The 69204-nt window shown below is 59.6% G+C and overlaps 2 gene segments (V, D, J or C); both read right to left on the reverse strand.

The window, feature by feature from the left end:
* Window positions 1-3065: 3065 nt before the first annotated feature.
* Window positions 3066-12667, reverse strand: LOC113249952 (immunoglobulin heavy constant delta-like). The segment is given in 7 exon segments: window positions 3066-3074; window positions 3375-3523; window positions 8483-9235; window positions 9461-9529; window positions 10903-10992; window positions 11293-11583; window positions 12640-12667. Coding segments are annotated over 7 exon segments (1389 nt in total).
* A 3084-nt stretch (window positions 12668-15751) lies between these two features.
* LOC113249537 (immunoglobulin heavy constant mu-like) lies at window positions 15752-27794 on the reverse strand. The segment is given in 7 exon segments: window positions 15752-15990; window positions 16075-16190; window positions 18457-18789; window positions 18892-19209; window positions 19470-19808; window positions 19889-20206; window positions 27443-27794. Coding segments are annotated over 7 exon segments (1476 nt in total).
* Between the last annotated feature and the right edge of the window lie 41410 nt (window positions 27795-69204).

A 69204-nucleotide genomic window follows, 5' to 3' on the forward strand; every position in this document is an offset into this window, starting at 1 on the left:
GGGCTTCTCCAGGAGCTGCTGGGCTGCAGGACGTGCCTTAGGTCTGAAGGCCCAGGGGCATGTCCTCCTTGAGGCCGGCCAGACCATTCATTCATTCCTTCTGCTACTGTGGATGCTGCTGTGTGCATGGGGCCTCGAGGCCAGGCTGGGAGGTGGACAGAACAGGGGTCAGGGGGCCTGGAAGGCTGTGAGGAGGTTGGTGCTGGGCAGGCCTGGGGCTCCGGGCTGGGCTGGGCCAGCTAGGTTGGGGGTGCGGAGCCCCGACCTTGTTCCTGGTGTAAAAGGAGCCCATCAGTGGGTTTGAGCCGGGGCTACCGGGACACATGTAGGTCCTCAGGAGACGGCGAGGGCTGTGGGGGGAAGCCTACAGGCTGACCGGACAGCAGGGAGCTCTGGGTGGGGGTGACGTGGCTTGCAGCGTGCGGGAAGATGGTGGTGATGGCTTTGAGGTGTCTTTTGGGGTCCACGTGGCAGGAGGTCATTTACGGAGATGGAAGGTGGGGGAGGGTAGGCTTCTGAAGGATCTGTAAACTGGTGATGTGTGCAGGTGGAAGTGCCGGGAGGTGAAGGCGGTCCTGTGCAGCAGGTGGACACGCTCATTCACTTGGCAACTGCTTGCTGAGCACTTACTATGCGCTGGACTCTGCTCTGCGTGTAGGGAGTCGTCAGGGAGTGACGGGAACACTGTGCTCTCGGCATTAACTTTCTCGGGGAGCTGAGACATAACCACCCAGTATGACGAGAAAGGGAGCCATGGAATGTGCCAGAAGGAGCAGAGAAGAAACTCAGCGGGGGCCGGGCAGAGGACAGGGGGCGTAGCTGCCACAGGCCCCGTGTGCGGATCCTCAAGCCCTGTGGGAGACTGAGGCCTCCTCTGACTTCTGGACGCAGGGCTGCCCTTGCCGCTGAGAGGCTGCCGAGGGCAAGGTGGGCAGGGTGGCCCCATGGGATGCGACCAAGGGTGGGCCGTGTGCACACCAGGGCGGTGGCTGGCCAGTGCCAGACACGTGACCTCTAGACCGTGTGCCATGGGGCTGGGACGGCAGGATGCCTGCAGAGATGCATGGCCTGAGCCCCTGGAAGGTGGGGCCCCCTGGGCCAGCGGGGGTCAAAGTCTGACAGCAGCCCTGGGCCAGGGTCCGGCATGGGCAGGCAGCCCCTCCGGAGGCTCAGCCCGTCTGGGGGCTTCCTGCTTTGAGAGCAGCACCCCGGCTCGTGCCCCTTCCCCCACCGCGTGGCCACAGCAGGCCGTCTTGCTCTGGTGTCACACTGCCTTCTCCTGTGGGTGCTGTGACAACGCTGGCCCCTTCGGCCAGGACCTTGAACTCTGACCTTGACGCTTCTGCAAGTGTCTTTGCCCTGGAGGTCACGTGCAGAGCCTGCAGGGTCCTGTGTGCATGTTTTCGGGGCTGTGAGTCAGCCAACAACAGCCCCACGTCCAGCTGTGGCATGTTCCATGTTAGTGGGGGTTGAGCTCCCGTGGAGACACGTGGCATCAAAGTCCACATGGAGGGACGAGGCGTGAGCTGGAGCCATGAGGCTGGAGGAGGGTGGGTAAGGATGGAGGAATGAGACAGCGTGGCATGGGGTGCTGGCGGAGGTGCTGCTGCAGACTGGCTGGGGTGGGGAGGCTGGGCTTGGCAGTGGCTCCCCCTCACTCTTGCCCCTGGCCAGTGGGTGGGGAGGGCAGGGAGCACAGGAGGCGTCCACCACGCTCTCCTGCCCGCTGTGACCACTCCCTGTCCTGCAGCCGGGGACCCTGGGTGACGGCAGGACCTCCAGTGCTGATGGTGAGCTAAGCCATGCCAGGGTCTTCTCAGAACCCCTTCAGGCATGATGGCATTTACTGCTCACCCCGTTCCACGGGGGAGGTGTGCTCCTGCCCACGGCACTGGAGGGACCTGATACAGGAAGGCCTGGGGTCGTGCCTGCAGCTGTGGGGCCGGGCACCCATGAAAAGGCTCCATGTGGGGGCTGTCCCAACTCCTACCACTTAGGGCTGTCTTCTAATAGTGTGTGTGAGCCTGTGTGTGTGCATGGGCACGTGTGTGTGTATGTGTGCCCGCACACGTGTGCCTGCAAGTATGAGAGAGGCACCTCCCCGTGCACATGTGTAAGCATGTGTGTCTGCACGTGTGTGCCCACAAGTACGGGAGCGGCACCTCCCTGTGAACATATGTAAACATGTGTGCCCACATGCCTGTGCCCGCAAGTACGGGAGCAGCACCTCCCCGTGCACGTGTGTAAGCATGTGTGCCCGCACACATGTGCCCACAAGTACGGGAGCGGCACCTCCCCGTGCACGTGTGTAAGCATGTGTGCCCGCACACGTGTGCCCGCAAGTACGGGAGCGGCACCTCCCTGTGCACGTGTGTTAGCGTGTGTGCCCGCACGTGTGTGCCTGCAAGTACGGGAGCGGCACCTCCCCGTGCACGTGTGTTAGCGTGTGTGCCCACACGCGTGTGCCCGCAAGTACGGGAGCGGCACCTCCCCGTGCACGTGTGTTAGCGTGTGTGCCCACACGCGTGTGCCCGCAAGTACGGGAGCGGCACCTCCCTGTGCACGTGTGTTAGCGTGTGTGCCCACACACGTGTGCCCGCAAGTACGGGAGCGGCACCTCACATTCCCTTCAGGGCAGAGAGGCCCCACCAGCTTCTTCCCATGGGGCAGCTCCCACTGTGCGCCCTGTCTCTACCGCATCCCAGTCCTGGGTGTGAATCCCTGGATGCTTGCCCTCAGCCCCCTGGGTCCTCTGACCCGAGGCAGACCCAGATGACTGAGACGGGGAGACAGGAGGCAGGTGGAATGAGCAAGGTTGTTTATGGGGCCGGCTGGCAGGTGAAAAGGCAAGGGGCTGCAGTGAGGACTGCTGGCTTGGGGACGTGCAGGGAATGACACCCTCCTCTCTGGGTCTGGTGGCTGAGCTCTGGACAGAGGTGGACAGAGGTGGGCCTGGGATGGGCAGAGATGGGGCTGGAGTCCAGGGTGGGCCCCTCTGCCCTTGGCGACAGCATGGAGGCCGGGCCTCCCTTCTCTGCAGATGCCGGGCGTCTACTCTCCTGGGGTCACTTCACCTGCAGTAGGAGCCCGGGGTCAGGAAGGGGGCGGGTGTGAGGGGCAGGGTCCCCAGAGGCCAGGCCCCAGGCCCCTGAGTCCTGCCAGCCAAGTCGGACGTGAGCAGGAGCCCAGCATCTGTTTCCACAGGAGGAGGGCGGAGGCCGCGGGGAGGGGGGGTCTCCGCTGTCTCAGGGCTGAGAGGCCCGGGCCTGTGCCGTGGCCCCTGATGGCCGTATACACCCCCGCTGCCCGTGGGCTCCCTGGGCCAAGCCCAGAGTGTCCCCCAGCCTTGCACACAGGGGTGCTGGCTGCCTTACCTTGAGGAAGGTGACAAAGCCGCTGTAGAGCAGAGTGAGGAGGAAGAGGGCTGCGAACGTGGGCCACAGTCTGCTGGCGTCCTCCAGGTCCGTGGAGTCCCCGCCGCTCTCATCGTGGCTCTGGGGGGCTGGGGGGGCCACGGCCAGACCTGGGGAGCAAGGGCCCCAGTGAGAAGGTTCAGCCTGCCCACGGCGGGCTGCCCAGGGACAGGCGGCGGCTCTGGGCGCCCCTCTCCTGACATAGCGCCCCCCCTGACGCGTGTCTGTGAACTTTCTCCCTGCCACCCCTCCCCCCGACACCGGGGCTCCGTGGAGCCAGGCGGGCCCAGCATCGCCGAGCGGCGCAGACGGACTGCCACCCAGCAGGCTGCCACATAAGTCAGCACATCCCCGTGACGAGTGTGGGTGGGAGATGGGTGGCACCCAGCAGGTGTGGACACACGGGGACCCTGCCAGGCCGCGGTGGAAGCCCCCGTCAGGAGCGGCTGCTGTGATGAGCGGGGCCAGACGGACCGGGGACAGCACTCTACGCGGAAGGAGCGCCATGCTCTGGGACGCAGCCTGACGCCAGGAGGGCAGAGGGGCCCCGTGTAGCTGGAGTGGGGAGCTCGGAAGGGGAGCCGGGGCTGTTTGGGGTCCTTCAGAGCAACAGGGAGCCCCCCAGGGCCTTGAAGCAAGGGCCTAGCACGTCCAAGCATCCACTGCACGGGAGCCTTGGGGATGGGTCCAGCCGGCACACTCCCTCCCCTGGCAGGAAGTCCTGACGGAACCATCGCCAGCGGACGTGCTCCTGGCTGTTCCCCTACACGCATTTTCTGAGGCTCCGCTCTGGGCTTGACCAGGGCTGCCGACGCTGGGTCTGGGGCGGTGTGGCCCAGGACCCGCGTGCCGTGTCATGGGCGCAGGAAGCAAGCGTGGAGACCGTGTGGCCTTGCCAACTGGAGCAGTCTGCGGGTCTAGTAACAAGACGGGCACGTCTGCGTTCCGTTCATTTCATTTTTCTAGTGACTACGCCCGACTGTTCTCTGGAAGGTATCGCTCCGTGGTGGACACGACACGTTCAGGAAGGCAACCGTCCTCGCTCCAGATAATTCGGGAAAGCCTGTTCCAGGCAGGTGGAAGGTAGTGGGGAACAGCTGAGGCTCAGCCAAATGTGACAATGGTCGCCCGTGGACAGAGCGTCGTCCAGGGAAGGCCGGGCGTTCCGGTCCCCCACGGGGGCAGCAGCCGAGCCCTGCAGTGGAGAGGGCTTGACAGAGGACAGGGGAGGGTGGGGGACATGCCTCCTTGGCAGCCTCCACTCCGCGTGGCAGCACACACCAGCGGGCAGTCCGTGGCGCACAGCCTGGAGAAGCCCTATACGGGGCCGGTCTAACCAGGACTCGAGCCAGTCGGGCTGGCAGGAAGTGGCTTCCACTCGTGTCTGGGGTGGGGTCAGGACCCTCCCTCCATGGGGGCTTTATGGTGTAAACACCACGCAGGACGGGAGATCTGACCCAGCTCGGCCCCCTGCTGTGGACACGGAGCAAAGGTCCTGTGTGGGGCAGTCAGTGGCAGAGAAGATGCCATTGGGTTCATCCCTCCACCCACTCCTCATGTCAGCACGTGCGGACGCTAAAGCCTTGACTGATTCCCTCATGCGTCTCTCCTCCCTGGATGCCCACACCTCTGACCCCCATGCCCAGGGTGGGGCTCGTGTCCCTCTGTCCCCCGTGCCCAGGGTGGGGCTCGCGTCCCTCTGTCCCCCGTGCGCAGGGTAGAGCTCGCGTCCCTCTGACCCCCATGCCCAGGGTGTGGCTCGCGTCCCTCTGTTCCCCGTGCCCAGGGTGGGGCTCGCGTCCCTCTGTCCCCCGTGCCCAGGGTGGGGCTCGCGTCCCTCTGTCCCCCGTGCGCAGGGTAGAGCTCGCGTCCCTCTGACCCCCATGCCCAGGGTGTGGCTCGCGTCCCTCTGTTCCCCGTGCCCAGGGTGGGGCTCGCGTCCCTCTGTCCCCCGTGCACAGGGTAGGGCTCGCGTCCCTCTGTCCCCCGTGCCCAGGGTGGGGCTCGCGTCCCTCTGACCCCCATGCCCAGGGTGTGGCTCGCGTCCCTCTGTTCCCCGTGCCCAGGGTGGGGCTCGCGTCCCTCTGTCCCCCGTGCGCAGGGTAGAGCTCGCGTCCCTCTGACCCCCATGCCCAGGGTGGGGCTCGCGTCCCTCTGTCCCCCGTGCCCAGGGTGGGGCTCGCGTCCCTCTGACCCCCATGCCCAGGGTGGGGCTCGCGTCCCTCTGTCCCCCGTGCCCAGGGTGGGGCTTGCGTCCCTCTGTCCCCCGTGCGCAGGGTAGAGCTCGCGTCCCTCTGTCCCCCGTGCCTAGGGTGGGGCTCGCGTCCCTCTGTCCCCCGTGCGCAGGGTGGGGCTCGCGTCCCTCTGTCCCCCGTGCGCAGAGTGGGGCTCGCGTCCCTCTGTCCCCCGTGCCCAGGGTAGAGTTCACGTCCCTCTGTCCCCCGTGGGCAGGGTGGGGTAAGGTGGCCGACAATGTTCTCTTTCTAGGAGCCAGGTCAGCTGGACCTCTGTGTGTCCCCATCTTTAGTGGCTTTAACTAAGGAAGCACGTTTGTAGGGTGTACGTGGTGTTGCCCGTCTGTCCCTGCGGCCTGGCTGTCCTTCCTCATCTCCTGCATCGTGATGGCAGGCTCGGAATTCCCTCTGCTGTTGAGCGAGGCTGGGCTGTGGGAAGCCTCACAGCAGGAGGCCAGCAGCGGGCACTGTGATTAGCTGCGGAGGGCCCGGGAGGGGCTGGCAGAGAAGCAGAAGGGCTGGAGGTGTCTGGGTGCTGGAGAGCCCCAGGCTTCTGTCTGTGGGACCTCCTCACGCGAGCTGTGGAGCAGGACCGGGTCAGGAGGAGGGGGATGTGTTATTTTCCAGCGACAACGCGGAGCACAAGCGTCCCCAGCATCGTGGCTGCCCGCGTGCCGGGCCTGTGCTGAGTGTGCCACGGCGCCACCCTGCTTAGGAACAGGGGAGCTGTGCTAGGCTGAGAGGCAGGACAGGCCTGTGGGTGCAGGACGGGGGAGCCCGGGGGTCCTGCGGGGAGAGCAAGCAGGACCCCAGAAGAAGCAGAGCACAGCCGCAGTACAAGGATGAGGGTGCTGGGCCGCAGAGAGGAAGCGGCTGAGGCCTCGCTGAGCGCGGAGCACGGGCTCATTCCGCGAGGTTGAGGTTGCCCTCCTGGCTGGAGGAGGGGTCCAGGAGACATGGGCAGGGCCCCAGCTGCCTCCCTGAGCAGGCCTGTCTGCAAGGCCCAGCCCTTAGTGGGCTGGTGAGGGCTTGGCCTGCCTGGAGGAGGGCTCTCTCCCCATCTGCTCCCAGGGGGCCCTGGGGGTCAGGCTAGGCCCCCTGCACCTTCTGAGTGTGTGACCCTGGCAAGTGGGTGTACTTCTGTCCCTGCAGGAAGATTGGTGTGTTTGGGCCCTGGAGGCTCCAAGTCCACGGTTGGGGAGGGACGCACAGCTGCAGGCATAGGGTGAGGGCAGTGCTGGGCCCTGGGGAGGCTTGGCCGTGTGCGGAAACTGGGAGAGGCCTGGCCCAGGACCCATGGCAACCAGAGGCATAGAAGCCACGGCCCAGGGGAAGGGAGCGCAAGAGCCGGGACGCCTCATTCGAGCTGAGCCCTGCCCCCTGGGCTGTCTGGCCTCTCCCATGCTGGGCACGGGTGTGTGCTAGGTGACCCAGGTGCGCACGTGCACCCACACCTGGAGCCTGTAGCCGGGGCTCCGTGCATGAGGGAAGATCAGTGTCCAGCCTGGGTCTGGGTCTGCCCGGGGGCTGGTCTGGCCTCACCTGTGACATCAGACCTTGGAGAGCCTGGGTCTGTGCCTCGGGGCAGCTGGGTGTAGGAGAGTGGAGCCAGGAGGAGCGTCAGTGTGGACCTGGCCCTCAGGGAGTCCAGGGGAGGGAGGAGAAGCAGGGCCAGGAGACTACTGTGGGGGCTGGAGAACATACCCGGGGGCCATGAACCGTGACAGGCGGCCCAGGGCAGGTGGCATCCAGAGGGAAAGGGTGCAATGCCTGGAAGTTGGGCTGAGGACAAGGGGTCCCAGCCTAGGTGGGCAGACAGGGCTGGCCCCGCGCCGAACTTCGGGGGAGGCACGCTGGGGTAGAGGCAGGTGGGCTCGGGGACCCCTTCAGGCTGCTGCCCACCGGGATGCCCCCACTGCCGAGCCGGTGGGAGGAGGTGGTGGGGTCAGCGCTGTTTGGGTATCTGCTCCATTGTGGACGGATGCTCATGGCAGGATGTGGGCTGTTGGCGGGGCGTCCGAGCCAAGGAGCCCGACCCGCCTCCCCGCATGGCCCCCACATTGCTGCCATGGCCTCCACTGGGCATCTTCCCCCAGCTCCCGAGGGCAGTCTGGCGCCCGGACCACCTGCTGCCTCTCCATAAGCGGGAGGAGGGAGGTGTCCTGCGGCCTGCTCGGCCTAAGGTGTCCAGCACTGTCCCACCAGGGCCTTGCTGGGCCGGGAGGGGGCTCTATCAGGGTGCTGCTCCCCGATGGGCTGGCAAGGGGGTCTAACAAGGGCCTCGGAGGGGAGAGTTAGCTCTAACCCTCCACCATGAGCTCCCACCCCGGAGGGCCCACCCGCTCCCCCCCTCGGCGGCCTGCAGTCAGGGGCTGTTGTGGGCGTGTGCTGGTCAGATCCCCGGCACCGGGAGCAGCTCCCCTTCTGGGTGTGCCTGGCTCCGAGGTGCTGACTGCTCTCCCCGACCACCGGGCCTCCTGGGGCTCGGGGAGGGTCAGACGTCCCTGGAGGGTAGGGTCTGGGACGACCCCCTCACCAGGGGAGGCCCGTTCCGAGCCCAGCAGTGCGGCATGTCTTGGGGGGAGATGGTTGCTCTTTGGGGCCTGGCGGGGGAGACAGCACCTCCCAGCCCTCCTAGTCCAGCGTGCGGTGTGCAGACAGGGTTCGGGGGGCCGGTGTCAGGGCATCCACAGCCCACTGCAGACGCCCGGCAGACACCGAGCAGGCCGGTGGCACAGCCCTGGGGCCGTTTGGCTCCTGGGGGCTGCCCCTCCCCCCAGCCTGTGCTCGCGGAGGCCGGGGGGGGGGACGCCCTCGCGTCTGTGTGTGACTCACCCGTGTCCAGGCTCCAGCTGGCGTTGAGCACCTTCCGGGAGGCGTCGTGCCTGACCACGCACGTGTAGGTGGCCAGGAGAGGGCCCTGGGCCGCGAGGACACGCAGGACACTCCAGGTCTGGAACGTGGTGTTCCCAGGCTGGGGCATGGGCGATGCAGTGGCAAACCCTGTGGCGTCCACCTCCGCGTGGCCCCTGAGCCAGGTGAGGAGGATGTCGGGGGGCGAGAAGCCAGACACCTCACACAGGAGCCAGGAGGCCGCGGGGGGCACGGTCAGGATGCGGACGGCGAGGCTGCTGGGCGCCGTGGCAGCTGCGGGGACAAGCCCTGTCATGCTGGGGCCACCCGAGGCCTGGGCGAAGCTGGGTGGGGGTGCGTGTGTGGGGGCGGGCAGCCTCCCTGTCCCCGGGCCTGGGAGCGGCTTACCGTGCTCTCTAGGCACTGCGGACGCCAGCTGGGGGGGCCTGCTGGGGCGGCTCAGCGCGCAGGCGATGCTGGCCCCCGAGGCCCACAGCGACACGGGCAAGGACAGACGGCTGCTCAGGCTCTGGGAGCCATTGACGTGCTCCTCCAGCGACCCCTCCTCCACGGCCCCGCTGGGGGGCGCCCCGGCCACCTCCCAGGACAGGCGGGCCTCCTGCAGGTCATCCCCCACGGCCAGGCAGGTGAAGGAGGCCTCTCCCTGGAGCCACGGCCCCCGCAGGGGAGGGCGCAGCACGTAGAGGCTGGGAGGGTGGGTGTGGTTCCAGCAGTCTGCAGAGGGGAGTGCCCTGGGTCAGTGGTCAGCGGGGGACCTCGGTGCCTGGGGGCAGTGCCAGGCCCAGGCTCGCTGGCTCCCCAGTGCAGACCCCCCCCCCTTTGTTGCTTCCTGGCCTCCCACTGCCGGGCTGGGGGCTGGGTTGCAGGCTGGGATTTCCCCAGGGTCCCCCCAGGCCATTCTTCCCCTTCTTCCCTGGCTCTGCGTCCCAAGGAACTGGCCTCTGCGCATGGCATCCCCTGGGCTTCCTGGCTCCGCGGCTTGCGTCTGGGTGTGGCTGGTGGAGGGCACTGCAGGGGAAGAGGGCGTGAGACCAGCGGGACTCGTAGTCGGGGCCATGGTCTCCCTGGGCCCCTCAGCCTTCCTGCTCTCTGGGGTCCGGAGACGTATCCGCACCTGCTGCTGGCCCTTCCTCAGGGCTCCTGAGTGGTCACCATGCCACACTCACCCCTACAGTTAGAGCGAGAATGGCCAGTAAGTTATCAGGCCTTAGGTTTGGGACTGACTAGGGGCCTGAAAGTTTGTTCTGTTAAGGGTCAGACGGTAAATATTTAGGTTTTGCAGTCACATGGGGCCCCTGTGTCTCCACCCTCCCCCACCCCCCATCCCACTAAAACTGCAAAGACCATCCCCAGCTTGTAGGAAACAGGCTCTGGGCTACGGGCCGTGTGGCCTTCCCAGGTGGAGAGTGCTGGCCTGTTGGGAGGGCTGGGCTCATGGGGCCAGCACAGCTGTCTGCCCCACGGAGGTCATCTTCCCGTGGAGGCCCTCCCGGCCTGCCTGCAGCGAGTCCCCGGAGCTCTGCCAGGGCCGGGGTCCCCGTCAGCCGGGCTCCCCATGGACGGGGTCTGGCACGTACCCCTGCCCCAGGTCAGGGTGGCATTCTGCATCCTTGCCTGGAGGACTGACCTCTCCTTGATGTCCCATCCCTTTGGGTCTGACCGGGCTGTGCTGAGCCAGGGAACTGGCAGTATTCAGAGATGGGGTCGTCACGGGTGGGGCGGGCTGTGGAGGGCCCACGGAGGGGCCACACAGACCACAGTTTCTGCCCCTCGTGTGGGCCACACCGATGCCCCAGAGGGTTGGCGCTGGGGCTTCCCTTCTTTGCAAACATGGCTTGCTGCCCCACTTGGAGGAGTGAGCCCTGGACCCTTCCCCGAGGGCCAGGCAGGGCAGCTGTGACCCTCGGAGAGGCAGCCGGGTGGAGGGGCAGCTCACTGAGAGGGGGTCCTGCTGCAGGGACCCCTGGGTCCACTGTCACGGCTCCTGAGCCTTAGGGTGACATGCTACAGCTCTGTAAGGGTCATAGGCCAAGTCCCGTCCTGCTGGCCACGTCGGCCACATGTCCTCACACGAGGCTCTGGGACAGACTCACGTCTGAGCCCTGTCCACTGGGCCAGGTGAGTCCAGTGCTGGTCTGTGGCCCCGCCCCTGTCCGCTGTACTCTCTGCAGGGTGTCTGGTGGGGGGTCTCCTGTTCACAAGGGGCCTGAGGGGGCATCTGCTTGTGCCCAGCACAGGGCCTACTGTGTGGTCAGGGCTCCGTAGACCCCGCCTCAGTGCCTGCCAGTCCTGACCCAGAGAAGTCACAGAGGGCTGCCTGAAGGAGTCAGCCTAAGGGACGGGAAGGCAGGAGGGGGCACGCTGGGGTGGGGGCTCCTCACCTGGGACCCTGGCAGTGCTGAGGGTGTTGGTGGGCTCCTCTGACAGGGATGGCCTGCGAGTCGACAGGGAGGTCTTCACTTTCCGGGACTCTGAAATCGGAGGGAGAGTGGTGGGGGAGGGTCAGACGGTGTGTGCACCAGGGGGAGGCTGCTCGGCGGCCAGGAGGACCTGGGGACGGCAGGAGGGAGGGCCGAGTGGGCTGCAGGGTGCAGAGGTGGGGACAGGGCCATGGGAGGCCTCACGTTCCGCCACAGACTCTCTTGCACGCTGGGCACAGGGTCTGTGGGGACAGGATTTGAGGGGCCCGGGTGCCGGCCTCGTCCTCGTCCTCTGGGTGGCAGGTGCGGGAGACCCTGCAGGCCATCCTCGGGGGTCCGGGGGCTGCCCACCTGGCCACTGGATGGGCTTCTCCATGTGGTAGCTGGGGCTCCAGCTGACGGCGTTGCAGTGGTACGGGCCTGGCTCCTGGGGGGTGACCAGTAAGGACAGCTGAGTGTGTCTTCTGTCCAGGACGATCAGTTTGGTCTCTTGGATCTGGTCCTGCCCCTCCAACTTCAAGGTGATCTGCACGGACTTCAGGGAGGGTCCCTTTGCCAAGCAGGCCAGGACTACGTGGTTGTCTTCCTGTGGGGCTTCACATCTCGAGACCAAGGGAAATAGATCCAGCGGGGTTACGGGGTCTGGAAGACAGACAGGGGTTGTGAAGCTGGGGGCCCTGGAGGTTCAGGGTGGTGGGGGAGGGGGCTCAGGTGTGGCCCGTAGCTCCTCCTGTCCTTCGAATCCAGTAACGGGTGCTTCCCCCACTGTAGAGCCCGTGTTGCCTAGACCCCAATTCAAGGTACACCCTGGTGATGGGCCTGGGGCCATGTCCCCCCCCCCCCCCCCAGGCCTCCAAATGCTGGCCCTCGGCCAACCTGCAGGAGGCCTGGGACCCCTATGCCTGCAGAGGGGCCTCGTGGCTGGACTTCCGTGTGTTTCCCTGAGGAGTGGGCGGGATCAGACGCTGCCCTCCCCAGTGCCTGGCCCCAAGGCCTCTGCTACTTGGGGTCCAGGCCCATGAGTGCTTTGTCTTCACAGAAGGCCTTCGACCATGCCCTGGGGTGGGGCGCAGGTCGCCCTGCGGTGCTCTGGGCCCATGGGCTGTCACTCATGGACACTGGGTCCAGAGGTGGCAGGTCCCTGAATGAGGCTCCCTAGTGGGCTGGCTGCAGTCCCCTTGTCCTCTTCCTGGGGACATGGCTGGCCAAGAGTGGCCGAGTGAGCGGGGGTCCCTGCCTGTTTCCCTGACAGCTCTGCCGCCGTAGTCTGTGGCCCCTGTCCCGTGCCAAGCCCCCCAGACACCATGCTGCCTTTGCTCAGAGAGGACCAGACATGCCCATTCTCCAGCCGCCCACTCCATGGGTCCCTGGGGCAGGACCCACCTCTCTACTCTCCCAAGTACCCGGCCAGCCTGCCCCTACCTTTTCCTGGGCTTTCCCAACAGGACTATCTCCCACCCACGTCCCAGGGGCCCCTACATAGCATCCCCGGCATTCCCTCGCGCCCTGCCAGGACTCCCACACCACACCATGGGGCAGATGCCGGGCGTGGGTGGGTTGCGGGCCCAATTGTGTCCTAACCCCTGCTCCGCAGAACGTGACCTCATTTGAAGATAAGGTCCTAGTGGGTGAATTAATGATTCAGAGAGGTCATACTGCCAGAGGGTGGGCTCCAAACCCCCTGTGCCTGGTCCTTACGAAAGGGGACGCACAGCACACGCACCATGGGCGGATGAGGGGGTTTGGAGGGATAGGCGACAAGCCAGGGAGGCACGGGTAGCCCACAACCGGCAGCCACCAGGGTGTGGAGGTACGGGACCCAGGGAGTCTAACCCCATAGCCTGATTTTGGGCTCTCGGCCCCCAGAACGGGCACAAGTAGTGTCTGTCATTCCAGCCGCCCGCAGGAAACAAAAGCAGGTTTTGGAACCAGAAGTGGAGTTTGCTGCAACCAACAGCTAGAAATACGGACGTGGCCTTGGAGCCGGCTGGCTGGCAGAAGTGGCGCCTCGAGGGGCATGTCAGGAAAAGGCAGACTGTCCTGAAGACTGTTGGCAGAAGTGTGGATGTGAAAGGTGACCCTCGTGAGGACTCAGAATGGAGGGAGAGCCGGGCAGACAGCGTCTCTCATCTGGGAGAGCTCGGGTGCCGCCACAGAGACGGCGCCACGGAGATGGTGCCACGGAGACAGTGCCACAGAGACTGCACCACGGAGACGGCGCCACGGAGACAGTGCCACAGAGACAGCGCCACGGAGACAGTGGCACAGAGACAGTGCCACAGAGACGGCGCCACGGAGACAGTGCCACAGAGACGGCGCCACGGAGACAGTGCCACAGAGACTGCACCACGGAGACGGCGCCATGGAGACGGCGCCACGGAGACGGTGCCACGGAGATGGTGCCACGGAGACAGTGCCACAGAGACTGCACCACGGAGACGGCGCCACAGAGACAGTGCCACAGAGACGGCGCCACGGAGACAGTGCCACAGAGACTGCACCACGGAGACGGCGCCACGGAGACGGTGCCACGGAGATGGTGCCACGGAGACAGTGCCACAGAGACTGCACCACGGAGACGGCGCCACGGAGACAGTGCCACAGAGACGGCGCCACGGAGACAGTGCCACAGAGACTGCACCACGGAGACGGCGCCACGGAGACGGCGCCACGGAGACGGTGCCACGGAGACGGCGCCACGGAGACGGCGCCACGGAGACGGTGCCGCTGTGCTTGGTGTGGAGCAGGCCTGCAAGGGCCGGGCGTGGGCACTTGGCTGAGGAGCTGTCCACGCACAGTGCAGAGGGCCCGGCCTACGCTCGCTGCTCCTGGGGAATGCAGGAGGAGGCGGCACACGGGAGCCAGAACTAGACGCTTCGGGAAGGTCTCTGCCGCCCTGGACGCGGGGCTGGGGTCTGGCCAGTCCTCCTCCCGCTGGGGGGTCACGCGTGTGGTCCCATCAAGTGTCTGGGAGGAGCTGGCAGCAGCCACGTGGTTCCCCGGGAAAGGTCCGCGCAGGGCCGTCTTGCCCATGGACTGTAGGGGAGGCCGACAGGGTTTCTGGGAGTTCTACGGGAGCACAGAGGTGCCTGCCTGAGGGACGTGGAGGAAGGCTGGCGTTCAGGACAGCGTCGTGGACGCGGAGGGCGCAGAGGACCCAGGCCTCGGGGCGCCGCTGCCCCGTGGTGGGGCTCGGAGGGTGGGCCTGCTGCACCTGGCTCTGCAGACAGAGCGTGGAGCTGAAGTGGATTCTTCCGGAGCCTTATCATCGGGTGGGGAGCCCTGCTGGACCTGGCCTGTCTTCCTTCGGATCGCTCCCTGCTGGCCCGCACGGTCCACCCCGCACCTGCCCCGGCTCCGTGTCTGGAGGTCTGGAGGCGGACAGACCTGTGCCCCGCGGTCGGTCGCACTTCTGTCCCTCCTCTCGCTGACTCAGCTGGTATTTGGGTGAGATCTCGAACATGGGGTGACTTCAGGACTCTGGCACGGGAGCAGGACGTGAACGTCGGGGGCCAGAGGGTGGACTGCGACGGCTTGAATTATGAGCCCCGGTGTGCGTACTCACGTCCCGTCGCCCCAGCACCGCAGAACGGGGCCTTGTTTGGGAACAGGGTCATGGAGACTGAGACCCTAATCCCACATGATGGACACCCTCATCGAAGGGGATCTGGACACGCGCACACACGGGGACGACACCATGTGTGCGGGAAGGCAGACAGCAGAGACGCACCTACAAGCCGAGGACGGTGGCAGCCCCTCCTGCAGCACGTGCTCCCTCCCGGGCCCGGGGAGCCGGCCCTGCCGACACCCCCATCTGACACCTGACTTCCAGACGACTGAGTTTCTGTTATGTGCGCCCCCCGTCGGGGGTCCTGGTGCACAAACGCAGTGCAGGGGCATCCCCGCTTGGGGCCCCCCTCAGCTGTGGCGCTGGGCCGGGGTGGGGTCCACGTAACCAAGACGAAGCCAGAGCCGCGAAGTGCCCACCTGGAGCGTCCACGGGGCGCAGATGTCCCGGGACCCTCGAGCGGCCGGCTCACAGCCATGCTCGCCGTTGCCTCCCCGACCCCTCAGGTGTGCAGGTCTGCACCTCCCCTCTCTGCCTCCTCCCCACCCGCCCCTCCCAGACCCTCGCTGCCACGGCTCCACGGCCCGTGGGCCACCCTGGCCATCTGCATGGAGGCCAGCGAGCCCCCGACACGGTCCCACAGGCCCTTGGCTGCGCTCTGCCTCCTCCGAGGTCCTGGGCCTGGCACCGCCTGCCCTTCGAGCGCAGAGACGTGGGCGCGCAGTGCCGTGCCCCCGCGCCTCTCCCTGGCAGGTACTCTCCTCACCGGTTCAGCAGAAACTGCTGCTCCTGTCCACACACCAGTCAGGGATTAGTCCGACGGCGGGGTGCGCGCCCTGTGCTCCTGCCGCTCTTCAGTCCCACCCCCGACACCGCAAAGGGTGGGACAAGCCCGTGGGGCAGCCAGGCGGGCTGGGGATGGAGACGGGGGCCACGCATGGTGCGGGGACCCATCGGCGGAGGCCCCGCGGGTCACACACAAACCCCCCGAGCCCCAAGCCTGGCTCCTGGTTCCCGCCATGTGTGGGAGATCAGGCCTGGGCCTGCGTCCTGCTTGGCCGTCGTCCTTCAGCAGACGGGACATGCCCGAGACCCTGGGACCCACTGCAGGGCCCCCTTCCCCAGAGTGTCCCCTGGCAGGCCTGTGTGCAGACGGAACTCCCTTTCCCACGGGCCCTCGACACACACACAGCACACGAGGAGTGCACTTTGGGACAAAAACCTGCACAAGGGAGCATTTCGTAAGATCAAATATACACGTTTATTTGAAGGCGACACACGTGTCCGTTGCAAAGCAATGCTCGGAGTGGACTCGGGCCTGTGGGCTCCACACACGGCCCGGCACTCGGCTGAGTCTTCGAGCTGGAAGGGGGAGGGGGCGACGTGGGAAAAGTCCGAGGACAAGTGGACGGGCTCCGCGAGCTGCCCCCTGGGCTCCAGGTCCCGGGCCTCTGATGTCCTTCGCGGGCCGGTCATTTCACCTGCAGACGACATACTGCGTGAGCTCCTTTCCCACTGCCCGGTGCTGCACGCGCCTCCCCCTCCCGCGGCAGCCCCGCCGCTACCTTGAACAGCGTGACCGTGGTACTATAGAAGACGCTGAGGAGGAAGAGGACGATGAAGGTGGACGCCATGGTGTTCAGGTTCTCGAAGCCTTCCTCCTCGGCACCCACCTCCCCCTCTGCAGGGAACACAGCACAGAGGGGTCAGGCCGCGCTCCAGCAAGGCCCAGCCCCAGGCCCGCCCTCGGGTCTCGGCTGTGCTGCCCCAGGAGGGCCAGGCGGGTGGGGGCAGTGGGAGAGGATGCACGTGGCTCCCCAGCCCCACAGGCACTGCCTTGCGGGTCGAGGGCCCCGGGCTCAGTCGGGAAGGGTCTGAGCCAAGCATTAGCTGGGCCTCGGCAGCCCGAGGCGGCGGGTCAGGGCGAGGCAGGACGTGGCCAAAGCAGAGCAGGGGGTGACCCCGAGCACCTCGTGGAGTTGCTGTGGGGTGGCAGAGCGACACAGACACAGGGGTATGGCCGGGTTGGGGCGGCTCACGGTGTCCCGAGGGCTCCTGGTGGCAGGGGCCATACAGCCAGGGCCGCCCGGGAGAGAAGCAGGGAGCAGGGCCTTCTGCCAGCTGTGGACTGGGGGTGGGTGTGCCCCTGGCCACTGAGGCCAGCGAAGATGGCAGCGGGGGGCTGGCATGTGTCTGGGCCACGGGGGCCCTCCTTGCCTCTCCGTCTCAGAGTGCGTGGCACACGTGAGAGCCCATGTGGGGCCCTAGCTGGCTGTCTGCCCTGCCAGTTCTCTGGGGCTAAGGGGTCAGATAGAACCCTGAGGCTCCAAGGAGGGTGACACTGGGGTAGACAGGCTGAAGACATTCAGTGGGGTCAGCAGCCCCTGCATAACTGGGCCCTTTGGGGCATCTCAAGCTCAGGCTCCTAAGGGCCTGGTATGCAGAGAGGGTCTCGGAGGCAGCCTGGAGGGGGCTGTGCTGCCTATGGCTGTTGGCAGAGGAGATCCCACTCAAGCCCCTGCCCCTCTCTGCCCACCGGGCTCTGTACTCCCTCACTCCTGCTCCTGGGGACCTCGTTTCCCGCCATTTCCAGGGCTAGGTGTTCTCTGGGGCTCTCCACTCAGATCAGGCGCTCTGCAGCCTACCCCTGCAAGTAAGAGCCTCCCTGCCTCTGGGGCCGATGTCCAGGCACGCCTGCGTGTCAGGACAGGCCAGGCCCTGTTCACCTATGGGCGCTGGGGTTCTGCTGCCTTCAAGAGCCTGGGCACGGGCAGGGGTTTTCCTTGGCCCCAGACCCGGGAGTGGTGGCCAAGGTCAGAGTCCAGACCTCCAAGCTGAGACAGAGGGACAAGCAGAGCTTGGGCACGAAGCCCTGCAGAAAGTGACACGGCCGGACAGGGCAGCAGTTCCTGCCAGAGGGACCACAGTGTGCGAGGGCTGGCACCTGCGTGTGTGTACGTGCGTGTATGTGTCCGTCTGTCTGTGACTGTGTGCATGTGTCTGTCCGTGTCCGTGTGTGTGGGTGTGCGTGTACACGTGTGTCTGCGTGTGTGTCTGTGACTGTGTGCGTGTGTGTCCACGTGTGCATGTGTCTGTCCGTGTCCGTGTGTGTGGGTGTGCGTGTACACGTGTGTCTGCGTGTGTGTCTGTGACTGTGTGCATGTGTCTGTCCCTGTCCGTGTGTGTGGGTGTGCGTGTACACGTGTGTCCATGCCTGTGTGTCTGTGACTGTGTGCATGCGTGTCCACGTGTGCACGTGTCTGTACGTGTCCATGTGTGTGGGTGTGCGTGTACACGTGTGTCCATGCGTGTGTGTCTGTGACTGTGTGCGTGTGTGTCCACGTGTGCATGTGTCTGTACGTGTCCGTGTGTGTGGGTGTGCGTGTACACGTGTGTCCATGCGTGTGTGTCTGTGACTGTGCATGCGTGTCCACGTGTGCACGTGGCTGTACGTGTCCGTGTGTGTGGGTGTGCACGCACACATGTGTGTCCCTACGCATGCATCTCTGTGTGTGTCTGTGTCTACATGCAGGTGCATCTGTCTACATCACGTGTGTGCACACGTGTGAGTATGTCTTGCACAGTCAGGTGGCTGTGGGAGGAATTACAGGAGTGGTGAGCATGGACTCGGTCTGCAAGGAGCACAGGGACGTCCAGAGGCTGGGTGGGGGCAGGGAGGGTGGTCTGGGGGTGCAGACAGCACAGCCATGGCCCCGGCAGGCGAGAGCATGGCTTACTCAGGACGAGCATCGTTTGAATGGATGTTTTTATTTCTAATTTTGATAAATGCCACATGCCACCCCATTGACAAGGGTAGTTTGCACACAAGCACACACAGCGATCAGCCAGGGGCTGTGGGATCCACCGGAGGGGGCGGCCCCGTGGTCAGTAGCAGGTGCTGGCCGTGTCAGACAAGACCAGGGACACGTTGTACAGGGTGGGTTTACCGGTGGACTTGTCCACACTCCTCTCGGTCACCATGTGGGGCAGGGCCTCGTGGCCTACAACACAGGTGTAGGTCTCCCCGGCACTCCAGTCCTCCTCGCTCACGGTCAGGGTGCTGTGGACAAAGTAGAGGCCGGGGGCTTGGGGCTCGGGCGTCGGGGCGCTGGTCACGTAGCTGTCGGGGGACATGGGTTGCCCCTTCTGCAGCCACTGCACGAACACGTCTGGGGGTGAGAAGCCCTTCACCAGGCAGGTGACCGAGGCCGACTCCCGCAAGCTCAGCTGCTCCCGGCTTGGCGGCAGGACGTACACAGATGGCATGTGCTTGGCGACCTCTGTGGGAGGAAAGACAGTGGTGAACTCAGGCCGGGGCCCGGTGGGGAGGGACTTCCAGCGGCCGTGGGAGAGGCCTGGGCCGCGGAGGAGCCGGTCCCTACCCTTGGGCCTGGAGATGGTCTTCTTCAGCGGTGAGGGCAGATCTGTGTGGGTCACTGTGCAGGTGAACTTCTCCCCCGACTCCCAGTCCTCCACACAGACGGTGGCCTCCCCCATGGCGCTGAAGGTGATGTTGGGGTGGCTCTCGGAGATGTTGGTGTGGGTTTTCAGAGGCTCGCCATTCTGGCGGGTCCAGGAGATGGTCAGGCTGTCATAGGTGGCCAGGTCTGTGACCAGGCAGGACAGCTTGGCCGACTTGGTGAGGAAGATGCTGGCAAAGGAGGGGGGGATGGTGAAGATGCTGATGCTGACAGGTGAATCTGGATCAAGAGAGAATTTATGTCAGTGACCGGCTGGATGCGAAGCAGGCAAAGGTGGAGATTTTCCCCAAAGAACATAGACTGACTTCACAGAGAGCCTTCCTGAGCCCCGAGGCCCCACTGGAGGGGAATGCTGGGCCCCCACCTCCCTGCCCTTGGCCGCTCCAGGAAGCCAAGGCTCAGGGAGTGGTGGGCCTGAGTGGACAGCTGTGCATGTGAGGGATCCCATGAGGGGCTGCATGAGGGGCCAGACCACTCACTGGGGGTGCACATGGAGGACACGTTCTTCTCAGAGACAACCCCGTTGTGCTCCACTTGGCAGGTGAACACGCTCTGGCTGAGCCAGGCGCTCTCGGTGATGGTCAGCATGCTGAGGACCTTGTAGGTCACAACCCCGGACACCTTGTCATCGGCCTCCACCCTGCCGGTGTCGATGCCAGACTCGAGCCGCTTTCCATCACGAAGCCAGGACACGGAGATCTGCTGGGGGCTGAAACCCTTGGCCTGGCAGACGAGCTGGGACGTGCGCTGGCCGTTGCCAGAGAAGGCGTCGCGGGGTGGAATGAAGACAGTCACGTTGGGGGGCAGCTCTGCAGGCACTGCAGGGAAGGGACAAGGCGTCAGCCCACCTGGCCCCACCCTGCCCACCTGGCCACGGGTAGGAGGGCCCGGCTCTCACCTAAGATGGGCACTTTCACTGACTTTTCACCATTGGAGTGCTTGACCTTGCACGTGAGGTACTCATCGGAGCCTTGGAGGACGTCCACGGAGGGCAGGAACACCTGAGAGGTAGCCACATACTTGCCCTCTCTCAGAACCGAAGGGAAGTTCTTGATGTCCCGGTTGCCGACCTCACTGGTGTTCTGGTAGTTCCAGGAGAAGGTGATGGAGCTGGGCAGGAAGTCCCGGGCCAGGCAGCCCATGGCCACCAGGGTCTCATCGGACTGGAAGCTCTCACAGGTGATGAGGGGGAAGAGGTTTGGAGGGGACGGGTTCTCTGAGAACCAGAGAGGGACAGGAGATGAGTGAGAAGGGCTCTTCTTCCCATGTTCCTCCAGGCGGGCCAGAGCCAGCCCTATGGCTCCCTCACCCCACTGCCACAACGGCTGGCCTCTTGTCCTCCCCAGCCTGGACCAACAGTCGGTGGCTGGCTGAGGCCGAATCCAGCCAGGAAGGGGAGGCACGGCAGCCCCCACCCTGCTGCAGAAGCCCAGCTCTGGAATGCTGGGAAGTTGGGGGGAAGACGTGGCCTCTGCCTTGTCCTCGAGCAGTCTGCTACCCTGGCTCCCAGCTCAGGATGGCTTGGCCTCAGCCACTGCTGCCTTCCCTTTGAGACATGGGAGCCAGGCCGCTACGCTCAGCCACAAGCCCCATGAGCCATCTGTGACACAGCTTGACGGCAAGAAGAGGAGCCCCCAGCCAGCCCCCAGCCCTGGCCAGTGTGTCTGGGGTCAGCGGAGGGGTGTATGTGAAGAGTCGGACCATGCAGACTCCCCTTCGCCCATCCTTAGCACAACCAGGTCATTGAGGTCAGACCAGTGTTAGTCAGGACAGTCCAGCAAGGCCAGCTCAGCCCAACAAGAACTAAATGGCCCAATGCAAATGAATCTAGCCCACACTAGGACATCAAACTCCTCTGAGCCAAGCCAGCTTATCCAGTCCATGTCTGCTGGGCCAGCTCAGTGACCCTGGCTAATGAGTCCAATTCAGCCCAGCCCAGCTCAGCTCACCCCAGCTCAGGTCAGCTCACCCAGCCCAGTTCAGCTCAGCTCAGCTCAGCTCAGCTCACCCAGCCCAGTTCAGCTCAGCCCAGCTCAGCTCAGCCCATCTCAGCCCAGCTCAGCTCAGCTCACCCAGCCCAGTTCAGCTTAGCCCAGCTCAGCCCAGCTCAGCCCAGCCCAGCTCAGCTCAGCCCAGCTCAGCCCAGCTCAGCTCAGCTCAGCCCAGCTCAGCTCAGCTCACCCAGCCCAGTTCAGCTCAGCTCAGCCCAGCCCGGTTCAGCTCAGCTCAGCTCAGCTCAGCTCAGCCCAGCTCAGCCCAGCCCAGCTCAGCCCAGCTCACCCAGCCCGGTTCAGCTCAGCCCAGCTCAGCCCATCTCAGCCCATCTCAGCCCAGTTCAGCTCAGCTCAGCCCAGCTAAGCTCAGCTCAGCTCACCCAGCCCAGTTCAGGTCAGCCCAGCTCAGCTCAGCTCAGCTTACCCAGCCCAGTTCAGCTTAGCCCAGCTCAGGTCATCTCAGCCCATCTCAGCCCAGCCCAGCCCAGCTCAGCCCAGCTCACCCAGCCTGGTTCAGCTCAGCCCAGCTCAGCTCAGCTCAGCTCAGCCCAGCTCAGCCCATCTCAGCCCAGCTCAGCTCAGTTCACCCAGCCCGGTTCAGCTAAGCCCAGCTCAGCCCAGCTCACCCAGCCTGGTTCAGCTCAGCCCAGCTCAGCCCAGCCCAGCTCAGCCCAGCTCACCCATCCTGGTTCAGCTCAGCTCAGCTCAGCTCAGCCCAGCTCAGCTCAGTCCAGCTCAGCCCAGCTCACCCATCCCGGTTCAGCTCAGCTCAGCTCAGCTCAGCTCAGCCCAGCTCACCCAGCCCGGTTCAGCTCAGCTTAGCTCAGTCCAGGTCAGCTCAGCCCAGCCCAGCTCAGCCCAGCTCAGCTCAGCCCAGCTCAGCCCATCTCAGCTCAGCCCATCTCAGCCCAGCTCAGCTCAGTTCACCCAGCCCGGTTCAGCAAAGCCCAGCTCAGCCCAGCTCACCCAGCCCGGTTCAGCTCAGCCCAGCTCAGCCCAGCCCAGCTCAGCCCAGCTCAGCCCAGCTCAGCCCAGCCCAGCTCAGCCCAGCTCACCCAGTCCGGTTCAGCTCAGCCCAGCTCAGCCCAGCCCAGCTCAGCCCAGCTCAGCTCAGCCCAGCTCAGCCCAGCCCAGCCCAGCTCAGCCCAGCTCACCCATCCCGGTTCAGGTCAGCCCAGCTCAGCTCAGCCCAGCTCAGCCCAGCTCACCCAGCCCGGTTCAGCTCAGCTTAGCTCAGCCCAGCTCAGCTCAGCCCAGCTCAGCCCAGCCCAGCTCAGCCCAGCTCACCCATCCCAGTTCAGGTCAGCCCAGCTCAGCTCAGTTCACCTCAGCCCAGCCCAGCTCAGCCCAGCTCAGCCCAGCTCACCCAGCCCGGTTCAGCTCAGCTTAGCTCAGCCCAGCTCAGCTCAGCTCAGCCCAGCTCAGCTCAGCTCAGCCCAGCTCAGCCCAGCCCAGCTCAGCCCAGCTCACCCATCCCGGTTCAGCTCAGCTCAGCTCAGCTCAGCCCAGCTCAGCCCAGCCCAGCTCAGCCCAGCTCAGCCCAGCTCACCCAGCCCGGTTCAGCTCAGCTCAGCTCAGCCCAGCTCACCCAGCCCGGTTCAGCTCAGCTCAGCTCACCCAGCCCGGTTCAGCTCAGCCCAGCTCACCCAGCCCGGTTCAGCTCAGCCCAGCTCAGCCCAGCTCAGCTCAGCCCAGCCCAGCTCAGCCCAGCTCACCCATCCCGGTTCAGCCCAGCTCAGCTCAGCCCAGCCCAGCTCAGCCCAGCTCACCCATCCCGGTTCAGCCCAGCTCAGCTCAGCCCAGCCCAGCTCAGCCCAGCTCACCCAGCCCGGTTCAGCTCAGCTCAGCTCAGCCTAGCTCAGCTCAGCCCAGCCCAGCTCAGCCCAGCTCACCCAGCTCAGCCCAGCTCACCAAGCCCGGTTCAGCTCAGCTCAGCTCAGCCCAGCTCAGCCCAGCCCAGCTCAGCCCAGCTCACCCATCCCGGTTCAGCTTAGCTCAGCTCAGCTCAGCCCAGCCCAGCTCAGCCCAGCCCAGCTCAGCCCAGCTCACCCAGCCCGGTTCAGCTCAGCTCAGCCCAGCTCAGCCCAGCTCACCCAGCCCGGTTCAGCTCAGCTCAGCTCAGCCCAGCTCAGCTCAGCCCAGCCCAGCTCAGCCCAGCCCAGCTCAGCCCAGCTCACCCAGCCCGGTTCAGCTCAGCTCAGCTCAGTCCAGCTCAGCTCAGCCCAGCCCAGCTCAGCCCAGCTCACCCAGCCCGGTTCAGCTCAGCTCAGCTCAGCCCAGCTCAGCTCAGCCCAGCCCAGCTCAGCCCAGCTCACCCAGCCCGGTTCAGCTCAGCTCAGCCCAGCTCAGCCCAGCTCACCCAGCCCGGTTCAGCTCAGCTCAGCCCAGCTCAGCCCAGCTCAGCCCAGCTCAGCCCAGCCCAGCTCAGCCCAGCTCAGCCCAGCTCAGCCCAGCCCAGCTCAGCCCAGCTCAGCTCAGCTCAGCCCAGCTCACCCAGCCCGGTTCAGCTCAGCCCATCTCAGCCCAGCTCAGCTCAGCCCAGCCCAGCCCAGCTCAGCCCAGCTCACCCAGCCCGGTTCAGCTCAGCTCAGCTCAGCCCAGCTCAGCCCAGCTCACCCAGCCCGGTTCAGCTCAGCTCAGCCCAGCTCAGCCCAGCTCAGCCCAGCCCAGCTCAGCCCAGCTCAGCCCAGCTCAGCCCAGCCCAGCTCAGCCCAGCTCAGCTCAGCTCAGCCCAGCTCACCCAGCCCGGTTCAGCTCAGCCCATCTCAGCCCAGCTCAGCTCAGCTCAGCCCAGCTCACCCAGCCCGGTTCAGCTCAGCCCATCTCAGCCTAGCTCAGCTCAGCTCAGCCCAGCTCACCCAGCCCGGTTCAGCTCAGCCCATCTCAGCCCAGCTCAGCTCAGCTCACCGAGTCCGGTTCAGCTCACCCAGCCCGGTTCAGCTCAGCTCAGTCCAGCTCAGCCCAGCCCAGCCCAGCCCAGCTCACCCATCCCGGTTCAGCTCAGCTCAGCTCAGCCTAGCTCAGCTCAGCCCAGCCCAGCTCAGCCCAGCTCACCCAGCTCAGCCCAGCTCACCAAGCCCGGTTCAGCTCAGCTCAGCCCAGCCCAGCTCAGCCCAGCCCAGCTCAGCCCAGCTCACCCAGCCCGGTTCAGCTCAGCTCAGCTCAGCCCAGCTCAGCCCAGCTCACCCAGCCCGGTTCAGCTCAGCTCAGCTCAGCCCAGCTCAGCCCAGCCCAGCTCAGCCCAGCTCACCCATCCCGGTTCAGCTTAGCTCAGCTCAGCTCAGCCCAGCCCAGCTCAGCCCAGCCCAGCTCAGCCCAGCTCACCCAGCCCGGTCCAGCTCAGCTCAGCTCAGCCCAGCTCAGCCCAGCTCACCCATCCTGGTTCAGCTTAGCTCAGCTCAGCTCAGCCCAGCCCAGCTCAGCCCAGCCCAGCTCAGCCCAGCTCACCCAGCCCGGTCCAGCTCAGCTCAGCTCAGCCCAGCTCAGCCCAGCTCACCCAGCCCGGTTCAGCTCAGCTCAGCTCAGCCCAGCTCAGCCCAGCTCACCCAGCCCGGTTCAGCTCAGCTCAGCCCAGCCCAGCTCAGCCCAGCTCACCCAGCCCGGTTCAGCTCAGCCCATCTCAGCCCAGCTCAGCCCAGCTCAGCCCAGCCCAGCCCAGCCCAGCTCAGCCAGCCTGGTTCAGCTCAGCTCAGTGCAGCTCAGCCCAGCCCAGCCCAGCCCAGCCCAGCTCAGCCCGGCTCAGCCCGGTTCAGCGCAGAAGTGCCAGTTCAAAATGGTTTGGTCCCGCTCAGGTGAGGACTGCTTTGGGCAGCGCAGTGTAGTACTGTAGAGTCAGTCCCGAGAGCCCGGTCCTGAGACTCACTAGAAAGTTTGAGACCACCGGACCTCCTTGCCTTCAAGCTAAAGCCATAGTATCCAGGAACCCTGTGTAGACAGGCCTGGCTCCGGGTCAGTTCCTTCTGGTGCTAACCCCTGCCTTTTACATCCTTGTGTGTCCTTGTGGATTTCTCCACTGGGACCCCTATTTTGTCATGGCCTCAGTCTGAGCTGGCTCTTGGTGCCCAAGCATTATCAATCGTTCCCACCTCAGCGTCCTGGGTAAAATACTTCCTGGCCAGTTAAAATTCATCAGGACATTTTACAACGATTGAGTGTTTGCTGTCATCAGCGGGACAAGGCCACGTCTTTGCAGCGCTGCTTCTCGGCTGAGATTGCAGTGCCCAGGGCTCTCCCCTCTTGTCCTTCCCCCTCCTGGCACTTGCCCGTAGCGGAACTCCTGCCTTCTGGGTCTAAAGTAGGCCCCCGACTTTAGCTAAATTCCCTCCAAACAGAAATCATCATTAAATATGACCAAAAATGTAACTTATCTGAGTTTGCACTTCTCATTCTGCTCTTTATCATAAAGCTCTTTTACAAGGCAGTAGGCAACTTTCAAACGCACAGTAACGACCTCGCTCCCAAAGCTGCATTTACCACCAGAACACAGCGTAAGTGGCGCCCTGCGTATGCCAGAGCGTCTGCGCCCTCGGATGGATAGCTAAGAAGCCACAGGGCAGCCCTTCCATCTGTGTCCTTGAAACATCCTTAGAGAAAGTTACATGGGAGGGACCAAGACGACGGTCGCTCAGGCACTCATACAGATAAATCTCCTTGTTTCACGGAGCAGTCGTTAAAGACCGAGTCCTCACCACGCAGAAACCAAAACACCAAATACAAAGTTCTCTCTTACCAGCTCTGCTCCCTGGTCACCGTGGGGGTCTTTGAAGAATTCCTCCAAATCCATTAAAATCGGCTGGCTGCTGCATAGCCGGTTGGCCTGGTGGCGGAAGCCACGACTGCTGCCCCCAGCCACGGCGGGCCCCGGGGGACCCCCAGCCACGGGGGGCCGGGGGCGCCGGGCAGACACTCCACTGGGGCTCCATCAGCGCGGGAGCCCGGCAGAGCTCCTTTCTGATTCGAGACCTGACTGGATTTCCTCTTAGTCCAACAAGCAACACGCTTCACTGAACTCATTCAGGACAATCACTCAGGTTTCACCTAAAATTTGTCCCAACAGGAATGCTTGAAAAGTGGTCTGCAAGCATGCGGACGGGAAGGCCATGTTATCAGAATATCTAAGCGCCTCTTCATCACAAAGAGAAAATCGTCTCGCTTAAAATACTGCGAACGCAGTGATTGCAAGAACCGTGCGTGGGGGCACCGGAGGGTGCTTTGAGGTCAACAACCATTTGCAGGGACAACAAATTAGACAAACCTTACACGGACGCATCGTAAACTGTCCCTAACACCAGTTTAATTTCTTAAACATCTCATTTTGGAAATGAGCGTAATTGAGATGTTGGTGAGCTAAGACCGAAAAATTAAACTCAGCTAAAGAAGGAAGCGGCGGGCTCCTGCAGTGTCTTGGCCTTATTTTAGAAATGCAAATCACACAGGTGTTGTTTTGCAGGGCGGCTGTGTTCAGCCTCGCAGGGCTGGGCAAAACCACCCGAAAACCACTTCTGCTAGCCACAAACTATAAATTTGCCAAGTGTGTTTTCTGGCTCCCTAAAATAGACAGCCCGCGTGACCTGCAGCCTGCCACCTGCAGCCTGGCCCCTCGCCGCGCCTCAGCTAACTCAGCACTTGCAGAACCGCTGAATTAAATACAAAAATAACCCTAACTTATCAACAGCAAAACCGCTCCGGCAGGGGGGCGACAGCACCGCGGCCCTACTTCTTGTTTGACTCCAGAAAGACGTGATTCTGGGTTGTTAATTGCCTGATACAATTAAAAAAGTCTAATATCCTTGAAAATCTCAACATGGCAAAGTCACAGTTTTGTGAACTCTTTTTCTCAGGAGCCCTTCAAAGACGCCCTGTCCTTCGGAGTTTAGGAAGCGTGCACTTAGGACGAGCAGCCGCCTCTCCCTGAGACGCTGGCTGCCCCAGCCCAGCTCCCTGGCCCCCAGACCCGCCGTCCGGGCAGCAGGACTCCGTGTCCCTCCTCGCCCGGGTGGCTCCGTTCCTGACCAAGAATCGTCAACAGTCCAGCACAGAACATCAGCCCTCATTCTGAGGACAGTCTTTCACCCCACACTCCAGCTGTGGTGTCCTGCTCGCTCTGCAAACACAGCTAGCCCTGCACACTCCTCAGCCGACACCAGGGCTCTAAGACCCGGGTGGCACCAACCACAGCCGCTCGGCCCTGTGGCCGCGGGGGTCCTGGCCCACACGTGGCCCGCCTGGCCTCCAGGCCCCTCTGCAGGGGCTCAGTTACTCCACGGGGTATGCAGGCATTACTCTAGTTTTAGGAAGACATCAGGAAACCGAGAGGCTCCAAAGTCCCGAAGGCACCCGGCCCTCGTCCCCTCCCGGCCAGCCTGCCCCTGGGGGCATGTCCCAAGGACCCTCCATCGATGCTCAGAAAACCCCAGGAAAGGAGCAGAAAATAAAGGCCCTGCCAGGGCCGCTCTTACCTGACGACACGGTGACTGAGGTCCCCTGGCCCCAGTAGTCCATACCGTAATAATCACAGTGGTGAAATCGCCATCCGCACCCCACCAAAACCCCTGGGCCCGGCCCGGCATTGCCCCGACTCAGAGTCTGCACGGTCTCCGGGCCACACGGACGCCGATCATCCAAGTCACCCCCACTGCCCCTGAGACCCTGTGGAAGCCAGACCGCGGCCTGCCTGGGCGGCCTGACTGCAAGCCAACAGCCCCTAACAGGGATTCCAAAGTCCAGTCCACCCCAAGGGCCACGGCCCTGGAGAGCCTGATGCCACCGGCTGCTCTCCCACAGTCGCGGCGGCGGCCGAGAAGGCCTGGACTGTGTGGCCGGACCAGCCAAAGAGCTGCCTTGTCCCTGAGTACAGCCGTCCTCAGGGCGACCTCCAGGCCCCTGTCTCTGCCCGCCTCCCTGGCCTCCAGAAACCCCAACAGCCTGACCCCCTCCAAGTGCAGCCAGCCTGGGGAGGCTGTGAGGACCCACCTGAGGAGACGGTGACCAGGGTCCCCTGGCCCCAGTAGGCAAACCAGTTGTCACAATGTGACAACTGTGTGGGGACCCCGGACAAGAAGTTGGGTCCGGCTAAGGCCTTGGACCTCAAACCCCACCCGGTGGGGCCGACGGGACGGCCCCAGGAGGCAAGGGTGGCTGAGAGCCAGGAGGGGAGGGAGCCGCTGGCTGCCAGCCCCTTCCCGAGCCCCGGGCTGCCCCCAGTCCTTCCAGATCTCAGACCCAGACACCCTCATTTTTTCCCCCAAATGCAGCAAAAAGCCCCGGAGAGAGAGAGGAGAGCAGGGCTGTGAGGACTCACCTGAGGAGACGGTGACCAGGGTCCCCTGGCCCCAGTATTCAAAGTTATCACATTGCCAAGGGCCCCGTTACGGGGCGTACAAAAACCTCACGGCTGCCCAGCAGCCCGGCCACGGCCGACGCCCTCAGTCCTCAGGGCTGCGAGCCCCGGACACAGAGCCCGCTCTGGCAGCGCCCGCTCCCCACAGAGAGGCCTCACAGGGCGAGGACCTCACAGCCTCAGAAGCAGCCCGCTGGGCTCCCCAGACGGCCCCGCAGAGACCGGGGAGTTTCGGGAAACTTCTGCCCCAGGGATGGGACAGAGGGGCCAGTCTTACCTGAGGACACGGTGACCAGGGTCCCCTGGCCCCAGTAACCAAAAGCATCGCACAGAGACACAGCCCTGCTTCTGCTCTGACACAGACCCTCCTGGCCCCCGCAGCGTCCACACCTTGGCACCTGATTGTGCAGAGCAGACCGCGGGCTCCCCTGCCCCCAGACATACCACCCAGAGCACGAGCGAGGCCGGCAGGGGTGCAATTACCTGAGGAGACGGTGACCGGGGTGCCCTGGCCCCAAACATCCAAGTAGTCATGGCCACACTGATGCAGGTGCCCAGCCCCACCCCACAGAAAGCCCGGCCCCACACTTCTCCTTCCCGGCCAACGCCTATGCCCTGTCTGCCTGGCCCTCGGCGTGCTTGCCCCCCAGGAGCTCTGCCAGCTCCGAGTCTCGTCCCCATGGGGCCCAGGAGCCAGTGGGGACCCTGCTGTCCTGCAGGGTCCCGGGCTGGACCCCAGGCTCGGAGCTACGGCCGGACCCAGGGACCTGGCCCGATGCTCACAGAGCAGCTGCAGGGGACACTCACCTGAGGAGACGGTGACCAGGGTGCCCTGGCCCCAGTAATCCATACCCCAGGAGCACAGCCTCTGTCCAGCTGCGTCGCCCATACAAAAACCCACTTGACCTCCATCCCGAGTGGAGACACAGCAGCACGCTAGCCTTGGCTCAGCGTGGGCTAGCAGACTCACCTGAGGAGACGGTGACCAGGGTGCCCTGGCCCCAGCTGTCGAAGTAAGCATATGCACAGTGAGCTGTCCCTGTGCTGGGGCCTCTGCAGAACCCCCCCGCCCCAGGGTCCCCAGGGAGCCCCGGGGCCGGAAAGTGTGCTCTTTGCTGGAAGAAACAGCCCGCCCTGTGCCCCCGCATGTTCCCTCCTGCCCCCAGTGCCCTGGCCTGGCATTGGATGTCCTTCTCGACACCTGACTCCTGTTGGTCCTGAGGTCATGTTCTCCCTGCACAGCCCTGCAGCGGCCCTGACTGCTCCGGGCCCAGGCTGCGCGCCCTGCCCAACCCCCGACCAAGCTGCCACGCCTGCCTCCCTGTATCCAGGTCGCTGCACACAGCCCCCCTCCCCCAGCCCATCAGGGACCCAGGCCGTCCCCCAGGCTGTGACTTGCAAAGTCCCTTCACTTTCTGAGGCGGCTAGGCACCCCGCTGCCAGCTTTCTCAGGCTGCCCATCGACGCCCAGCGGGTCTGCAGGGAGCTGGAGGACGAGCACCGGCCCACCCCTGCAGTGCTCCCCCACCAGGTTTCTGCAGGGCTGTGAATCACTGTGGTCCCAGTTAGCACTGTGGTTCCTGGCTCAGCCAAAACCCCAGGGCCCTAAGGCAGGCGAGGGGAGCAGGCAGGGCCACAGACCCCCCCCTCCGGCCGTTCCTGACAACACGGCGGCAAACAGCTCACCGCCACTAACAATAATCAATATTGAAGGCCCTCCTCCGGCCGTTCCTGACAACACGGCGGCAAACAGCTCACTGCCACTAACAATAATCAATATTGAAGGCCCTCCTCCGGCCGTTCCTGACAACACGGCGGCAAACAGCTCACCGCCACTAACAATAATCAATATTGAAGGCCTTCCTGCATCATTTTTCCCTTTATCTTTCAGAAATAAGAGTAGATCCAGGGCTGTGCCCACAGGCCGCCTGCGTTCGAGCCGTGGGTCCGAGAAGGCCGGGGGCAGCTGCCGGCAGGGGCCGTACCCAGGGTCATGGCTGACCTGAAAGGCGGATGACTCCTGCCAGGTGGGCCCTGGGGGACCTTCCCGCGGCTCGGCCCATGAGGCCGCCTTCCCTTTAGCCACGTCTGTGGACCTCGTGAACCCTGCCTGTTTACTGTCCCCCACGCACAGCCTCCGGGGGGCCGGAGCTGTGCCTGCCCGCCGGGACTGTGAGTCCTGGAGGAGGGTTCTCAGCTCTGCACGCCCCTGGCTGTGGGGCAGGTGCAGGGCAAGGGGCGTGATGGTCCACGGGGAGCTCCCCCCACCTGTACGGGCTGCTCTCCCTGACCCCACACATCAGGCCTGGGGCTGGGCGCTGGGACCCGCAGGTTCACCAGGTGTGGCCTTCAGGGAGGCAGAGACCCACATGGGCTCCCACGGGCTGATGTGAGTGTGGCAGCTGAGACCACGCAGGGGCAGCGGCCAGGGGCACGGAGGCAGCCGGCGGTAGGGAGGGAATGATGACCCCCTGGGGCGTGCTGACAGAGGGGGTGGGTGAAGAGTGTGTTGGAAGTGGTGTGTGTGTGTGTGTGTGTGGGGGGGATTCCAGGCAGAGGGACAGCTGAAGCCAAGACCACAGGCTGGCCGTGAGCCTGGAGAGGAGTGGCTTGCTGTGGCTGGATTCCAAGGTGGCCTTTGTGCCCCTCAAAGAGGGGGAGGGATGTGCAGGCCTGGTTCAGAGTCTCTTTCTGGAAAGTTCTGTCTAGTACGGTGTGGACAATGGATCTAGGCTTCCCTGGGGGCAGCAGGAGCAGGAAGCTTGGGTGCTGAGAGAGGATTAGGGAGCCCCTGGGTGGCAGGTAGGTCACGCGGGCTCCCGTGGGAGGGGGTGAGGGGCAGGAGGCAGAGAGAGCAGGGGAGTGTCTGAGGTGGTACTCCAAGGATTCGGGGCTAAGGGTGGGGCTCCAGGCTCCTGGCCTGGTCTCGGGGAAATGGGGAGAAGCTGGGGAGTGCAGTGCAGGTGCAGCGAGGGGTGCAGCTGGTGATGTCGACCTCCGGCAGGCTGATGTGAGGTGCTGGGGAGACCCCGCCGTGATGCTGGGGCGCAGGTCCCCTCCAGACATGGCTGGACACCAGCCCATGAACAGTGTCTGGGTCTGGGGCAGTGAGGGATGAGCCTGGGGAGCACAGTGGGGGTGCCCTGTGTAAGGGCAGACCAGCACAACAGCCCCAAGTTACCTGTGGAGGAAGCAGGTGGGGGAGAGGAGGCAGGGGTGAGGCGGGGAGCCTGGAGAAAGAGCAGTGGCCTGTCACTGGGAGGAGGTGATCCTATGGCCTGTGTGAGAACTGGCTGGCCCTGGGGGCCTGGGGTTGGGGGCAGGGAAGTTGAGGAGTGGGTCATGGCCTGTGGTTCCTCCCCACCACCATGCCTGGGCCTCCCGAGCCCACCCTCCGGGGCCCATGGGGTGGCTCCTGGCTTGCAGGCAGGGCTTCCTCCAGCCCTACCCCCTTGCTGGTCTCTGTGCTGTGGTCTCAGCCCTGGGACCTGCTGTCTCCTCTTAGGCGATGAAGGGTAGGGTCTGGTCTGGCTTTCTAGGCTCTTCCGTTCCTGGCTGGGGGAGGGAAGGTGCCCTCTAGGCCTGCCGGCCCCTTTCCTCCACCTTCCAGCCCCAGTCCCCAGCCCTGCCTCTTCACCATGGCAGAGAACCAGTCAGGCTGCAGCACCCTCTGGCCTGCAGAAGACCCAGTCCAGCTCTTGCAGATCAGCGAGTCCTATCGGTCCCCGTGGAGGACAGGACCTAACCTTGGCAGAGTGCTTGAGCCCTGCACAGAGAACTGTGACCTGCCATCCCTGGTTCTTCCTGGCAATGCTGTGTGGAGTTTGGGTCAGGGCAGCTGGGCTGGGTCCAGAGCCTGCAAACCATATGTCTGGCCATGCTCATGCCCAGGCTGGCCTCCTTCTGCAGCATCCCATGGCCTGGTTCTGGGAGCCTGCCCCTGCCCTCCAGGGAAAGGACACAGGTGTCACAGGTGTGTGCCCCAGTGAGTGCCAAGTGTGGTATTTGGATCAGTGTAATGGGGTGGCCAGAACTGGGCTCACTGGTGGGTCTTCCAGCCTCTGCCCACAGCTGCAGGCTCCTGGGGCCCTACCCCTTCCAGGACGGTGACTGGGAAGGTGTCTCCTGGCTTACTTAGCTGCCCTGAGCAAGACTTGGAGTTGAGCTGGAGGCCGAACCCCTGCAGCAGGTGGGGAGGGCATCCTGTCAGTCAGGACACGTCCATGCAATTGCTTCTGAAAATGGTGAGCTAGGAGTGGCTGGCAAGGGGCCTTGATGTCTTTCCAGGCCTGTGGTGCCACCGTGCCTTGATGAGGTAATCACACTCCAGGGTTGTGTTCCCCCAGAGTCAGGCATGGCGGTAGATCAGATGACCAGAAAGCAGGTGCGCTCTCACCAGTACCAAGAGTATCCCTTACACTCCTGGGGAGAAGCAATGTAGCTGATATTTGACCTCCGATGGCCTCCGCCATTGGGGAGCTGGTTCCTGAGCACCTTACTCCAGAAGGAAGGGCCTCACGGGCAAAAACACAAGAGGACCGTCTTCTTGCTTCGCTTCTCAGGCCAAAGCTGTAAAGAGCAAGTGACTGCTGTTGCTGACAAACCAGCAGTTGTGAGAAGCCACCAGAGGGAATAGAGAGGAATAAGAAACAGAATTTCCCTCCTCTGAGGCCCTGTGACATGAGCAAAAAGGAGTAAAAACCAGAAAAAAAGGCAAGAGGTTACAAACAAAGATGAAAAAGCAATGGGAAGGAGCACCAAGTCCTGCAACGGAAAGAGCAAAAGACCCCTTTGGCTCCCGGCAGGGTCCCCACCTCATCCCTGCAGCCCAGAGAGGTGGGAGGGGTGCTTAACAAAGCCCCAGGAAGGTGGCTCCTATGTTCCCCAAGTTCCTGAGAGAGGGGACTGGCGGGGGCGGTCATAATGCTCTATGGGAGGGAGCACCTTCAATGCACACGACAAAGGGTTGACGACAGGGTAGCCAGGGCTGACGTTGGTCTCCTCACTGACTGAGGAGTCAGGACGGGTACTTGCCCAGCTGCTGAGGTATGGGGTGTTGGGCAGGTGTCTCTGTGAAGGCCGTTCCTTCATGGCGGGAGAGGGGCTGTCACAGTCACTGGTACCTGAAGCAGGAGGGGTGGGCAGGAGCTAATTGCTCATTGCCAATCTGGCTTTTTGTGCAAGAAGGGAAGCCCCAGCTTCTTCTGCATTTCCTTGTCCAGAGTGAATCCTGTGTCCATCTTGGGCCTCCCTGATGCTCTCGTCTCCTGGGCGTGGGAGTACTCTTCTTTCGCCGGGGTCTAAGGAGCACACACTGCTGGACACACGTCATGTCAACCTGCTCTCTGGCTGGCAAGGAAGAGCTGCTTGTGAGCGCTGCCTTGGGAAGGAGTGGGTGGCCATGATGGGTCTTTCATGATGGAAGCAGTAGCTCCAGGGCTCAGGTCCTGAGGGCAGCATCCCCCCCACCCCCAAGAGCAGGACATTCTTGTGCCTTCAGGTGAGTCCCTGCAATAACCTGGACATTGACAAAGCCTCAGAGATCATGACACCTCATTCACCTTCTTTACCTTGAGGCTGGAGTAAATCGAGTCAAGCTCAATACTCAGCCACGTATACCCAGAGGGATGATCACAGCCCAAGGTCACACTTGCTGTAACCCTTGTCATTGTTGGCATGCTCTTGTGGGCATTTCCAGCCATAGACACTTTTGTTTTTAAATAATTATTTATGTTACGTAAGTCACCATACAGTACATCCCAACTTTTTGATGTAAAGTTCCATGATTCATTACTTGGGTATAACACCCAGTGCTCCATGCAATACGTGCCCTCCTTACTACCCATCACCAGCCTATCCCATTCCCCCACCCCCTCCCCTCTGAGGCCCTCAGTTTGTTTCTCAGAGTCCATAGTCTCTCATGGTTCATTCCCCCTTCTATTTACCCCCCTACCTTCTTCCCTTTCTTCTCCTACCAATCTTCCCGCTATTCCTTATGTTCCATAAATGGGTGAAACCATATGATAATTGTCTTTCTCTGCTTGACTTATTTTGCTTACCATTATCTCCTCCAGTCCTGTCCATGTTGATGCAAATGTTGAGAAATCGTTCTTTTTGATAGCTGAGAAATATTCCATTGTATATATGGACCACAACTTCTTAATCCAGTCATCTGTTGAAGGGCATCTCGGCTCCTTCCACAATTTAGCTATTGTGCGCAATGCTGCTATGAACATTGGGGTGCATATGGCCCTTCTCTTCACTACTTCATGGCGGGAGATACATGTCTGTATCTTTGGGGTAAATACCCAGTAGTGCAATGGCTGGGTCATAGGGTAGCTCAATTTTTAACTTTTTAAGGGACCTCCACACTGTTTTCCAGAGTGGCTGTACCAACTTGCATTCCCACCAACAATGTAAGAGGGATCCCCTTTCTCCACATCCTCTCCAGCATTTGTTGTTTCTTGCCTTGTCTATTTTTGCCATTCTAACTGGCGTAAGGTGGTATCTCAATGTGGTTTTGATTTGAATTTCCCTGATGGCTAATGATTTTGAACATTTTTTCATGTGTCTGTTAGCCATTTGTATGTCTTCGCTGGAAAAGTGTCTGTTCATATCTTCTGCCCATTTTTTTTTTTGATTTGATTATTTGTTTCTCGTATATTGAGTTTGAGAAGTTCTTTGTAGATCTTGGATACCAGTCTTTTATCTGTAGTATCATTTACAAATATCTTCTCCCATTCCGTGAACTGCCTCTTAGTTTTTTTGACTGTTTCCTTGGCTGTGCAGTAGCTTTTTATCTTGATGAAATCGCACAAGTTCATTGTTCTTTTGTTTCTCTTGCCTTTGGAGATGTGTCATGAAAAAGGTTGCTTTGGCCGATGTCGTAGAGGTTGCTGGGTATGTTGTCCTCTAGGATTTTGATGGATTCCTGTGTCACATCGAGGTCTTTCATCCAATTGGAGTTTATCTTTGTGTATGGTGTGAGAGATTGGTCAAGTTTCATTCTTTTGCATGTAGCTGTCCAATTTTCCCAGCACCATTTATTGAAGACACTGTCTTTTTTCCACTGGATGTTTTTTCCTGCTTTGTCAAAAATTAGTTGCCCAAAGAGCCGAGGGTCCATTTCTGGGCTCTCTATTCTGTTCCATTGGTCTATGTGTCTGTTTTTGTGCCAGTACCATCCTGTCTTTTTGATCACAGCTTTGCAGTACAGTTCGAAATCCGGCATTGTGATGCCCCCAGCTTTGTTTTTCCTTTTCAACACTTCCTTGGCGATTCAGGGCCTTTTCTGTTTCCACACATACTTAAGGGCTGTTTGTTCCAGTTCTTTGAAAAATGTCATTGGTATTTTGACCAGGATGGCATTGAAAGTGTAGATTGCTCTGGGTAGCATAGACATTTTAACTATGTTAATTCTTCCAATCCATGAGCGTGGAATATTTTTCCATCTTTTTGTGTCTTCTTCAATGTCTTTCAAGAGTAATTTGTAGTTTCTAGAATATAGGTCCTTTACGTCTCTGGTTAAGTTAAATCCAAGATAACGTATGATTTTTGGTGCTATTGTAAATGGAATGAATTCTCTAAGTTCTCTTTCTTCAGTCTCATTGTTTGTGTATAGAAATGCAACTGATTCCTGAGCATTGATTTTGTATCCTGCCACATTACTGAATTGCTCTATAAGTTCTAGTAGTCTCGGAGTGGAGTTTTTTGGGTTTTCCAGATAGAGTATCATGTCATCTGCGAAGAGAGACAGTTTGATTTCTTCTTTGCCAATTTGGATACCTTTTATCCCTTTTTGTTGTCTGATTGCTGCTACAAGGACTTTTTTTTATTTTAATGTTTTTTTATTATATTATGTTAGTCACCATACAGTACATCCCTGGGTTTTGATGTAAAGTTCGATGATTCATTAGTTGCGTATAACACCCAGTACACCATGCAATACATGCCCTCCTTACTACCCATCACCGGTCTATCCCATTCCCCCACCCGCCTCCCCTCTGAAGCCCTCAGTTTGTTTCTCAGAGTCCATAGTCTCTCATGTTTCATTCCCCCTTCTGATTACCCTCCTTTCTTTATCCCTTTCCTCCCCTACCAATCTTCCTGGTTCTTATGTTCCAGAGATGAGAGAAATCATATGATAATTGTCTTTTCTGCTTGACTTATTTCACTTAGCATTATCTCCTCCGGTGCTGTCCATGTTGCAGCAAACGCTGAGAACTCGTTCTTTCTGATAGCTGAGTAATATTCCATTGTATATATGGACCACATCTTCTTAATCCAGTCATCTGTTGAAGGGCATCTCGGCTCCTTCCACGATCTAGCTATTGTGGACATTGCTGCTATGAACATTGGGGTGCATATGGCCCTTCTCTTCACCACGTCTGTATCTTTGGGGTAAACACCCAGTAGTGCAATGGCTGGGCCATAGGGTAGCTCAATTTTTAACTTTTCAAAGGACCTCCACACGGTTTTCCAGAATGGCTGTACCAACTTGCATTCCCACCAACAATGTAGGAGGGATCCCCTTTCTCCACATCCTCTCCAACAATTGCTGTTTACTGCCTTGTCAATTTTTGCCATTCTAACTGGCGTAAGGTGGTATCTTAGTGTGGTTTTCATTTGAATTTCCCTGATGGCTAATGATTTCGAACATTTTTTCATGTGTCTGTTAACCATTTGTATGTCATCATTGGAAAAGTGTCTGCTCATATCTTCTGCCTATTTTACGATTAGTTTATTTGTTTCTCATGTATTGAGTTTGAGAAGTTCTTTGTAGATCTTGGATACCAGTCTTTTATCTGTAGCATCATTTGCAAATATATTCTCCCATTCCGTGGGCTGCCTCTTAGTTTTTTTGACTATTTTCTTGGCTGTGCAGAAGCTTTTTGTCTTGATGAAGTCCCACAAGTTCATTTTATCTTTTGTTTCTCTTGCCTTTGGAGATGTGTCATGAAAATGTTGCTTCGGCCAATGTCGTAGAGGTTGTTGCCTATGTTCTCCTCTAGGATTTTGATGGATTCCTGTCTCACATCGAGGTCTTTCATCCATTTGGAGTTAATTTTTGTGTATGGTGTGAGAGATTGGTCAAGTTTCATTCTTTTGCATGTAGCTGTCCAGTTTTCCCAGCACCATTTATTGAAGAGACTGTCTTTTTTCCACCAGATGTTTTTTCCTGCTTTATCAAAGATTAGTTGCCCAAAGAGCTGAGGGTCCATTTCTGGGCTCTCTATTCTGTTCCATTGGTCTATGTGTCTGTTTTTGTGCCAGTACCATGCTGTCTTTGTGATCACAGCTTTGTAGTACAGCTCGAAATCCGGCATTGTGATGCCCCCAGCTTTGTTTTTCCTTTTCAACAGTTCCTTGGAGATTCGGGGCCTTTTCTGGTTCCATACAAATTTAAGGATTATTTGTTCCAGTTCTTTGAAAAATGTCGTCGGTATTTTGATCGGGATAGCATTGAAAGTGTAGATTGCTCTGGGTAGCATGGACATTTTAACTATGTTAATTCTTCCGATCCATGAGCATGGAATATCTTTCCATCTTTTTATGTCTTCCTCAATGTCTTTTAAGAGTGATTTATAGTTTCTAGAATATAGATCCTTTACGTCTCTGGTTAAGTTAATTCCAAGGTAACGTATGGTTTTTGGTGCTATTGTAAATGGGATGGATTCCCTAATTTCTCTTTCTTCAGTCTCATTATTCGTGTATAGAAATGCAACTGATTTCTGAGCATTGATTTTGTATCCCGCCACACTACTGAATTGCTCTATAACTTCTAATAGTTTGGGAGTGGATTCTTTTGGGTTTTCCATATAGAGTATCATGTCATCTGCGAAGGGAGACATTTTGACTTCTTCTTTGCTGATTTGGATACATTTGATCCCTTTTTGTTGTCTGATTGCTGTTGCAAGGACTTCTAGTACTATGTTGAATTATAATGGTGAGAGTGGGCATCCTTGTCGTGTTCCTGATCTTAAGGGAAAGGCTTCCAGCTTTTCTCAATTGAGAATGATATTTGCTGTAGGCTTTTCATAGTTGGTTTTTATGAGATTGAGGAATGTACCCTCTATCCCTACACTCTGCAGGGTTTTAATCAGGATAGGATGCTGTATTTTGTTAAATGCTTTTTCGGCATCAATTGAGAGGATCATATGGTTCCTGAGTCTTTTCTTGTTGATATGATCTATCACACTGATCGATTTGTGAATGTTGAACCACGCTTGCATCCCAGGGATGAATCCCACTTGTTCGTAATGGATAATCCTTTTAATGTACTGTTGGATCCTATTAGCTAGGATCTGGTTGATAATTTTGGCGTCCATATTCATCAGGGATATTGGTCTGTAATTCTCCGTTTTGATGGGGTCTTTGCCTGGTTTGGGGATCAAGATAATACAGGCCTCATAGAATGAGTTTGGTAGTTTTCCTTCTATTTCTATTTTTTGAAACAGCTTCAGAAGAATAGGTATTATTTCTTCTTTGAATGTTTGGTAGAATTCCCCGGGGAATCCGTCAGGCCCTGGACTCTTGTTTTTTGGGAGGTGTTTGATCACTGCTTCAATCTCTTCATAATTAATTGGCATGTTTAAAAAATCCATTTCTTCCTGTTTCAGTCTTGGTAGTTTATAGGTTTCCAGTTCTTTCGGGTTGTTAAATTTATTGGCATATAGCTGTTGATAAAAGTTTCTAATGATCCTTCCTATTTCATTGGTGTTGGTTGTGATCTCTCTGTTTTCATTCATGATTTTATTAATTTGGGTCCTTTCTCTCTTCTTTTGAATGTCTTGCCAGTGGCTTATCGATCTTATTTATTCTTTTAAAGAACCAGCTTCTAGTTCTGTTGATCTGCTCTACCTTGCTCCTGGTTTTTAATTCATTGATCTCTGCTCTAATCTTGATCAATTGCTTTCTTGTGCATGGGTTTGGCCTGTCCTTCTGTTCCAGCACCAGCTTCTTGAGGTGAGAATATAAAAACTGCATTTTAGATTTTTCTATACTTTTGAGTGAGGCTTGGATGGCTATGTATTTTCCCCTTAGGCCTGCCTTTGCAGTGTCTCATAGGTTTTGGACTGCTGTGTTTTCATTCTCATTGGTCTCCATAAATTGTTTAAATTGATTTTTGATTTCCTGGTTTACCAAATCATTCTTGAGTGGGATGGTTTCTAGTTTCCAAGTTTTTGAGATTCTTTCAAATTTTTCCTTGTGATTGAGTTCGAGTTTCAAAGTATTGTGGTCTGAGGATGTGTAGGGAATAATCTCAGGCTTTTGGTATCATTTGAGACCTGTTTTGTGACCCAGTATATGGTCTATTCTGGAGAAAGTTCCATGTGCATTCGAAAAGAATGAGTATTCTGTTTTTCTCGGGTGTAGTGTTCTATATATATCTGTGAGGTCCATCTGGTCTAGTTAGTCATTCAAAGCTGTTTCTTTGTTGGTTTTCTGCTCCAGTGCTCTGTCTATTGCTGAGAGTGGAGTGTTGAGTTCCCCTACTATTAACGTATTATTATCTACATCTCTCTTTATTCTGGTAAAGAGTTGACTTGTGTATCTAGCTGCTTCCCTGTTGGGGGCATAGATATTTATCATTGTCATATCCGCTTGTTGGATACTTCCTTTAAGAATAACATAGTGTCCTTCTGTATCTCTAACTACAGTCTTTAGTTTAAAATCCAATCTGTCTGATATGAGAATTATTATCCCAGCTTTCTTTTTTTATAATAATATTTTTTATTGTGTTATGTTAGTCACCATACAGCATATCCCTGTTTTCTTTTTTTAAGATTTTATTTATTTATTTGACAGAGAGAGACGGTAAGCGAGAGAGGGAACACAAGCAGGGGGAGTGGGAGAGGAAGAAGCAGGCTCCCAGCGGAGGAGCCTGATGTGGGGCTCGATCCCAGAACACCAGGATCATGCCCTGAGCCGAAGGCAGACGCCCAACAACTGAGCCACACAGGCGCCCCCATCCCTGGTTTTCTTTTTTTTAAATTTTTTTTATTATATTATGTTAGTCACCATACAGTACATCCTTGTTTTTGATGTAAAGTTCGCTGATTCATTAGTTGCGTATAACACCCAGTGCACCATGCAATATGTGCCCTCCTTACCACCCATCACCAGTCTATCCCATTCCCTCAACCCCTCCCCTCTGCAGCCCTTAGTTTTTTTCTCAGAGTCCATAGTCTCTCATGCTCCATTCCCGCTTCTGATTACCCCCCCTTTCTTTATCCCTTTCTTACTGTACCAATCTTCCTAGTTCTTATGTTCCATAGATGAGAGAAATCATATGATAATTGTCTTTTCTGCTTGACTTATTTCACTTAGCATTATCTCCTCCAGTGCCGTCCATGTTGCAGCAAATGCTGAGAACTCGTTCTTTCTGATAGCTGAGTAATATTCCATTGTATATATGGACCACAACTTCTTAATCCAGTCATCTGTTGATTGGCATCTCGGCTCCTTCCACAATTTAGCTATTGTGGACAATGCTGCTATGAACATTGGGGTGCATATGGCCCTTCTCTTCACTACGTCAGTATCTTTGGGGTAAAAACCCTGTAGTGCAATTGCTGGATCATAGGCTACCCCAGCTTTCTTTTGAGGTCCATTATCATGAAAAATGTTTTTCCATCCCTTCACTTTCAGTCTGGATGTATCTTTAGGTTCAAGGTGAGTCTCTTGTAGACAGCAAATGGATGGGTCATGTCTTTTTATCCAATCTGCAACCCTGTGGCGTTTTATGGGAGCATTTAGGCCATTCACATTGAGAGTGATTATTGAGAGATATGTTTTTAATGATATCATGTTGCCTGTGAAGTCTTCGTTTCTATAGATTGTAAATTTCTGTTCTGTGTCACTCTTGGGGACTTTTTACTTTTATAGAACCCCCCTTTATGTCTCCTGTAAGGCTTGTTTCGTGGTTATCAAATTGCTCAGTGTCTGCCGATCTTGGAAGGTCCTTATCTCTCCATCAATTCTGAATGACAGCTTTGCTGGATAAAAGATCCTTGGCTGCATGTTTTTCTTTGAAAGAGCTTTGAAAATGCTCTCCCAACCCTTTCTCTCATTCCAGGTCTGTGTAGACACATCTGACGTAATCCTGATACTTTTTCCTCTGTATGTGAGAAATCTTTTTTGCCCTGGCTGCTTTCAATACTGTATCCTTGGATCTAATATTTGCTAATTGCACTATGATGTGATGTGGCACAGGTCTGTTGTCATTGACCTTGGGAGGGGTCCTCTTTGCCTCTTGGACATGAATGCATGTTTCCTTTGCTAGATTAGGGAAGTTTTCAGCTACAATTTGTTCAAATATTTCTTCTAGGCCTCTCTTTTTCTCCATTCCCTCGGGGATGCCAATGTTTCTGACATTGGAACGTTTCATTGAGTCAGTAATCTCCCATAACCTACATTCTTGAGAGTGGATTTTTTTGAGCCACGTTTCTATTTTAGCTTTCTCTTCTACTAACCCATCCTCCAATTTGCTGATACATTCTTCTGCCTCATGTACCGTGGCCGTCAGAGCCTTTAGTTTAGACTGCGTTTGATTCATAGCATTTTTAATTTCTGCCAGATTCGCTCTCATTTCCGCCCTTAGAGATTCTATATTCTCATTAATATTTTCATTAATATTTTTTCAAGTCTACACATCATCTTGACCATTGTTACTCTGAACTCCATTTCTGATAATTTGGTTATATCCATATCCGTTAGTTCTGTGGCAGAGGCTGGGGGGAATTTCTTCTTCTTATCATTCTGATGAGGAGAGGTTGAGGGGTTGTCCAGAGCCCAAATTATTGACCAGGACCCATGCAGTGTGCTCTTGTTTTATAGGGACCTTAGGGATGTGGGCTTCTTGATTTTTCAGCCTGCCTTCTGGGGGAGGGGCCTGCCGCGCTGATACTCAGGCAACCTGTTTGGGTAGAGTCTCCCTGTCCCCTGCGAGGGGGGATGGGGATGGGCACAATATGAGCTGCTATTTCTGGTCTTTTGTTCTCTGGCAGCTTTCCCTGGCGGTTTGCTGTGTCTCTTCTGAGAGTCAGAGCAGCAGTGGCCGAATCCTAGCCTCTGTCTCAGAACAGAGAGATCACAGTCTGCTCTCCACTGAGCTCTCCTGGCCTCTTTAACTCCGTTTCTGTCGGTGCTGCTGAACACCCTGCAGCGTCCTGTGTTGTGCGCGCCACAGCCGGTGTCCCAGCCCTCACTTCCAGGGCCGGCACTTTTCTTTCCTTTGTGTTCTAACACCGCCAGCCACCCCCGGTTCCCACGCGTGCTCCCAAGCTCTCTGTTTCAGTGTGGTTTGTGCTCACTCCGGAGCTCCCGGTATCAGTGTGGTTCCAGTGAGCTCTCTGGAGCTCCGGTTTTCAGACTGGTTGTGCGCACTCCCAGGCTCACAGTCTCAGTCCGCTCTCTCACGGGTGCTGGTCTGAGAGTCTGCCTGCTCCCCAGTGCAGGTGGCTACCGCTTCCCCGTGCCTGAGTGCAGGACTCCCTCCCCCTTCCACTTCTCTTCTGATATCTGTGTGCGGATTTTCAGCTCCCCACTTCGTACCTCAATACTCAGCACTGGAGGTGTTGGTATGTAGAGATCCAGACGTATCTTCCTGCATCTCAGGCTGATTCTGTGGGTTTTCAGGATGATCTGGCACCTATCCAGCTCAACTCAGGGGACCGGCTGAAAAAGGGGACCCCTTCTCCTCCACCATCTTTTCCCCCTCCACATATCTCCTTTTCTACATACAGAGTTGCTTCCCTTATTTCCATCAGCCTTCACTACATTTAGAAGAGTTTTGCAGTCTTAGAAACCTTAGTCTCCAGTGAAAGCTAAGAAATTACCAACTACAAACTGTTCTACCAACTACAACCAGGTGGTGCAGGAAGAAGGGGGAGGGGAGACAGTAGGGGCAGAGTGCTGCCAGAAGGCAGAGAAAGGGTTCCCGGTTCTAGAGCTCACCAGCTCCAACAGGAGCAGATGCCATGTTTTCCCACCAACAAGGGGGAATAGGCAGTCCATGTCGGGCCAGAGAAGACAGGGAATTTCCCCAAAACAAAGGGCGTTTCAGCAGCTGGTTGGGAATGTGCCTTAAAGTCCCCATCCCAAGGGAGACTAACCACAGATGGCTCCAGTTATAGCCATTAACCCGGGAAATGAGTGAGGGAGAAGCCCCCACAGCTGTTAGAAGGAACAGTGAGAGAAGAGAGTCAAGAGTCCCCTTTGTGTGGGATGGCCTGTGTTTCCTCCAGCAACCTGGGTTTACTCGGAGGAGGCCTACTTAGATAATTATCATCCAATATGTCAGGAGAGAGTTTACTAGCTGACCCATTCGGGCAAACACATTCTGCAAGAGGCCCTTAGGTTGGGGTCCTGGTGTAGAGCAATGAAGGAAGGGGTACGAGGAATGAAGGTACCCTAGGTGCATCTGCCCTGTTCCTTACAGAAGAGATCTAACCGATAGATCCCACTGAGGCCATGCAGTGTTACAGGAAATCAGTGCTTTCCTAAATTTTGCAATCCGAATTGTTTCCAATGGGTTAGAAGGCACCCCAAGGGAGAGTCCTTGGCAACTGAAGAAGCAGCCTATTGAGGCCACGCTCAGAAAAGTAAAGAAGGTCCATTACCAAATCTCCCCCAACTCCCGGGTGGCATCCCACGCAGGGTATGTCAGAGGTTCCCGTGTGTCAAAAGCGACCGGAGGCGTCCCTCAAATAAGACATCGCTATTGATCACAATCCTGCCTTCCCGTGAAGGCATTCCTGCCGTAAAAGGCCCGTAGGAAGGATGCCGGTGTCCCTCCCCTACCCCATTGCATCCTAGCCTGCCAATGGGTGCCTGGTGAATGGACTGAAATACTATGCCTTGAAGGTCGTGCCGTGAAGGTCACGCCTTATTTTGTCTTGCCTTGAAAATATTTTACCTTGCCTTGAAGAACCAGCTGTTTTTAACCCATGGAGAACACTAGAAAACTTTAACAAGGGGGAATTACCAAATTCTGTAGCCTAAGTAATTAGTAGAGGACATTGACTGAAAACAGTAAAGACAGAAATCCATCATGGTCTAAGCGACATTCCAACACAGGTGGTCCTTACACTCAACTTCCCTGGGAAACGGTCCCGGTTGGGTTGTAATTCCATTGGGTACTGGTTTCGGCCAGCTCCGAGTGGAGGTCCCGCGGCCAGAAGCAGCTAGACCAGGGATGTGGAGGGGATCGCATTAGATCCATCAGGAGGAAACCTCACACGGGAGTCTTAAGATTGGCAGCCCTGCTAGTCGCTTAGGTGGCTGTCCCGTGCCCAAGACAGACGACTTTGTATAAGGACAGCAGTAAAAAGAGGGCATCAAGTTTCTGGGTCTTATTACCATCCCAGCCAGGGTACTAACTTCCAGCCAAAAGGCAGGCTTTTTCCTCCCCATAGAGTAGCCACGGGCTAGAGGACTGCAGCCTGACCTATGCACATTAAAGTGTTCCAATAAGACCGTACTCCTTGAAGAGCCCCAGAAAGGAGAGTAGAGGAAGAGGGGAGAAAGTACTCACCAATTTTGCACGGAAGCTCAGAGTCCGGATGTAAAGGCTCAAAGCCCCACGTTGGGCGCCATATGATGAGGTTGGGGAATATCGGTGAGGTTCAGTGGGGTGGAGTCCGGAGCCGACGACCAAGAAAGAATTCTTGAGGCGTCTTTGGTGCAAAAATGGTGGTTTATTAAAGCACAGGGACAGGACCCGTGGGCAGAGAGAGCTGCTGCCCGGGTTGTGAGGGGGGCTGATTATATACTATGGGGTTGGGGGAGGTAAGGAAAAAGGGAGGTTGAGGAAATACTTTCTTTTTTTTTTTTTAAAGATTTTATTTATTTATTTGACAGAGATAGAGACAGCCAGCGAGAGAGGGAACACAGGCAGGGGGAGTGGGAGAGGAAGAAGCAGGCTCATAGCGGAGGAGCCTTATGTGGGACTCGATCCCATAACGCAGGGATCACGCCCCGAGCCTAAGGCAGACGCTTGACCGCTGTGCCACCCAGGCGCCCTGAGGAAATACTTTCCTATGTTAAAGAAGACTTTCAGGATACTGGAGGCCTTGCCATTGTCAAGTGAGGGTTGTTTTTCCTTCTAACAATGCATTAGCATTGAGATGGTTGGGCGCTTCCTGGAGGAATATCACACTCTGCCCCTTCAAGTATCTGTCTATGGGCTGCAGGTTGTAAGGACATTTAGTTGTATCTACATTTCCTTCTGGAAGCTAGGTTAGTGATAGGAATGCTTTGTTCTTGTAGACTGCTAAGACATTTGTAAACTGAGGGACTAAAGTCTTGCAGGATTGTGGTCCCTACAGGTTAACTGTTTCTTTGTCCTTTAGGGCAGCCGGGGGTGCCTGAGGAATGTCACGTACATCCCATGGGTGGGGGGGGTGGGGGGTGTCAGTTTCTGCTTTGTCCTCAGCTTGCCTTTCGTGCCCTTGTCACCTGAACCTTGCTCATCTGGGTCCCCGTGGGTCCCCCACCCCTTCCATCACTGTCTGGGACCATGGTTCCTGACAGCAGCCCGGCCCAGCACTGTCTCCGGCTCCAGCTGGTTCCTGAGCTCCAGTGCTGGTCTCCAGGGACTCAGACCCCTCAGGCTCCCCCACCTGAGGCTCCCTGTCCTTCCAGAGCGTCCTCGATGCCCATCCCCATCGCCAAGTCCTGCGTGCTTCCCCTCTCCACGTGCAGCTAAAGTGCCTTGTCCTCCAGGGGAGTCACCCTGACTGACCCCAGCAGACTGGTAGAGCTTCCCCCCGCCCCCCGTGCCTCCCGGTCTCAGCCGCATGCTGCACGTGAACAAATGTCTGCACGCCAGCTGTGGGCACACCCCAGGACCTGCGTCTCTGCGGTGACGCGTGAGTGAACCAGCAAACGAGGGACTGAGGGATTGTGGTGTTGGGAGCGAGTGAAGAAATACTGTGCAGAATGAAATTGCAGAGAAACCCAGGCAGGGAAATCCCAGCTGTAAGTGAAAACTACTGAGAACCTCCCAGACTTGAGTGCAGGGAGGGCAGGGAGGGGAGGGGTGTGGAGGGGTGGGACCAGGGCAGGAAGGGGAGCAGGCCTCCTCGATGCCCTGGAGCTTATCTGCTTCCTGCCTGTGAGCATGTGGTGCAGGCCCTGGGCACCTCGGGAGAACAGGGCGCTTGGGGGCACGGCTGTCCTTCAAGCCCACCGCTCCCCACATGGCCAGCACTGGCCAGTGGGGGGACCCCACATGAGAAGCCTTCACCCGGGAAGGAACCCTGTGAGTGCTGCCCCAGCACCTGCCGCAGTGGGGCTCCGGACCCTCTGGAGACTGGCTCCAGGGTGACGGGTGGGTGGGTGCAGGTCGGTGGAAGGTCCGGTGCGTGCAGAGCTCCCCTGGCTCTGCAGTGGGCTCGGGCCCTTGGGAGTCCTGTTGTGGGCTGGGCACCCTGGCTGACCAGGGTGGCCAAGTCCTTGGTGCTGGGACAGTGGCCCTTGAGGACCTGGCGGGCTGCATCATGGACGCTCCAGGGAGGACGCTGCCTGGATGACCATCCCCACAGAGGAGGGCAGAGGGGGCTCAGCTGGAGATGGACAGAAGGAGCGCGGGTCTCCCTGGGTGGTCTTCCTGGTGCTGCCCTGCCTGGTGCCTGTCAGCTGACCTGCACTGTGTCTGTGGCCCGCCTGCTGCATATTCCTCAAGGCGCCTGAGGCCCGGTCGGGCTGTGTCCAACCATGGCAGCTGCAAGTCCGTTCCCGGGGAGCTCGCGCTCAGCCAGCCTTGGCAGGGGGCAGAGGATGGCAGTCTGTGCTCTGGGCATTGGCTCTGGATGGCTTACTTGAGGGGTCATGCCTGCTGACCCCTGCCCTAGGGCGGTAGTGGCAGCAGCAGATGTTTCCCTGAGGGTCGCTGGCCTGGAGGGTTGGCCCTGGCCAGGGGCCCCGGAGCAGGGGCGGGAGGCAGAGGACAGGACCCGCCGCACACTGACCGGCCCAGCCTCCTGTCCTCACCATGAAATGGGTTGCTGAGGGGCATCCCGGGCTGTGCGGTTCCCCGAGGAGCCCGCGGTCACTGCCTGGCCGGGGGCAGGGCTCCACTGTCTGACTGCTAGTCTGGGGCCGCGGGGGCCGTGTTGGCCAAGGCCAAGCTCCGCGCTGGTTCCTGCAGGCCCGCGGTGCCTCGGGCTGCTCCAAATCCTGCAGCCCCCCCTCGGACTTGGGGCCTCCACTGTGAGGGGGCTGCTGGGCAAAGTCTCCTGTGTGGTGGGGCCTGTGGATAGGTTTTCATGACTGGCCTGGGGCACGGTGGGCCCCATCCGCTAATGCTCACCCTGCTTCAGGCCTGCACAAAATCTGCCAAGTGTCCGGGGTGGGGGGGCCGCTGTGGCTCCTGTGGGGTTGTGTCGGGCAGCCCATCTCCTAGACCGGGGCCCGTGCTCGGGCTGTCACCGGCCGCTGAGGACACAGGGCGAGGGCGTGGGGGTGTCTGCGGGCTGGGAGCGCCGGTGCTGCACCCTCTGCTGGGGGCCCGCTTGGGGACTGGGGTTTGTGGCCTGGAGAGTGTCACCGTGGTACCAGCTACCGCTGTAGCACCATGACACAGACAGGACCAGAAACCTCCCTGCTTGCTGGGGCCTCTCTGACGGGGTGGGGGTGGCTGGAGCTCCGTGGGTGAGGATTCCGAGGGGGCTTCCAGCCCAGTCTGCCGTCAAGTTGAGCGCCCTGCGGGTGGGTGGGCCCTGAGGCAGAGGCCGGCCGCCCCCCCCCCACACCCCGCCCACCCCACCTGGAGCAGCTCCACCCCTGCGGCCTCAGCCCTGCTTCGCTCTGGGCCCCCTGGGCATGCTGGGTCCGTCCTGTCGGTGAGCGGTCTGCTCCTCAGCCCTGCTGGCTGGTCACTGCGTCAGTGGGCGTGGGATCCCCGAGGGCAGAGGGACAGAGGGCTGAAGGAGGGGCTCTGGGTCTGTCCTGAATTACAGTGAGGGGCTCGGTGCCGAATCTCCCCCTGCCTGTTCCCCCAGGTGTGCGGTGGGGGCTGGGGTGGGGGCGGGGGCATGGTGTCCTCAGCTGAGCTCCCCCTGCAGCTGCCCCAGCCACTCCCCTGCCTCTGTAGCACCCTCTGCACCTGCCCTCCACTAGGCAGGTGGGACCTGGGAGACAGGCCTGCACCCGGGGCTCATGGAGAGCTCGGGGGAGTCAGCTCGGCCCCAGGTCCGGTCCCAGGCCTGACCTCCCCCACCCCAGGCACTGCCTGGCATTTGTGCTGAGGCTCATCCCCGTGGTATTGGGTATCCTCACCGTGGTAGAGTCCCGCTCCGAATCCTTGGCAGCGAGCCCTCCCCAGAGGGAGTCCTGGCACAGCAAGGGTAGAGGAGGAGAGCAGACGGAGCAGGCAGAGGACGTGAGGCTGGGGGCCATGGGCAGGGGGCTCTCCAGAGAGGACCTGCCAGCCAACCATCCCCCCTGCCCACCTGCCCAGGCCTGAGCCCAGGGTGTAGGGAGGGCCTCTCGTGTGTGGCAAGAAGTCCATTCTATCCCCCTGTCCTGGGGGCAAGACAGGGCAGGTGTGAAGATCGGAGGGGGGTAGAGGCCAGGCCAGTGCTGTGCACATCCTCTCCCCACGGTGTGCTTGCCCTGACCCCGGCGCTCAGTCTGCTGCGTCCCTGGGTCTGCCCTGGTGCTGCTTGGTGCTTGCGACAGGAGCTGACTTGAGCTCACCAGCCCCCTATGACGGGGCGGGGGGGGGGGGGAGGACAGCATGAGGGGACAAGGCCCAGCCCGTAGCGGGGGCCAGTGGGCCCGGAGAGGGCAGCTGGTTTTGAACACAGGCCATGTCACTGTGGGAGGTACTACTCCAGTACCCACAGTGACAGAGGCTCAGACAATATGGCCTGTCCCCAGGGCCTGGGGGAGGGCCCAGCTCACAGCTGCCCACCCCGTCCTGGTGGAGGCCAGGGCCCCTTCAGCCTGCCTTGGAGAGACAAGCTGAGGCAGCTGTCACCTGGGCTGCTGAGTGCAGGTGGGCTGGGAGATGGGGCCTGATTGAGGGGATGCTGGGTCCCCCTGGGGTCCTGACCCTGGCTCACCTGCAGTTGATGGAGAAGAGCCTGGTGTCTCCAGGAGTGGCCCCTGGGGCCTGGTGCAGGGGCTCTGGGGCAGGCACAGGGCTCTGGGCACCCCCCCCCCCTGGGCTCCCAGCCTTCTGCATAGCTGGGTGGGCCTGCCCAGGGCCTTGGTCCCCGCACGGGGGAGGGGGTGCTGACGGAGCCTCTACAGAGGGACAGATGGGCAGAGGAGGGGTTGACTTGAGCCAGGCCCATGGAGCCCAGCCTGGGGGCTCTGCACTCACTGTCCTTGGGCGGCAGAGGGGCTGCTGGGCTTGGGCTCTCTGTGCACCGAGGCCTGTGGTTTCCTCCTTACCTGGCCCCAACACAGCCCCTCTGGCCACACTGGACGCGGCCTCATCATTTAGAATCAGTCAGCCCCGGAGGCCCTAGCACAAGGGGCCCATCCCCCCAGAGCCCAGAGCCCCAGGTTCAAAGGGGTCAGAGGGTGGGCCCCAGGGGGCAGAGGGCCCTGGTTGGTGCTATGGGAGGCATCACTGTGGTACCCGTCGTCATCTAGACCACTGTCTGACGCCCCATGACAATAACCCGGGCCCGGCACCTGGAGGCGGGGCTGGCAGGAGGAGCCTTCTCAGGAAAGGGGGTGTCGGGGGGCCACCAGTGCTGTGGAGGCTGGGAGCTGCCCTGCGACCCATGCCAGTTGCTGGGGTGGGAGACTGAGGCTCCAGTCTGCAGGCCCTGGGGTGGACTGGGAGGGGAGAGGCAGCACCCAGGATGCCGGGGTCCTGCAAGGTGGGCGCCACATCTGTGATCCCCTTGTCTGTGGACGCCAGGCCTGAGGCACCTGGCCAGGCTGGACATGGAGGTGTGCGGTCTGGTGCATTGGTGGGGCTCCGACCTGCTGCCCCAGGGCGGGGGCCGGGCGCTGGCTGGTGAGCACCTGTCCCCGCGGGGGAACCTGGGTGGGCTGGCAGGGGCCTTGGGCTGCGCTTGGGCTCAGGTTAAGGGACGCTGGGTGGGGTGGATGGTGGGGGAGGAGAGCGCTGGCTCCCAGCCAGGCCCTGTGGCGGGGCTGTCCCCAAAGCCACGGCCCTTTGCCTGTGCTCGCCAGGCTGCCCTTTAGAAGATGTGGGCTGGAACCTTCGGCAGTGACATACCCCCATGTAGAATCCCTGCCATGCTGCGGCCACCCTCCCAGGAAGGTCCACCCAGTGGACTCCCTGCCCCAGGAACGCAGCCCCTGGGGAGAGAAGCCTGACGTGGACAAGGGAGTGTGCAGCAGGGGCAGAGCTGGGGGGATGGCCGTGTGCCTGAGAGCCAGATGAGGCCCCGGACAGTGTCGGGCCCCCGAAGCCCAGCAGGTAAGGAGGGCAGCACAGCTCCGGGCACCCCTGCACAGCCTGGGCTGGGCGGGGTGGGCACCCACACTGCTGGGCGGGCTGGCTTCTCCGAGGGGCTGTCCTGGGGCCGCTCACTCTGGGTGGATTTCTAGCACACAGCGGCTCCTGGCCATGACCAGCACAACACCCGACACCCAGAGCCTGCGCAACCCATGCCCTGGGGTAGAGGCCCTGGACCCCGTGGCAGGGATGGGAACAAGACCCACTGCCCTCAGGATGGCAGGGGGCCGCGACGTGCACTGCCTCCCGTGAACCTCCCTCTGCCTCGAACCTCAGGGAGCTCCGAGTATGGGCCTAGCTCCAGCGTCCACTCCTGTTAGCCTGCCCAACGGTCTCTAGGGGTGCTGCCCATGGGGAGCTTGACCCCTGAGAGGTGGCCGCTGGAGGCTTGATCCTTCCTGACTCCTCCTGCCATAGCGCGGAGAGCCATGTCCATGCCCGCCACCTTGCTGGGGGTTGTGCCGCCGTTCCCGGCCCATGAAGGCCCTGGCTATGGGAGGACATTGTAGGTCGACACAAACCCACGGGCTGAGCTGGCAACTGCTGGTTCTGGAGGCCCAGGGTCCCGGCTCTGACCCTCAGGAGCCATGCTTGAGGGCCGCGGGTTCAGGCTGGTTTTCGCTGCTGGGTCTATCACTGTGGTAGCCATCGTAGTAACACAGTGGGACGTTCCTTGTCAAAAAGCCCAGGCGGGTGGCAGAAGGAGCCCTGCCCTGATGGAGGCTCCTGGTCCTGGTGCCCCAATGGGTCTATCTGAACAGGTGTCCCGTGCACCTGCCCCACACTACAGAGCAGCTGGGGGGCGGGGGTCTGGCCGGCCCCTCCTGCGCTGTCTCCCCGGGGAGGAGGTGAGGCCCCAGTGCAGGGGTGAGCTGATGCCAGGCTCCGTGGGTGGGCACAGATGTTGTGGGGGCTGCTCGGGTCCCTTGGGGGCTCTGGGTGGACCAGGGCTATGGGGGCAGCCTGGGGGCTCAGCCCTGTCTCCTTCGGACAGTCCCCCGCCCCCAGACTCGGGGTGTGTGCCCACATGTGCCAAGGACCGGCCTGGCCGAGGGTGTGCTCTTCCGGAAGCCTCCGGATTCAGGGTGTGGATCGAGGGTCCCAGGGGTGTCCAGGTGAGGTCAGGTTTGGACCAGACTGAGGGGGCCCTGAGCACTGGGATGGACGGTCCAGACACATGGGTCCCAGAGACATGGGCCCGAGGGTCCAGCCCTCCCCCTGGAGGAACTGTTTTCAAACCGTAGTGGATCAGCCGCCCTGAAGGGGCTCATACGCGGCCCACCGTCCCGGTTCCCACAGGGCCTGGCGCCATCCCGCTGGGCCTCACACAGGGAGCCGGTGGTGTGGGAACGGGGTCGCACGGGGTTGGGCTGTGTGGGGTTTGTGATGGGCTCTGTGATGCTGTGGTCGTAACATATCCCAGCAGTGCAATAATACCACAGTGACACAGACCCACCCCGAATCCTTCCTCCCTGGGGGGCCACCTGCCTGTGGGCCCAGCTGGGGAGCCTCCTGGGAGGCTGAGGCTGAAGCTTGGGATGGAGGCCGAGCCCGGGGAGGTGGTGGGCGGGCCTAGAGCTGCAGGTGTGCTGCTGGAGCCCGGGAGGCCTCTTGGGCTCCGGTGGGGCTCCCTGGCGGGGCGCGGCGCTGTGGGGCTGGTGTGTGCCCACCTTGGAAGCAACGACATTGTGACAGCCTTCTGGGCTGACACGCTGCCCCACGGTGTGGGGGTCACTCTGGGGCCCTTCGTGCCCTGGGGCCAGCAGGTGGCTCCCAGCCAGGGAGGCCAGAGGTGGGAGGAGAGGGCAGGTGTCTCTCCTGGTGCCGCTGAGCCTTGGGACTCTGGTCTGAGTCATGCTCCGTGGCCTGCGAGGGCGTCTGGAAGGGCGGGGCCGGCTTGGCCCACCTGGACCCGGGCCTCTGGCTGTGCCTCTGACGCCCAGCGGCTGTCTCCCTTGCCATCTCCCCGTGGGCCCCTCGTCTCTAGAGCCGCTGTGGGGATGGACCCAGAGCCTCTCCAGGCCCAGAGGACCTGTGTCCCAGGTGTTGCTTTGGTCCTTTCAGGTTCCCGCCGGACCTGGAGCAGCTGCAGGTGAGCAGGTGCAGGTGCAGGCAAGGCCTGGATAGAGGCGCCATGGTTGTCCAGACCCAAGGAGGGCCAGGTGCAGGGGCAGGGGAGGTCCAGACCCAGGGAGGCCAAGGTGCAGGGGCAGGGGAGGTCCAGACCCAGGGAGGCTCAGGTGCAGGGGCAGGCGAGGTCCAGACCCAGGGAGGCCCAGGTGCAGGTCATGGGGACATCCAGATGTCGTTTAGGACCAGTTGCACATGTAGGGGATGTCCAAGCTCAGGGGAGGCCATGGGGAGTTTCATATCCAGGGAGGCCCAGGTTCAGGTGCTTGGGAGGTTCCTACCCAGGGCAGCACAGGTAGAAGTGAAAGTGATGTCCAGACCCAAGGAAGCACGGGTATAGGTCAAGGGGAGGTTCAGACCCAGGACAGGTGCAGGTGCATGGGAAGGAGATATCCAGACCCTGGTTAGGGCCAGTTACAGGTGCAAGGGAGGCCCAGGTGAAGGTGAGGCCCAGGTTAAGGTACTGTGGATGTGTAGCCTCAGGGAGGCTCAGGAGATGCCCAGATGTTGTAGTGAAGTGTATTCCAGTCACAGGGGAGTCCCAGGTCCAGGTGCAGTTGAGGCCCAGGTACAACAGAGTCCAGATCCAGGGGAGGCTGAGCAAAGGCCCATGTCCGGCCCAAGCTCAGGTGAGGTGAATGTGCAGGTGCAGGTAAGGCCCAGGCCCCCGGACAGCCCAGGTGCAGAAAATGTTCAGGTACTGGTGAAGTGGTAGCCAGACCCAGGGGAGGCCCAGGAACATGTGCAGAGGGGATCCTGACCATGGGACAGCCAGGTAGGTGCAGGGGAGCCCAGACCCAGGGAGGCCCAGGTCCAGGTATTTGGGAGGTCCGTACCCAGGGCAGCACCAGGTACCAGTGAAAGTGATGTCCAGACCCAGGGTAGCCCAGGTATAGATCATAGGGAGGTTCAGACCCAGGACAGGGGCAGGTGCATGGGAAGGAGATATCTAGACCCTTGTTAGGACCAGTTACAGGTGCAAGGAAGGCTCAGGTTCAGGTGAGGCCCAGGTTAAGGTACTGTGGATGTCAAGGCCCAGGAGAGGCCCAGCGGAGGCCTAGATGTTGTAATGTAGTGTATTCCAGATCCAGGAAGTCCCAGGTGCAGGGGCAGGGGAGGTCCAGACACAGGGAGGCCCAGGTGCATTGGAAGGGAATATCCAGATCCAGGTTAAGACGAGTTACAGGTGCGGGAGAGGCCCTGGTGCAGGTGAGGCCCAGATTAAGGTGCTGTGGATGTCAAGGCCCAGAGGAGGCCCAGAGGAGGCCGAGACCTGGAAAGCCCAGGGTCAGGTTTGGTGAGGTCCAGCCTCAGGGGAGGCCCATGTCCAGCAGCTGGGAGGGCTAAACCCAGGGGAGGCCTGGGTACATCCAGTCAGAGGTGTGGCTCAGGTACAGGTGGAAGAGACGTCCAGACGCAGGAGAGGCTAAGGTGCAGGTGAAGGGGAGGTCCAGGTACAGGGGAGGCCCAGATACAGGTGAAGTGGTAGTCCAGACCCAGGGAGGCCCAGGTATGTGTGCAAGGGAGGTGTAGACCAAGGGGAAGTCCTGGGGAAGTCCAGTCCCAGGAGAGGCCTAGGTGTAGCTGAGGGGGAGTCCAGACCCAGGGGGAGACCCAGGTAAAGGTGGAGGGAGGGTTTATACCCACTGGAGCCCCAGGTGAGGACTCAGAGGAGGCCCAGGCCCAGGGAGGCAGAGGGGAGCCTCAGAGGTTGCCCAGGAGCAGGGGAAGTGTATTCCAGTCACAGTGGAGGCCTAGTTAGAGGTGCAGGGGAACCCCCGTTTCAAGTTTGGTGAGACCCAGGCCCAGAGGAGGTCAAGGGGAGGCCCAGACCCAGGGGAGGCCCAGGCCCAGGTGCAGGGGAGGTCTAAACCAAGGGGAGGTCCAGGGGAAATCCAGTCCCAGGAGAAGCCCAGGTGCAACTTAATGGGAGGTCCAGACCCAGAAGAGACCCAAGGATGGTCGGGGGAGGGCCAGACTCATGGAAGGCCCAAGGGAAATCCAGATCCAGGTAAAGGTAGAGGGAGGGTCTGTACCCAGTGCAGGTGCAGGGAGGGCTCAGGCTCAGGGAAGCCCCATCCAGGCCCCGATAGGGGTGATGTGCATTCAGTCCCAGGGGAGGCCCAGGGTCCTGGCTCTGACCCTCAGGAGCCATGCTTGAGGGCCACGGGTTCCAGCTGGTTTTCGCTGCTGGGTCTATCACTGTGGTAGTTGTAATCATAGTTACACAGTGGGACGTTCCTTGTCAAAAAGCCCAGGCGGGTGGCAGAAGGAGCCCTGCCCTGATGGAGGCTCCTGGTCCTGGTGCCCCAATGGGTCTATCTGAACAGGTGTCCCGTGCACCTGCCCCACACTACAGAGCAGCTGGGGGGCGGGGGTCTGGCCGGCCCCTCCTGCGCTGTCTCCCCGGGGAGGAGGTGAGGCCCCAGTGCAGGGGTGAGCTGATGCCAGGCTCCGTGGGTGGGCACAGATGTTGTGGGGGCTGCTCGGGTCCCTTGGGGGCTCTGGGTGGACCAGGGCTATGGGGGCAGCCTGGGGGCTCAGCCCTGTCTCCTTCGGACAGTCCCCCGCCCCCAGACTCGGGGTGTGTGCCCACATGTGCCAAGGACCGGCCTGGCCGAGGGTGTGCTCTTCCGGAAGCCTCCGGATTCAGGGTGTGGATCGAGGGTCCCAGGGGTGTCCAGGTGAGGTCAGGTTTGGACCAGACTGAGGGGGCCCTGAGCACTGGGATGGACGGTCCAGACACATGGGTCCCAGAGACATGGGCCCGAGGGTCCAGCCCTCCCCCTGGAGGAACTGTTTTCAAACCGTAGTGGATCAGCCGCCCTGAAGGGGCTCATACGCGGCCCACCGTCCCGGTTCCCACAGGGCCTGGCGCCATCCCGCTGGGCCTCACACAGGGAGCCGGTGGTGTGGGAACGGGGTCGCACGGGGTTGGGCTGTGTGGGGTGTGTGATGGGCTCTGTGATGCTGTGGTCGTAACATATCCCAGCAGTGCAATAATACCACAGTGACACAGACCCACCCCGAATCCTTCCTCCCTGGGGGGCCACCTGCCTGTGGGCCCAGCTGGGGAGCCTCCTGGGAGGCTGAGGCTGAAGCTTGGGATGGAGGCCGAGCCCGGGGAGGTGGTGGGCGGGCCTAGAGCTGCAGGTGTGCTGCTGGAGCCCGGGAGGCCTCTTGGGCTCCGGTGGGGCTCCCTGGCGGGGCGCGGCGCTGTGGGGCTGGTGTGTGCCCACCTTGGAAGCAACGACATTGTGACAGCCTTCTGGGCTGACACGCTGCCCCACGGTGTGGGGGTCACTCTGGGGCCCTTCGTGCCCTGGGGCCAGCAGGTGGCTCCCAGCCAGGGAGGCCAGAGGTGGGAGGAGAGGGCAGGTGTCTCTCCTGGTGCCGCTGAGCCTTGGGACTCTGGTCTGAGTCATGCTCCGTGGCCTGCGAGGGCGTCTGGAAGGGCGGGGCCGGCTTGGCCCACCTGGACCCGGGCCTCTGGCTGTGCCTCTGACGCCCAGCGGCTGTCTCCCTTGCCATCTCCCCGTGGGCCCCTCGTCTCTAGAGCCGCTGTGGGGATGGACCCAGAGCCTCTCCAGGCCCAGAGGACCTGTGTCCCAGGTGTTGCTTTGGTCCTTTCAGGTTCCCGCCGGACCTGGAGCAGCTGCAGGTAAGCAGGTGCAGGTGCGGGTGAGGCCCGGATAGAGGCGCCGTGGTTGTCCAGACCCAGGAAGGGCCAGGTGCAGGGGCAGGGGAGGTCCAGACCCAGGGAGGCCCAGGGTCAGGGGCAGGGGAGGCCTAGACCCAGGGAGGCCCAGGTATAGATCATGGGGAGGTTCAGATTCAGGACAGCTGCAGGTGCATGGGAAGGAGATATCCAGACCCTGGTTAGGACCAGTTATAGGTGTAAGGGATGCCCAGGTTCAGGTGAGGCCCAGGTTAGGGTACTGTGGATGTCAAGGCCCAGGAGAGGCCCAGTGGAAGCCTAGATGTTGTAGTGAAGTGTATTTCAGTCATAGGGGAGGCCCAGGTCCAGGTGCAGAGGTAGTCCAGACCAGGGAGAGGCCCAGTTACAGGTCCAGGGGAGGTCCAGAACCAGGAGAGGCCCAGGTGCATTGGAAGGGGATATCCAGATCCAGGTTAAGACGAGTTACAGGTGTGGGAGAGGCCCTGGTGCAGGTGAGGCCCAGATTAAGGTCCTGTGGATGTCAAGGCCCAGAGGAGGCCCAGAGGAGGCCGAGACCTGGAAAGCCCAGGGTCAGGTTTGGTGAGGTCCAGCCCCAGGGGAGGCCCATGTCCAGCAGCTGGGAGGGCTAAACCCAGGGGAGGCCTGGGTACATCCAGTCAGAGGTGTGGCTCAGGTACAGGTGGAAGAGACGTCCAGACGCACGAGAGGCTAAGGTGCAGGTGAAGGGGAGTTTTATATCCAGGAGAGACCCAGGTACAGGTTGAAGGGAGGCTGGGCCCTGGGGAGGCCAAGGTACAGATGTAGGGGAGTTCCAGCCCCAAAGAGGCCTAAATACTGTTGCAGGGAAGTCCAGACCCAGGGGAGACATCCGTATAGGTGCCGGCCATGTCCAGACCCCAGGGAGGCCCAAGTGCAGGTGAAGGTGAGTCCCAGGTGCAGGGGAGTCCCAGGTGCAGGTGAAGGAGAGGTCCAGTCTCAGGGAGGCCCAAGTGCAGGTTTAGGCAGAGGCACAGGCAGAGGGGAGGCCCACGGGAGGCCCAGGTGCAGATGAGGCCCAGGTACAGGTGCATTGGTAGTACAGACCCAGGGAGGCCCAGGTATGTGTGCAAGGGAGGTGTAGACCAAGGGGAGGTCTTGGGGAAGTCCAGTCCTAGGAGAGGCCTAGGTGTAGCTGAAGGGGAGTCCAGACCCAGGGGGAGACCCAGGTAAAAGTGAAGTGGTAGGCCAGACCCAGGGGAGGCCCAGGCCCAGTGGAGGCCCAGATACAGGTGCAGGAGAATCCCAGGTTCAGGTTTGGTGAGGCCCAGGCCCAGAGGAGGTCAAGGGGAGGCCCAGACCCAGGGGAGGCCCAGGCCCAGGTGCAGGGGAAGGTCTAAACCAAGAGGTCCAGGGGAAGTCCAGTCCCAGGAGAAGTCCAGGTGCAACTTAATGCGAGGTCCAGACCCAGAAGAGACCCAAAGATGGTCGGGGGAGGGCCAGACTCATGGAAGGCTCAAGGGAAATCCAGATCCAGGTAAAGGTAGAGGGAGGGTCTGTACCCAGTGCAGGTGCAGGGAGGGCTCAGGCTCAGGGAAGCCCCATCCAGGCCCCGATAGGGGTGATGTGCATTCAGTCCCAGGGGAGGCCCAGGGTCCTGGCTCTGACCCTCAGGAGCCATGCTTGAGGGCCGCGGGTTCCAGCTGGTTTTCGCTGCTGGGTCTGTCACTGTGGTAGTAAGCACCGTAGTAACACAGTGGGACGTTCCTTGTCAAAAAGCCCAGGCGGGTGGCAGAAGGAGCCCTGCCCTGATGGAGGCTCCTGGTCCTGGTGCCCCAATGGGTCTATCTGAACAGGTGTCCCGTGCACCTGCCCCACACTACAGAGCAGCTGGGGGGCGGGGGTCTGGCCGGCCCCTCCTGCGCTGTCTCCCCAGGGAGGAGGTGAGGCCCCAGTGCAGGGGTGAGCTGATGCCAGGCTCCGTGGGTGGGCACAGATGTTGTGGGGGCTGCTCGGGTCCCTTGGGGGCTCTGGGTGGACCAGGGCTATGGGGGCAGCCTGGGGGCTCAGCCCTGTCTCCTTCGGACAGTCCCCCGCCCCCAGACTCGGGGTGTGTGCCCACATGTGCCAAGGACCGGCCTGGCCGAGGGTGTGCTCTTCCGGAAGCCTCCGGATTCAGGGTGTGGATCGAGGGTCCCAGGGGTGTCCAGGTGAGGTCAGGTTTGGACCAGACTGAGGGGGCCCTGAGCACTGGGATGGACGGTCCAGACACATGGGTCCCAGAGACATGGGCCCGAGGGTCCAGCCCTCCCCCTGGAGGAACTGTTTTCAAACCGTAGTGGATCAGCCGCCCTGAAGGGGCTCATACGCGGCCCACCGTCCCGGTTCCCACAGGGCCTGGCGCCATCCCGCTGGGCCTCACACAGGGAGCCGGTGGTGTGGGAACGGGGTCGCACGGGGTTGGGCTGTGTGGGGTGTGTGATGGGCTCTGTGATGCTGTGGTCGTAACATATCCCAGCAGTGCAATAATACCACAGTGACACAGACCCACCCCGAATCCTTCCTCCCTGGGGGGCCACCTGCCTGTGGGCCCAGCTGGGGAGCCTCCTGGGAGGCTGAGGCTGAAGCTTGGGATGGAGGCCGAGCCCGGGGAGGTGGTGGGCGGGCCTAGAGCTGCAGGTGTGCTGCTGGAGCCCGGGAGGCCTCTTGGGCTCCGGTGGGGCTCCCTGGCGGGGCGCGGCGCTGTGGGGCTGGTGTGTGCCCACCTTGGAAGCAACGACATTGTGACAGCCTTCTGGGCTGACACGCTGCCCCACGGTGTGGGGGTCACTCTGGGGCCCTTCGTGCCCTGGGGCCAGCAGGTGGCTCCCAGCCAGGGAGGCCAGAGGTGGGAGGAGAGGGCAGGTGTCTCTCCTGGTGCCGCTGAGCCTTGGGACTCTGGTCTGAGTCATGCTCCGTGGCCTGCGAGGGCGTCTGGAAGGGCGGGGCCGGCTTGGCCCACCTGGACCCGGGCCTCTGGCTGTGCCTCTGACGCCCAGCGGCTGTCTCCCTTGCCATCTCCCCGTGGGCCCCTCGTCTCTAGAGCCGCTGTGGGGATGGACCCAGAGCCTCTCCAGGCCCAGAGGACCTGTGTCCCAGGTGTTGCTTTGGTCCTTTCAGGTTCCCGCCGGACCTGGAGCAGCTGCAGGTAAGCAGGTGCAGGTGCAGGCGAGGCCCGGATAGAGGCGCCATGGTTGTCCAGACCCAGGAAGGGCCAGGTGCAGGGGCAGGGGAGGTCCACACTCAGGAGAGGCCCAGGTGCAGGGGCAGGGGAGGTCCAGACTCAGGGAGGGCCAGGTACAGGTGCTTGGGTGGTCCCTACCCAGGGCAGCACCAGCTACATGTACAGGTGACGTTTAGACCCAGCGAGGCCCAGGTGCAGGGGCAGGGGATATCCAGATTCAGAGGAGGCCCAGGTGCATGTACAGGTGATGTCCAGACCCAGGGAGGCCCAGGTATAGATCATGGGGAGGTTCAGACCAAGGACAGGTGCAGGTGCATGCAAAGGAGATATCCAGATCCTGGTTAGGACCAGTTACGGGTGCAATGGATTCCCAGGTGTAGGTGAGGCCCAGGTTAAGGTACTGTGGAGGTCTAGTCCCAGGGAGGCTCTGGAGACACCCAGATGTCATAGTGAAGGGTATTCCAGTCACATGGGAGGCCCAGGTCCAGGTGCAGGTGAGGCCCAGGTACAACGGAGTCCAGATCCAGGGGAGATCGAGTGAAGGCCATGTCCGGCCCAAGCTCAGGTGAGGTGAATGTGCAGGTGCAGGTAAGGCCCAGGCCCAGGGACAGCCCAGATGCAGAAAATGTTCAGGTACAGGTGAAGTGGTAGCTCAGACCCAGCGGAGGCCCAGGGGAAGCCCAAGAGCAGGTGAGGCTCAGGTAAAGGTTCAGGGGAGGTCCGGACCTAAGGGATGCCCAGGTACAGGTGAAGGAGAGGTCCAGTCTCAAGAGAGGCTCAGGTCCAGGTGCAGGGGAGGCCCCGGTACAACTGAAGGGGAGGTCCAGGCCCAAGGGAGAACCAGGTAAAGGTGGAAGGAGAGTCTATACCTAGTGGAACCCCAGGTGCAGGTGCAGGGGGGTCCCAGGCCCAGGGGAGACCCAGGCCAGGCCCGGGTACAGGTGATGTGTATTTCGTCCCGGGGGAGGCCCAGGTGCATGTAGGCCCAGGTGCCCTCCTGCACACTGGCTGGGGCTGCTGCTGGAGCACCGGAGCCCCCGTGAGGGTGACGCTTCCTGTGGCTGCGCAGGACCCCACCTTCTCCCGAGGCCCCAGGAGTCTGACTGCTCTGTCCCCCCAGGGTCTCCCGGGCATTGGGATTGTGGGTGATTCCTACTGGGGCTAAATGGTTCCCTCTGGAGTATGGACCCTGGTTGTGTCTCGTCCCAGCGCTTCACCACTGGAGCCTCTAGACAGGCCTGGCCCACGCTGGCGTCCGAGTTTCTCCACTGCCCCGTGGGATTCTGGAGCAGGTGGGCTGGCCGTTTGCTGGACCCCCACTCCAGCTGCCGGGTCCTGTGGGGTCTTCAGGCCTTGATATCGCTGCTGTGGGGGGGGGGTCCCCTCTGGGACTTGTGCCTCCCGTGAAGCTCAGCGTCCCTGCCCAAGGGGTCCATGTGGTGCCTTTGGTCCTTTGTCTCCTGGGGTGGGCGCTGCCCCTGGGACCCTGACCCTCCCGAGTCCAGCCCAGGGCCGGGTGGGGTTCCCAGCACCACGAGTGGTCAATGTTGAAGAGACATTTCCACGGGGTTCGAAGGTCTCAGTGCAAAGGTCGCGCCCATGGCACCAGTTGCAAGAGAGGAAGCCAGCGCGGGAAAGGCTGTGTCCCCACGTCCGGCCTCCCGGGCTGGACTCCCGCCCTGTGCTTATGGGTTTGCCACAATGTGTTCCAGTGACGCTGCCCCTCTGCACCCCGTCCGTCCCTGAGGTTGGGGTCGTGCAGTGCTGCCTTGCCTGGCACTGCCCAGAGGGAGGGCCCCCCAGAACCTGCCCCCACAGAGGGGGCAGCTGCCTCCCTGGCTGAGCCCCCAGACCCGGAGAGTGGACCCTGAGGAGCCCTGGGGGGAGCGGTGCCGCATGGGGGCCTGCTGGTCTCCGCTGAGCCCATCTTGGAGGAGGGGCTCCTTCCCACCGTGTCTTGCTGGGCACACAGCCCCTCTGTGGTCCTGAACTCACTTCAGTGAGCTCCTGTCCAGCATTGCTGCCCATCCTGACCGCCCTTCCCAGCCCCTGGGCCCCACGTTGTGTTCGGGTCACCCTGGCCCCAGCTCTGTCCCTGTGGCGGGTCACCCCTGTGAGGACCGTCCCTGTGTCGTTCTCCCCTCCCCCCAACAGGCAGCATCTGGCCGGGCAGGGGCTATGCGAGGAGCCCCTTGCCCCCCGTCTTACGTCTGAGAGGCAACGATGCAGCAGGGTTTTCACAGGCTGGGACCTGGAGCAGAGCCCGTGCAGCGGGAAGAGGAGGACTGCCCAGGACACATTGTGCAGAGGGAAAGGGTCATGTGGCCCAAAGTCAGCACCTCCACCTAGAGGCCCAGGTCTGGGGCTTGGGGACGGAAGCCTGGACGTCAGCCGCTGAGCAGCGCTGGGCAGCCAGCCCTGGGCTGCTGGGTGTCTCCCAGACCCCTGTTCCCCTCCTGTTCCTTGTACTCTGTACCCTGGGGCCAGGCACATCCAGAGCCGTGGGAATGGGAGTAGCAGTTTTCCTGCCACATGGCCCACATTCCCCTGCACAGGGCAGCCATGGGTATCTTTTGGGGGTGGACCAAGTCTTCTGGTCCTGAAGCCTGATGTTGGCCCTCCTGCCATGGTCTGGGGTTGCTTTCCAGGGTTTGGGGGATTCCAGGCCTATTCGTGGGGAGATCTGACCCTTGTCAGTAAGAGATTGTTGCCCGACCCCTGCCTGGCCACGGTCTTGAGGAGGCCTTTTGTCATCAGAGGCCACCGGGCGAGGCCACCTGGGACTGTGGGCCATGGTGCCTGGGGCAGGGCGCGCTCTGGCCCTTGGTTGGTGGTTCCCAGTCAGGGAGGTGCTTGCACTGAAGGGAATAACAGGAATTCAGAACCACATCAACGTAGGCTCCGATTATGTTGCTGTGACCGTAGATTGGTCAAGCTCTCCGTCCGTCGGGGTGAGCACACGTGGAAAACAGTTCCCCGAAGCCTCTCGCAGGGCTGGGCGGGTGGGGGCTCAGTGACTGTCCACGCCCTCCCTCCTGCCTGGGAGCAGGGCCATGGTCTGCACGTCCCATAGGCCATAGCTGGGCGCTGATAGCCAGTCTTCCTGAGTGAGTCCTGTGAGTGCTGTCCAGCTCACAGCAAGCAAGGGGGCTCCCCGGTGGGTCCCCGCCTCACAGGCCCAGGCAAGCACCCAGGGCCCACACAGCCTGAACATGGTGTCGGTTAGCTCCATGGCCAGCTGCTGCTGGGGGCCAGGATTCCAAGGGCATCCTTGCTGGACACTCCCGACCTGGTGGGACTCTGTGCTCATGCGGGTCACTCACGGCCATCCTGTGTAACTCTCTGGAGACTGCCAGCCATGGCACGACCTCCTGACAGTTTTCCGTTCAGACTCCTAGAAACGGGAGATCAGCTGCCCTGACACGGGGAGGAAGGCCTTGGAGGCCGAGGCTGTTCTGGCCCCAGGGTGGAGGCTTGGGGATCTGATCCTCTGGGCGGTGGCTCCTGGGGGCCCCGCCTCCCCCACCTGGGAGTCCCCGGGGGTCATTGCATCATGAGCTCCGTGGGGAGGACCTCAGCCCTGCTGCTGGGACTCACCCTTTCCAGGCTCCCCGTCCCCCCACTTCCCGTCTGTCGGCCACGCTGATGCCGTGTTTATTGTATTTGCTGTTCTCTTGCAAGGGTGTGAAATCGGAAAGGACAGAGGGGACAGCTCATGGACCCTCAGCCTCCGACCTTGAGCCCCATAAGTCCACACAGGGACCTTAAGGAAGCGTTAACGCTTTCCCATGGCCCTAGGCGCAGAAGTCCAGAACAGCTTGCTTTTAGGAAATCAGTGCGAATGACATTCACATCGACGCATCAGGAAGAAAACATGGTAACAGCAGAGATATTCAGAGACACGTAAACAAAGGACATCGAAAACGTAATGAGGTTCCTTTGTAACACAAAATCCAATTGGTTTTTAAAAAGCTGCTGTGCAGATAATTGAGAGAAAACATGCTCTCTTTTTGAGATAAAAGTTTGGAGCCTGTTGCGTGGTTCATCTCCATGTGCCCCAGAAACCGCCACTATTATTCTTGTGCCACATCAGCACGCGGGGAGGCTGCCAGAGAGGATGCTTGTCAGCTGGGAGGTTCCCAGGTGATTTTGCTTTTGTTCCAACATTACCTTGTTTGGACCGTAGCTCATGACAGCCACCATGAGTTTGGGAAGGACCGGGTGTCCTATGTGCAGGTGGGGCGTGGGACCCGCTTAACACTGCCCCACACACTCACCTCTGGGGGGTGTTGCATTCTGCAATAGTGCCGGAAACACGACTGTGGAAGAAACACGGGGTCTGGGAGCGGAGCTGCCTGTCTGCAGGGTGCTCACGGGCTGGCTTGCATCTCTGTGCCTATGCTGTATGCATTACACACTCACGGCACACACGCGTCACCTTGGGTGTTTCTGTGTATAAATGGGACTCACACACACCTGTGACTTGCTTCTTCCATGTACGAACCCTCCTTAGGGTTCCTTCAGCACAGCTCTGTGTGAGCAACGGCACGTCTGCCCAGCCTGTTGCTCTGGATGGCCGCGTACTCTCACACAGGAGCTGCAGCAATATTGCACAGACAGTATTGCACTCCTCCCATTCTTTGGGGGCTGCTCCTGTGCCTTTTACTATCTGCATGATGTGAGAATTGACTCATAGACATCCTATTTGTATTACATTGAATTTCCAGGTTAATGTGAAAAAGGATTGCTTATATGCCTTTGCAATATGAAGATTTCTGCTGAGGATAATGTGGTGGTTCATGTTTATCCAGGCTTCCAGAGTCAGGTCTGTGAGTCTGCTTTCCATTCCTCTGATACATAGCACCGAACTCCTGCTGATCTCCCAGGACATGTGAGAGGCTGGTGTCAGAAGGCAGCCCAGGGGGGCTCTTTCCTCACCCACATCAAACTGGAGGCCCTGTGACAGCACCAGAGTGGGGACACCTGGAAAAGAGGGTCAGTGGGAAAGGAACTGGAAAGGGGACCCTACATGCAATGAGGGGCCAGGTTACGATGCCCCATTTCCATGGAGATAGATCAGGGTCAGTGGGAGGAGCTCGCTGGGGCTTTCCTTTATAGGGGCTCATCTGGGAACCCTGACTGTGTTCAGGGGTCCAAGAGCTCAGACCCCCAGAACAGCAGGAGCACCTTCCTGAGGGACACCATGCCCCCTGCCTCCCACCCCCCAGGCAGCACCAGCTGTCACAGTGGGGTTGCCACTGTATAGGGAAATGGCACACCAACAAAACAGAAGCCCTGAGAAGTACACTGCCTTTGGACCCATGGTGTGCAAAGTAGACCAGGCCTGCACACTGAACTGAAGGATGTAAATAGGACCACAGCCTCCTGATACAGCAGATGAAACCTTTGGGAGGCAGTAAAACAGTGCCCGTCATCAAGAAAAGTTAATTAAGGAGGGCACGTATTGCATGGAGCACTGGGTGTTATACACAAACCATCAACACTAATTGATGAGGGAACAGAGGGCAAGCTGAGGACAAAGCAGAAACTGACACCCCCCACCCCCCCCCACCCATGGGATGTACGTGACATTCCTCAGGCACCCCTGGCTGCCCTAAAGGACAAAGAAATAGTTCACCTATAGAGACCACAATCCTGCAAGACTTTCTCCCTCAGTTTACAAATGTCTCAGCAGTCTATGAGAACAAAGCATTTCTATCAATAACCTAGCTTCTGAAAGGAAATGTAAATACGATTGAATGTCTTTGTAACCTGCAGCCCTTGGACAGATACTTGAAGCGGCCAGAGTGTAATGTTCCTCCAGGAAGTTCCCGACTACCTTCCTGTTAATGTCTTACTAGAGGGAAAACAACCTTCACTTGACAATGGTGAGGCCTCCGGTACCCTGTGAGTCTTCTTTTACATATGAAAGTGCTTTCTCAACCTCCCTTTTTCCTGACCTCCCCCAACCCCATCGTATACAATCAGCCACCCCTCACAACCCGGGACAGCAGCTCTTTCTGCCCATGGGTCCTGTCCCCGTGCTGTAATAAACCATCTTTTTGCACAAAGGCATCTCAAGAATTCTTTCTTGGTGGTCGGCTCCAGACTCCACTCCACCGAACCTCACCGATATCCCACAACCTCACCATTACTGATGTACTGTGTGGTGACTAACAGAACTTAATAAAAAAGAAAAAGCACGCTTGTCATGATGAGCCCTGGGTCACGTGTAGACTGTTGAACCACCCTACTGTACACCTGACACTAATGTAAGGCTGTATGCTAACTTACGTCAATAAAACACACACACGCAGTGCTTCAAAAGTCAATTGCAAATTTTATTGAAACAGATGAAAAAAAAATCCAGAAAAATCTAAGCAAAAAAAAAAAATCTATAAAAAAGAACCAACTAGAAATTATAGAAAAGAAAAACACAGTAACCACAACAATAACCCCCGGTGATAGGTGAATAATAGAGCAGAGAGAGCGTCCACAGTCTGCAGACTTGAGGACGGATGAGTGGGGTTCACTCAGTCTTGACTGCAGAGAGAAAACAGAATTATGAGACCAGCCTGCTGGAAGCACGGGGCAATAACCCAACACCAGAGGCCCAGAAGGAGGGAAGCCAACGGGTAGAAAAGTGAAGAAATAAGGACTGAAAACATAACAAATTTGGGAAGGACACAAATGTTCAAAAAGCAAAAAAGGATAAGCTCAAAGAAATCATGACAAGACCTGTCACAATTAAGCCTTTTTTTTTTTTTTTTTAATGATATGTTAGTCACCATGATGAGGGAACGGAAGGCAAACTGAAGACAAACAGAAGCTGACACCCTGCACCCCCCCCCCCCCATGGGATGTATGGGACATTCCTCAGGCACCCCTGGCTGCCCTAAAGGACAAGGAAACAGTCCTTACTACCTACAGCCCATTGACGAGTCCTTGAAACAGGCATGGTGACATTCCTCTAGGAACTCAGCTGCCTCGATGTTAATACTTTGCTAAGGGCAAAAGGCAGTGCTAGACTGACCCCCTCCCCTCCACCAAGATCCTGTAAGTCAACCTTAACGTATAAAAATTGCTTTGGAAACTTCCTTTATCTCTAACCCCCCAAGATACATATTGGCAATCATCGCCCAAGCATATGGCCCACCGATGTACATCTGAAGGGTCTCATGACTCAGGTTTTATTAGATGGTAATGAATGACCTTTTCCCAACAACAGCTAGCCCCCTCAAGGTCCTGGAAACCTTGCTTCCAAAATTCCTTAGAGACTTACGCTATCCCTAACCCCTCCCAACTTGAGGGTATACAATGGGCCATTCCTCACAACCCTGGGGCAGTAGCTCTTTCTGCCCACAGGTCCTGTCCCCGTGCTTTAATAAACCACCATTTTGCACCAAAGATGTCTCAAGAATTCTTTCTCGGTCGTCGACTCCGGACCCCACCCCACTGAACCTCATGTATATTCCCCAACCTCATCAACTGTACAGTACATTAAGCTTTTGAAAACTAAGGTCCAGGAAAAAGTTTTGAAAGCAAGAGAGAAATGACGTGCCACCTAGGGAGGTGTGCTGATTCAAGCACCTGCGGACTTCTTGTCTGAAACCATGGCAACCACGAGGAGCGCGTGCAGGATGTCCCAAGTGCTGGCCGGATATAGAAAGCACTGCTGGTTGTGGATACAGCATCCAAAGAGCCTGGCCTTCAGGAAGGGAGAGGAATAAACAGGTGCCCACATTTCCTGAAGGACCCACCACATGGTGTGTGCATGGCGTTCTTCAAGCATCAAGGAGATCACAGGAGAAAGTCTCTAGGGGTTTCATGAAGGAGCAGCAGAAAGACCAAGAGTGTCCACACAACTGATTCTCTTTCTCCCAAGAGTTTCACAAATCGTATTTGATAAAGGAAAGAGAAACCATGTGTTTAAGACAATCAGATTTCGTGGTGGGGAGGGTGTGGGGGCAGACAGGTGTGGATGGTGACCGGTTGCTGGCAGCAGATGCCCCACGTGTACAGGGAGATGTACCTGCTGTGAAAACTCTGTGCAAAGACACACTTTTCACTGTAAAGGTTTGAAGACAAGTAAACCCAGATGCACCCTAAGATACGTTCAAGTAACCACAGGAAGGCAACAAGAGAGAACAGAGAAATGAGAACTGGAGGAACCAAATAGAAAACAAATGTAAAGAGACTTGAGGGCTGATGTGTCAATAATTTCTTTAAATGCACGGTCAGACACACCAATTAAAAAACAGGTTGGGAAGACACTTCAGGGGGTAGTTTGAAGATGGAGGAGTAGTAGGGGGTCCTTGAACTTGCCTTGTCCATAGGATAGAGCTAGATCAACCTTCAACTATTTGAACAACTAGGAAGATGATGAGAGGAGTATGGAAACAATCTGCCCAGCTGGACGAGAGAATCTGGCAGAGGCGAGGTTCAGAGCCCTGAACTGGGGGTCGGGGAAGCCGTGTGGCTGGGAGGGGAGGAAGGCTGGTCCATGGAGCAACATCAGGAACAGGGAGAAAGTTGGAGAGAGCACAGGAGTTTGTGACCCCACAGTCAGCTGCGGGAAGGCATCCTGCGGTTGCTTAGGGAGAGATTGCTCCCCTTCCTGGAGGGCATTTGGAGGACCATATTTGTCCTTTCCTGAGACAAAGGGACAGCTGGGGAGCCCTTGAGTGGAGCTCAGCAGTGGGGTCAGAGGTGCAGGCAGATGGCAGAAAACCTCTTAACTTCTCGCTGAGAGCCACAATAGGCATAAACCTCCATGCACACACGATTGGCTGCTTTTCTCGGGTGACAGAGCAGAGGGCAGAGACAGGAGCAGACTGTGGATATGGCTGCTGCTCTTTGCTGTCCACCACAGTAGATTCAAGCCTCTGTGATGGCTTCTCTGGGACAAAGAGGAATAGGGGACTGATTCAAGTGCAATGGCTGATGACCTGGCTCTAGCTTTTTGCTGAGCATCACAATAAACTCTAGGCTCTGTGCACGCACACTGTGCTACGGCTTTTTGGGGACCGGCAGTGCTCAGCATACCCTGAGCCTCCCCAACAGTGATGGGAGTGGGCCAGCTCCTTACCCGGCCCTTTAAAACTTGAAGTTTTGAATCCCAGTCATTAGCCAGAGGTAAAATACAGGAGATCTGTGGCTCTGGGTGTGCCGATGACCTGGGCACAGACAGGTTAGGGCAGGGAACTGACAAGGGTCTGGGTCACAGGAGATATCTCACTTTTCTAAGAGGACCTCCTGAGCAGTGGTTGCTGGGAGTTCCCCTCCCCAGGGACAAGAGGGCGAGGTGACTCCATATTCTACCACCTCCACCATCTCTCCCTCCTAATGCCCACCAGCACAGTTGGACTCCAGACAGAAACCCAGCACCTCTAGTGGAGGCTGGAGTCCATTACACTAAACCCC

Source organism: Ursus arctos, unplaced genomic scaffold (assembly GCF_023065955.2).
Source record: "Ursus arctos isolate Adak ecotype North America unplaced genomic scaffold, UrsArc2.0 scaffold_42, whole genome shotgun sequence".
Lineage (NCBI taxonomy): Eukaryota > Metazoa > Chordata > Mammalia > Carnivora > Ursidae > Ursus > Ursus arctos.